The sequence below is a fragment of the Hibiscus syriacus genome, unplaced genomic scaffold (assembly GCF_006381635.1).
Source record: "Hibiscus syriacus cultivar Baekdansim isolate YM2019G1 unplaced genomic scaffold, ASM638163v2 tig00111463_pilon, whole genome shotgun sequence".
Lineage (NCBI taxonomy): Eukaryota > Viridiplantae > Streptophyta > Magnoliopsida > Malvales > Malvaceae > Hibiscus > Hibiscus syriacus.
In genome coordinates, this window is record NW_024063098.1 from 1,599,214 (window position 1) to 1,671,302 (window position 72,089).

General features: G+C 34.8%; 1 protein-coding gene and 1 pseudogene across 2 annotated transcripts; one reads left to right on the top strand and one right to left on the bottom strand.

Annotated features, from left to right (window-relative positions):
* Positions 1 to 9,929: 9,929 nt before the first annotated feature.
* Positions 9,930 to 39,656, bottom strand: LOC120163530 (ribonucleoside-diphosphate reductase large subunit-like). 2 transcript variants are annotated; one of them, XM_039173449.1, is made up of 18 exons: positions 39,429 to 39,656; positions 39,289 to 39,350; positions 39,111 to 39,198; positions 38,372 to 38,635; positions 38,025 to 38,265; positions 37,869 to 37,945; positions 37,566 to 37,736; positions 37,394 to 37,486; positions 36,953 to 37,102; positions 36,774 to 36,860; positions 36,484 to 36,648; positions 36,280 to 36,399; positions 35,892 to 36,094; positions 35,662 to 35,811; positions 35,399 to 35,546; positions 35,208 to 35,291; positions 35,004 to 35,119; positions 9,930 to 9,958 (listed from the first exon to the last, which is right to left on the bottom strand). In XM_039173449.1, exons 1-17 carry the CDS (start codon positions 39,654 to 39,656, stop codon positions 35,030 to 35,032), a joined length of 2,421 nt encoding a protein of 806 aa, XP_039029380.1. In that variant the 3' UTR covers positions 9,930 to 9,958; positions 35,004 to 35,029. The 2 variants fall into 2 exon arrangements, with proteins under 2 accessions (XP_039029380.1, XP_039029378.1); XM_039173447.1 differs by lacking the exon at positions 9,930 to 9,958 and having other exon boundaries at positions 34,975 to 35,119.
* Positions 32,735 to 33,666, top strand: LOC120163561 (annotated as a pseudogene).
* Positions 39,657 to 72,089: the final 32,433 nt, after the last annotated feature.

Here is a 72,089-nt window from a genome sequence, read left to right on the forward strand (position 1 = left end):
TTTTGTTTTGGATTACTTTTGAAAACGTGATGAATTTTTCTAATGCTTCATCTTTAGTACTTAAGAATAGAACTATAACATCCCAAACTATGGGTTAGTGACTTAATTGTAAAGTTTTAGAATTTAGTGGTTAAAATAGAAGAATAGATTAGTTTAATGATTTATCTGGAGATAAATTCTAAAAGTTTTAGTAATTATTAAATGAATTAATAGGTAAAATGGTCTTTTTATCTTATCTCTTTATTAAGAGATAATCATATAGGGAGATATTTCTCCAGAACTTCTCCTTCTCCTTCCTCTCCTCCCGTAACTCCAAGCTCAAAGGTGAGTCTTCTACTTAGTTAATTACTTGTTAAATTTAATATTGGGTTTTGATTATTAGATGATAACTAAGCTTAAGGAAAGCTTAAGTTATCTTAACATCAAAGGATGATTGAGTTAGGAGAGATTTAAGATTTGAAGTTCTTAAATGAAATCTTGGAATAGAGTTCATAACTATAATTGAAAGTTATATTTGACTTGTCATCAATCTAGTTAAGATATACGAAGTGTTAAAAACGGAATTCAAACATGTTGATTTATTAATGTAATTCTTGAATTACATATGAAGGATAGGATTTGAAGGTTTAAGATGAAATAAATGAGTATAAATTGGTTTAAGGATGTGTACTAGAGTTAAGAATGAAAAAGGGGATGATACATGAAGGATTTAATCCAAAATGAATGAAATTTCGGGTTCAAAAAGAGGATTCTGGGTAGAGTGCACCGATGCACATTCATAGTGCATCGATACATCAAGGTTAAAACCCAGAAATTGTTTGAATGTGCACCGATGCATTGGTAATGCATCGATGCACTCTTTTAAAATAAAGACATCGAATGCAATTCGTGCATCGATGCATAAGTAGTGCATCGATGCATCCCATTAATAGTGAAACATCGAATGCAATCGGTGCATCGATGTAAAAGGAGTGCATCGATGCATCCCAGCAATAATACTACATCGAATACCTTTTATGCACCGATGCATCAGTAGTGCATCGATGCATACCTTCATTAAAAGATGAAATTGACTTTTCTCTTAGTCTAAAGAGTGAACCATTAGAGTATATTAGTTATAATACTGATATAGATCCATGTGTGATTATGTAGATACTAAAAGTAAGCTTATTCCGGAACGATCAAAGGATTAGAATCGAATCAAAGCAAAGCTAAGGTAAGTGCATACTATATGTATAGTATAATGGAATAAGACTTGTGATAAGTCTAATCCTTATGTTGATTTTTATAATACAATGATTGTGAACATGCATACATGATAATTATGGTGATATGATATGTGATATGAGAACATGATATGAATTAAGTGATATGAGCTACATGATCTACGTGAATGTATGCACTTATGATACATGTGATATGATATGAAATATATAATTACACATACATGTGGTATGTGACAGAAGTGAAAGAACAAGTGATATGAAAGGTATAAGAATAATGCCCATAGTATACGATATGAGAACTATATGTGTAGTTGGCATGCCAAGAGTCGAGGGTTTACATATGTTTAAAGGCACATATGAACAGTTTACATATGTTTAAAGGCACATATAAACAGTCTACATATGTTTAAAGGCACATATGAACAGTTTGTATATGTTTAAAGGCACATATGAATAGTCTACATATGTTTAAAGGCACATATGAACAATTTGTATATGTTTAAAGACATATATGAACAATCTACATATGTTTAAAGGCACATATGAACAATTTGTATATGTTTAAAGGCACATATGAACAGTTTACATATGTTTAAAGGCACATATGAACAGTTTATATTGTGACCTCTGGATCGTGGTCCTACGGGACGAATACTGAACTAAGGTTTGGTGCCCCATGAGGGAATTGATACGAGCTGTGGTGACAGCATTAGTGCACAACCTCAATGCACTCACATACCTCTATTCTCAATAATATACATGAGCAATGCAATTGAAATACCGAATTAAAGTGAAAGTGATACAAAAAGGTAAGTTTTGTATGTGCATTATATGATTATATATGTTATCGTGTGATAGATACATGCATCTTGAAATGTCATGATCCAATGGTAAGTATGAACATTCATAAGTTTATTGTTGCATATTCATTTATTGCCTCACTAAGTCTATGACTTAGCGTGTATGTGATTTACACGTAGGTACAAAGAATCAGGAAAAGTGGAAATAGAAGTAGCACGAACAGCAATACTACTAAGAGATCAGATCAGAAGTAATTGACAAAGTATGTACTTGGTTATGTGTAGAATGTGAGCATGTAATAAGTGTTAGTTACGAATACTCTGATCGATTTTGTATTTTATGGTCTTATGTAAATTAATGTATTTCGTTTTAATGAAAGTTTTAAAAATTCCCGGGATTTTCTATAAGAGTCAAAGTTTGAAAAGTCAATGTGACACCTCAGACTTGTATTCGGGTTGGATATGAGTTAAGGGTGTTACCTTTAATGGTATCAGAGCTACGGTTTAGTCGATTCTCGGCATAAACCAAATTCTAGAGTGTCTTATAAGGTATACATGCCAACAAAATAGTGAAAACTTCTGATCTGATGGAATAGTAAGTATACTGTTTTGCTAATAGAACTATATGGTTGTATTTTTATATATGTCTGGACAAGGTAGTTTTAGAAATGAAGCGGGAGATGATCGACCCGCGGAAAGTAGTAATTCACCTGCCCTGGCCAGGCAAGGTGAAGAACAGTCACCTACTGGAGTGCCTGTACAAGATCAAGATGTTTTCTTAAGGACGTTGGACGCTATTCTGACGCTTTTTCAACCTCGTACTTCCTCTAGTCAGTGGATGAATGTAGCAAAGGAATTAAAGAGATTAGGAGCTCCTGAATTCAAAGGTGAAGTTGAGAAAGATCCTGTTGTTACGGACCTTTGGCTTAATGATGTGAAAATAATGTTAGATGGACTCCACTATTCTGATGTGGAAAAGTTAGATGGAGTGGTCTTCTTGCTTCGTGGGCAAGCGAGAATCTGGTGGATAAATGTCACTCTGAGAATGACAAATGACCAAGTGATCTGGTCCTTGTTCTTAGAAGAATTTAAGCACAAGTATATAGGAGACCATTTTATCAGACAAATGAAGCAAGAATTCTTAAATCTGAAGCAATTAGATTTCACTGTATATGAATATGAGTGTGAATTTAACAAGTTAAGTTAAGTCGTTTTGCGGTCGAGTTAATTCCGACAGAGAATGATTCGTGCGAGTGGTTTATTGAGGGTTTACACCCAAGGTTAAAGGAGATGCTAATAGTGTTGAACTTGTCCTCTTTTCAAGAGGTAGTAAATTGTGCTAAAGATCTAGAGAGAGTTCAAAATAAAAGGCATGGGAATCAAAGAACTCAACCATCTATAAAAACTGGGGCTTCATCAAGTTTTGCACCACCTAAGAGAGATAGAGATTCTAGGTTCCGATATCAAGCACAATCAGAGTCGATGGCATCCGTTGCAAGGGAACCAAATCAGGTGAGAGCTAAACAGACTCAATCTGTCGGGTCCGGTGATGGGAGAACACAACAGAGTCAAGTTAGACAATGTCAGATTTGTGGAAGAACTCATAGCGGGATATGCAGAGTTAAAACAGTGGATTGTTTCCGATGTGGGGAAACAGGACATTTCAAGAGAGATTTTCCTTTGAGGGCTGGAGAACTGGTTCTTCCGGAGAGATTTGTTTCAATATCTCATAGGGGAAGAGGTAGAGAAAGAAACAGAAGTCAACCTGAATCCTCTACTCAACAGGAAATACGCTCTACTGCTCGAATATATAATCTCAAGACAAATGAAGATTTTGATGATCCGGAGATAATAGCAGGAACCGGTTACTGTATAATAAATGAGTTGAATAATAAAATGGTATGATAGTAAGAGTAATTAAGTTATAAGAATGTGAGAGCATAAAGGAAAAAGTTAAAGGAATGATTAAAGTAATGAAGTGAAGTTGTGATAGCACGAAAGAATTATTGAAGAGGTAATATGGGAAAATGAATAGTGGATGTGTAGGCAGTATCTTATCTTCTTGTGCAATGAAAATTCGAGGACGAATTTTCTTAAGGGAGGGAGAGTTGTAACATCCCAAACTATGGGTTAGTGACTTAATTGTAAAGTTTCAGAATTTAGTGGTTAAAATAGAAGAATGGATTAGTTTAATGATTTATCTGGAGATAAATCCTAAAAGTTTTAGTAATTATTAAATGAATTAATGGGTAAAATGGTCTTTTTTTCTAAAAGATAATTATCTTATCTCTTTATTAAGAGATAAGCATATAGGGAGATATTTCTCCAGAACTTCTCCTTCTCCTTCCTCTCCTCCCGTAACTCCAAGCTCAATGGTGAGTCTTCTACTTAGTTAATTACTTGTTAAATTTAATATTGGGTTTTGATTATTAGATGATAACTAAGCTTAAGGAAAGCTTAAGTTATCTTAACATCAAAGGATGATTGAGTTAGGAGATATTTAAGATTTGAAGTTCTTAAATGAAATCTTGGAATAGAGTTCATAACTATAATTGAAAGTTATATTTGACTTGTCATCAATCTAGTTAAGATATACGAAGTGTTAAAAACGAAATTCAAACATGTTGATTTATTAATGTAATTCTTGAATTACATATGAAGGATAGGATTTGAAGGTTTAAGATGAAATAAATGAGTATAAATTGGTTTAAGGATGTGTACTAGAGTTAAGAATGAAAAAGGGGATGAGACATGAAGGATTTAATCCAAAATGAATGAACTTTCAGGTTCAAAAAGAGGATTCTGGGTAGAGTGCACCGATGCACATTTATAGTGCATCGATGCATCAAGGTTAAAACCCAGAAATTGTTTGAATGTGCACCGATGCATTGGTAATGCAGCGATGCACTCTTTTAAAATAAAGACATCAAATGCAATTCGTGCATCGATGCATAAGTAGTGCATCGATGCATCCCATTAATAGTGAAACATCGAATGCAATCGGTGCATCGATGCAAAAGGAGTGCATCGATGCATCCCAGCAATAATACTACATCGAATACCTTTTATGCACCGATGCATCAGTAGTGCATCGATGCATACCTTCATTAAAAGATGAAATTGACTTTTCTCTTAGTCTAAAGAGTGAACCATTAGAGTATATTAGTTATAATACTGATATAGATCCATGTGTGATTATGTAGATACTAAAAGTAAGCTTATTCCGGAACGATCAAAGGATTAGAATCGAATCAAAGCAAAGCTAAGGTAAGTGCATACTATATGTATAGTATAATGGAATAAGACTTGTGATAAGTCTAATCCTTATGTTGATTTTTATAATACAATGATTGTGAACATGTATACATGATAATTATGGTGATATGATATGTGATATGAGAACATGATATGAATTAAGTGATATGAGCTATATGATCCACGTGAATGTATGCACTTGTGATACATGTAATATGATATGAAATATATAATTACATATACATGTGGTATGTGACAGAAGAGAAAGAACAAGTGATATGAAAGGTATAAGAATAATGCCCATAGTATATGATATGAGAACTATAGGTGTAGTTGGCATGCCAAGAGTCGAGGGTTTACATATGTTTAAAGGCACATATGAACAGTTTACATATGTTTAAAGGCACATATGAACAGTCTACATATGTTTAAAGGCACATATGAACAGTTTGTATATGTTTAAAGGCACATATGAACAGTCTACATATGTTTAAAGGCACATATGAACAGTTTGTATATGTTTAAAGGCACATATGAACAATCTACATATGTTTAAAGGCACATATGAACAGTTTGTATATGTTTAAAGGCACATATGAACAGTTTGCATATGTTTAAAGGCACATATGAATAGTTTATATTGTGACCTCTAGATCGTGGTCCTACGGGATGAATACTGAACTAAGGTTCGGTGCCCCATAAGGGAATTGATACGAGCTGTGGTGACAGCATTAGTGCACAACCTCAATGCACTCACATACCTCTATTCTCAATAATATACATGGGCAATGCAATTGAAATACCGAGTTAAAGTGAAAGTGATACAAGAAGGTAAGTTTCGTATGTGCATTATATGATTATATATGTTATCGTGTTATAGATACATGCATCTTGAAATGTCATGATCCAATGGTAAGTATGAACATTCATAAGTTTATTGTTGCATATTCATTTATTGCCTCACTAAGTCTATAACTTAGCGAGTAAGTGATTTACACGTAGGTACAAAGAATCAGGAAAAGTGGAAATAGAAGAAGCACGGACAGCAATACTACTAAGAGATCAGATCAGAAGTAATTGACAAAGTATGTACTTGGTTATGTATAGAATGTGAGCATGTAATAAGTGTTAATTACGAATACTCTGATTGATTTTGTATTTTATGGTCTTATGTAAATTAATGTATTTCGTTTTAATGAAAGTTTTAAAAATTCCCGGGATTTTCTATAAGAGTCAAAGTTTGAAAAGTCAATGTGACACCTCAGACTTGTATTCGGGTTGGATATGAGTTAAGGGTGTTACAAGAACCCAAGTATATCTAGAATAGTCATCTACCAAGACAAATGCATATTGTTTTCCACCCAAGCTATTAGTTCTAGATGGCCCAAAAAGATCTAAATGGATCAGTTGCAATACTCTACTAGTTGATACATCATTAATGGATTTAAAAGAAATTCGCTTTTGTTTTCCTTTAGCACAAGCAGCACAAATTTTATCATTATCAAATTTTAGTTTAGGTAGCCCTCGAACCAATTCTCCTCGAACTAACCATTGTAAAACACTCATACTAGCATGCCATAGTCTCCTATGCCATAACAAGTTATCATGCTCATCCCTAGCAACTAGGCACAAAATAGTCATATTAATAAAATCTAAATGCATCATGTATATATCCCTATTTTATGACCAACAAGCATAATCAAAAATAGATGCAATGTCAATCAATTTTGCAATCATTTAAAATAAAACATTGTATCTTTTATCAAATTTATTTTTCAAAAGATTATGCTTTTAACTCATTCACATATAAAACATTATGCAATAATGATTATAGAGATTAAGAGCACATGCATAAAGTTTTTGAAAATGTTATGCATTAAAACTTTATAATATTTAAACAAAAAATCTATGCATAAACATTAAGAAAAAATTCAGGTCAAAATTTTACAAAACCAAAGTTCTTGAAAAAATTGATATCAATTGTTAAAGAGATATCAATTACATTTTAAAAACAATTTTGACCAAAAATTAATATGATGAACTAGAGTTTATAAAACATTACAAAAAATTACCATGTTCATCATACAATATTTTTCAACATACATGAGATAAAACATAATTCAACATTTTAAAACCTCATGCATGCATAAACCAAATGAGCAACCAAATAATAAAAACATTAAGTTTAGAGGTTGCCCATTCCCTTTTTATGTGTGGCTAGAGCATCTTGAATATCATCATCTTTATCACCATTGCTCTCACACACCTACAAGAGACATTTAAGTAGATTTTGGTATCCAAATTGCTTTGGATCCTTGAAAATTAGTTTCAATGCCTCTTGTTCCTTTTGGAACCCATACTTGTCTAATTTTAAATCGTTTTCCTTTCTTTAAAGGACAAGTATGTTCCTTATGACCATGATAATGACAATGTGAACATATTGTCATTATTGAACTAGATGAATTATTTAGAATGATCTCTTTTTCTCTTATTAAACATTCAAGCTTATCTTTCAAATTGAAATTTTCTTTTTCAATACTTTCAAATTTCATTTTTGAGAGTTCTAAATCCTTCTTCAAGATTTCATTTTGATTTTCAAAATCCATTTTCATTTCTAGAAGAAGTTTGTTTAATTTGAAAATTTCTTTTTCAAAGTTTTCAGATTTTGTTTTTGAAAGCTCTAACTTCTTTCTCAACATTTCATTTTGATTTTCCAAGTCTGTTTTAGCTTTCAAAAGAAGATCATTTTTAGCAATAAATTTATAAATCAATTTATTGTATTTGGAGTTCATGGTCTCAAACTCCGAAAATAATTTATCATAAGCATCTTGTAACTCATTAAAATATTTTGAATTTGATATATTTGAGTTAGAAGATACCTTTGGCTCTGTGAGAGCTAATAGAGACATCACTTTTATTGGTTCTTCTTCTTCCTTGTCTCTATAGATCTCCTCAAGCTTATCCCACATTTCCTTGGCACTTGAACAAGAAGAAACTCTTTTATATACATTAGGATCAATTGCACAACACAACATGTGCATAGCCTTTGAGTTTTGTTGAGCTTCCTTCCGTTCTTGAACACTCAACTTCTTTGCCTTCTTAGTAGGAGAGGAATATCCTTTCTTGATTATCATCCAAGCTTCCATATCAAATGCTTTGATGAATATCATCATACACCTCTTCCAATGACGATAATTTGTTCCATTGAAGTGTGGAGGCATGTTAATAGGTCTGGATTCTTCCATGGAGAATGAACCGGAAGTAGACGCCATCTTTATCGATTTAACTCTTCCCGGATCGACTTAAGAGGAGATTAAACCTTCAAATGAGTTAGGCTCTGATACCAATTGTTGAGTTAATCGATTGACGAAATTGGCCAAGAGGGTGGTGAATTGGCAATTAAAAATTTGGTGGAAGCTTTTGCAGAAAATTGAAAGTAATTGCACAGCGATTTAGAGTGGTTCGACTTTCTCAATCAAAGTCTACGTCCACTACATTAGCTATCCACACTAAGGATTTTCCAACAAATTCACTAATTTGTTCTTTCTTTTGAGGCCAAAGAGATAACCTTACAACACCCTCAAGAATATACCCCAATTCTTGAGAACACTCTTTCCCAAAGAGAAGATTACAAATTTGCAAACTTACAAAGAAATCCTCACAAGGTAGATTGTTTGCACAATTCTAGAACAAGAAAAGAACACTCACAAATAATTACAAATGAGCACAAATGGTGTTCTTGAAAGCAAAATGAATATTGAAAGGAAAATTGGCTTGATTTGCACAAACTTGGTGTTTGATGCTTTCTCTCTTGTTTCTTTATGATTTCTTGTTGATCAAAGGCTTCAAAACTTGTTTAAATACTCCCTCAATTGATTCTGAACGTTGGGGATGATCAGTGGAGTCAATGGAGACGTTTAAGTGTGAAAACCATTAATACAACAGCTTGGATCGTGGGGGGAATTGGTACCCCTCATGGGGAATCGGTTCTCTAAGTGTAAAATTCAAATATTTCGACCGTTAAACAAGGGGGGAATTGGTTCCCTCCGAGCATATTGGAATTCTCGGAGCCAAACCATTCAGGGGGAATCGGTACCCCCTTGGGGGGGAATCGGTTCCCTCTGAGCAGTCTGGAATTTTTGGCTTTGAAATGGTTCGAAATATTTTGTAAAAATGTTTTGAAATTATTTTAAGATTAAAACTTAATTTTACACTTGACTAAGGATTAAAAATGACATTTGAAAGATTTGAAGTAATATTTTGATATTCGAATAATTATATCGAATATACTTAGAAAATCTTTTTGGAAAATCTTAAAATTCATTTAACTTAATTTGTTATATCGAAATATCAAAATGTTTTCAACAATAAAACAAATAAATAAAATACTAATAAAAAAGTAAAAATAATATATATATATAAAATAAAAACATAAAAAATAGTAAGTATACATATAAATTAATAAAACGGATAATAAAAAATAACATAAATATATATATGTAATCTAAAAAAATAAAAATATATACTAAAGTAAAAAAATGCATAAAATGTAAAACAATATTACATGAAAAAAAGAAGAAAAATAATAAAACAATTAAATAAAATGAGTAATAAGAAAAATGTGTGTATAAATAAAGTTAAATAAATAAAATAATAATAATTAAAACGTAAATGTAAGAGACCGAATCAAAAGGAAAAATAAATCGATGGGCAAAATTTGAAGAAAAAAATTGATTTAGGGGAGAGAATTGAATATTTAAAAAATAGGAACACGCCTCGAGAGTAGATCTAGGTTCAAAACTTCGAAACCCACCCCTTTTTGGTCATCGACGCAACCCACGTTTTGGGTTATTCGAACCAAATCTCAAGAAAAATAGCATGCACATACGAGAAATGAACGAATCAAGGTAAAAAAGATGCTACCTTTTATTTCCTTTTCGAATCGTTTACCATAGCTTTGCCTTTGTATTTTTTCGTGTTGTCCTCTGTATTTTGTATGTAAATCGTGTGTTACAATAGTGAGTTATAATGGCTATTTATAATGCTTGTGGATCCTATTTTTAGGAGTTTGAATCGTAGTAAAACTCTATCATATTTTTAGGAGTTTGAATCCTAGTAAAACTCTATCCTATTTTTAGGAGTTTGAATCCTATTAAAACTCTAACGTTTGTTTTCTGAATCCCACTAAATCGAGGTTGTTGAGAGTATTGTACCTGGACGAAAAGGTGTCTTGACAATTAAACTATTATACTTTTGTGGGGATGTGATATTCGAATTATTTTTTTATTGAATGTGTCCCTTTAACTTAGAAAATGAATATAATATAATCTTTTAATCAACGTTTTTGTCGTCGATCATTACGATATTGACATAATAATTCACGATTCTGACATGATGACCCGTGATGACTAATGTTGTGGCGAGTGACATAGTTAATCAGTTAAATTGGATTTTAGTCTTGTTCGATGGCCAAATTATTTTTTAAGCTTAAGGGCTTATTTATTTTTTTAAATAAAAATATTTTATATTTTAAATATAAAATTTTTAAATATTAAAAATCAAATATAACAATACTAAAAAAAATTAAATATATTAAAATACAATTAATTTTTTTTATTAATTTAGGATAAGTATAACATAGTATCGTGAATTATCACGTTAATACTATAACGAACGATGTAAAAAAATTGGTCAAAAAATTATATTAAATTTATTTTCTAAATAAAAAGATTACACATTATTTTTTTCTGAAAGTACCAGCGTTCATAACTAATTTCTTTGCCTTATTGGGGAGAATGATTTAAGCTAAAGTAAATATGCAAGCAAATCATGGACTACATTTTTTAATATATAAATTTGACGCAAGCTTTATGGTGTCGTCATTGTTTCGTACAGTTTGATTAATTCTGAAGCAGATCGAAAAATAATATTCTAGACCCTAAGATTTTAGGCTAAACTATACATTTAGTACCCAGACTATCAATTGTAATCCGTTTTAATACTTTAACTTTAAATTTTTCCAAAATCATACTTGACATTTATTTTTTATTTCATTTTAGTACCCATTGTTAAAACTTCAACGCATTTAGTACCTAACTATCAGTTTACCTAAAATTTCATTTGTTTTAAAGTTTATCGTTAAAGTTTGAACGAGTACTGAAATAAAATAAAAATTAAACTTTAGGTATAATTTTAAAAAAATAAAATTTTAAGTAATAAACAAATTAAAACTTATAGTTTGGATACTAAACACATAATTTACCTAAAAGTTTAATACCCTTCATGAATAAGCTTTTCAATTCAATTATTGTTCATCAAGTTTGAGTTATAATTGGTTCTAGAATATCCTTATTACGCTATCAAATTAGTATCTAATTCTTACAGTACAACCAACCCCCTAAATTAAAAATTAAAAAATCTTTAGGATACCCTCATGTTGCTTTACCTTATGATGATCATGATACCGGTAATCATATCTATCTATATATTTATCATGTTAAAATAATATTTTTTATTACTTTTATCTTATGCTACCATAATCACACATATATAAATATATTTATATAATACCGACATTTAATTATCAATTTAAATTGACTTTTTTTAAAAAAATATTGAGAATAAAAATGTTATTAGACTAGAAAACTGACCACATTAAATTTAGAATGAAAACCTTGAATGAAATTAAAATCTCAAACCTAAACAAGAAAACATGTAATTTTCATTTCATTTTCCTAAAAAATAGACAACAATGAAGAAAGGGGGGGTTTAAATTTTTTTTAGAAAATAAAAATAATAAAACTGTCAAGTGCAATAAATTAGAAAATAAAGGTTCAGTGACCAAAATGCAACAAATAATAAAATAGTAGCTAAATTATAACGAATAAAATAGCAAAAATAATGACCAAATCGAAAGTTAATAAAACCAATATGCATATTCGAAACAAATAACAAAGTAAATGAACAGAGTGCAAAATAAACTAAAATACGGAGAGCTTAAAGATGATTTTACCCTGATAATGACCAAAGCATAAAACACGTTGAAACTGGGAGGACCTGGACTACGATTTAACCCTAAAACTAGTGACCAAAATATAAACTTGAGCCTAAAGTATGAGGACCTAAGTGTGATTTATCCCTTTTTCATATAACCAACATATTCCCCCCCCCATTTCACGTAAACTGTCGAGTATATTATCAAAGCTTCATAAACCTTCGGTCGTCGCTCACCGGCCCCCACACGTCGATCACTGGGCCGGTGACCAACCTACACCCACTGGCAACCTCGATCGAGACTAGAGAAGGTTCGACCGACCACCTTGAATGGCCTAAAACTCTACCCGTTCTCTTCCTAAACTCACTCTTTCTCATCCCTTTCTCCTCCCCATTCGACGGACGAGAGGCCTCAAAATCGAGCCTCAACGATGGCCACAACACCTTGGTGACACCCCATGCTCCGACCGGCGACCGAGCCAGCCGAGGGAGGCTAAAACAAAGGTCGAAGTAACCAGACGCTTCTCTCTCTCTTCTTTCGAACAAAGCCCTCACAAAGACTCCACGCGCTCAACTCCAGCCTCTCTCACACATCGGCTACTACTCAACGGTGGCCATCCACCTCTGCCATCCATAAACCCCCCGAAAAAACCAAAGAAAAGCATATAAGAAAGGGGGAAAAAGCAAAATATGGAAAGGAAAAAAATCAAAAAACCAGTCTCTTTCATTCCATCTTTTTAATGAAAAGCTCTGATTGATACATGGGTGGTTGGGGGTATTGATAACTCCGTAAAAAGACTTAATTCCTAGTCTTTTCACTTAAGTTATTGCTCGTATAGACAAATTATGCATTGCATTTTTAGTTGCATTTAGTTGCATATAGGTTATATTAGATTGTGGTGGATAAGATTTTCTTAGGCATGATTTATTTGGTTTGACTGATGTTGCTGAAGAGAAAGGGTTGTTGATGTTGCATGAATCCTATAGATGAAGAACATTTCAGTCGTGACAATGTAAAAGTGCAGACGCCAATTGAACAGATGAGAACGTGAGGAGCAGATTTATCTCACCAAGGCAAGATTGATTTGAGGAAGTCTGAAGCAGGAGTGGCTAAACTCCCTATGTCACACGCCAGCTGGATGACCTACTTCACGTGCAAGCAAGCCTCAATTATTCTGACAGCCGCCAGCCATCTTTCCTTTTTAAGTCTGGGCAATTAATAACAGCTAGTTAAGGAAACTCTAAAAGTAGACAAAGACCTAGAAGGCCTTTCCTTATAAATAATCAGCCGCAACCACCAAACAAAGGAGATAAGGAAGAAGAGAGGAGAACTTTACCTAAGGCGTGAGCAAGCAACTGTAGTGCTTTTCTACCGTCCATCCACCAACCTTCCTTGGGGTCCTCCATAGCCAGATGATAGCAGAGCCATGATCAGGCCTTGAGAGAGGGTGATCACCAAGGCAGGTGCGGTGCTGATCAGGATTGTTGTGACAGAGCCCCCAGTTTTGGGAATCGTTCTTCCTTTGTTTTTAACTCTTATCTTATTTGGGGTTGTATTAAACGTTGAATCTTGGATGATCTTTGATAGCACCATGAATGTTTTACTTGGTGTTAAACTTTGTTTTGCCTGAACAATATTTTTATGTTTATGAATGATGAATTATGTTTCACTTATGACTGTTTTGTTCATAGTTTAAATATTTTACCTTGGCATTGTAAGAGCATTGAGACATAGCCTTGGGTCTTGGTAAAACATGTCTTGGCATTGTAAGAGCATCGAGAGATAGCCTTTTTTCTAGATAAGTGATTCTTAAATTCGATAGAATTAAGATAGATCAACGTGAGCAATTGAATGAATATGGGATGGTGAAGTTCTAACTTGTCTACCTTAGAGATAAGGAGTGAGTTTCAAAAGACTAAAAGGGATAGATGCTAGAGTAGGAGAGACTACGTCTATAGTTAACGCCGAGAGGTATTGCCGTAGCAACTGTCTAAGAATACATAGTAATATTGTCGGGCAGTTTTAGTGAGTCATAATAAGTCATTCTGAACTGAGAATATTTGTTGTCAAGACAATGATTTAGCATAAGTGCTTTGTGACACATCTAAATATGTGAGGTTGTTTGCATTATATTTAAACAATCACTTGTTTTATTAGTCTGCATATTAATTTTGCCTCAACCAAACTTTTTGGAAATCATTGAATCATTTTTCTTAGTTCATTAATATTAGTTCTTAGGCTAATACTTGGTAGGACTTAGCTTGTGACATTAGTTCTAGTTGTGGTGAAAAAAATATATTTCTAATCCAATCCCTGTGGAGAAGATACTCACTCACTACTATATTACTTGCAACGATTGTGTATACTTGCACATATTTGCTTGCCTTAGCATATACATTTACAAGCGATCAAGTATTAATAACCCCAACTGCAACATTATTATATTGTTTTTTATAATAAAATAATGATAAAACAAAAACAAAACAAATAATAAAAAAATTGTGTTTACAGTACTACCTTGAGCAATATCGATACTAATATGTATTTTTTAATATCAATACTATTCTTGTATTATCGATACTACTATGCTTAAAAATAATTTTTGACTCGATTTAAGTTCGAAACCCTTATAAAAATTTGTTCCAAAAATATTTTCAATATATGAATCAATTTTTTAAGAATGTAGGGAGAATAATGGAGTTTTTGACCTTAAAAAGAATTTATATATTCAAATAAATTAATCGATTATAATCTTAAAATTTATTAAAATCATTAAACATTTTTTATTATCATAAACAACTTCCTAAATTAGAAAGATTGTGTGAAATTAACTAGGAGATATTATAAATATCTTAGTATCTGTAACCTTTAACTTTAAGGGATTAGTTTTCCTAAAATTGGTTAGTTTCCTAGTTTAGAAGTTTCCTAAGTTAAGTCTACCAGTATATATATCAGTGTAACGTTTCTATGAAAAAATATCAGAATTTGGTATATTTCAACATGGTATTAGAGCTTTTTTAGATTATTTATGGGACCATTTTATTCTTTTTTAACAGTCCCTCGTTGTCTTCAATTTCCTTCCTCGAGTGTGAAGAGTTATGTCGAGAAAAATATGGGTGAAGTAATTGAAACTAACAACATTGAGACTACTTAGGTTTTAGGGAATAAAAGGAATCGCTCAACCCCAACATGCGACTAGCAGAATATACAAGCAACCTATAGATTAAATGGAAAGAATTACCTAAAGTGGTCTCAATTGATTCGAACATTCTTAAAAGGGAGAGGAAAGTTGAGTAACCTACTTGGGACTGGACCTAATGAAGGGGATCGTAGGTTTGATGCTTGGGATGAACAAGACTTAATAGTAATGTCTTGGTTATGGAAATCCATGATGCCAGAAATTAGTGATACGTGCATGTTTCTCAACATAACCCATGAAATATGGGAGGCAGTTGAAACATACTTATTTAAAGGTTCAGGATATTACCTAGATCTATGAAATCAAGACTAAGATTTTATCTACCAAGTAGGGAAACAGAACAATCATGGAATATTCCAATCTACTGCAGAGCCTTTGGCAAGAGATGGATCACTACGAGTGCATTCAGATGAAATGCAGTGAAGATGTAGCACTCCTGAAGGGGTTTGTCGAAAAAGATTGAATCTATGACTTTCTTGTTGGACTAAACGTTGAATTTGATTTTTTAAGAGTCCAAATTCTTAGATAATAGAATCTTCCCTCTTTGAATGAAATGATTTCAATTATTCGTGCTGAGGAAGGAAGAAGAGGGGTTATGATTGGGAATAATCAAGTGGAGAGTTCAACCTTAGTCATGAGAGCTGTAACCAAAAGGAGACTTGGCTTGGAACAATCAATTAATGAAGAGAGTAGGCAGACATAACCAACAAGGCCAATCAACAAAGACTTTTATGGTGTACCTATTGCAACAAATCTCTGTAGATACTCGTTTTCGTTAGAGAATATTTCAGTTTTTAATATTTATAAAATATATATTATCTGTATATATGTTATAAGCGGAGTCATAAATAAAATTATATATGTATACATATATATATATATATTAAAAATAGTATATAGTTTTGAAAATATATTATAGTTTTTGAAAATAGTATAAATATATTATATAGTTTTTGAAAATAGTATAAATATATTATATAATTTTAAAAATAATATATAGTTTTAGAAATAGTACAGAACATATATTTTGAAAACATACTTTATATGGTTTTTGAAAATATTATAAATATATATGGTCTTCAAAATAATTAGTAGTAGTAGTATATATATATATATATATCAAAGTTTTTTTTTAAAATATTACATATTACATATTATCATTTTATTTTCTTTTTCTTTTTTCTTTTAATTATTTATGATTGATATCATTATCTTGTTGCAGGCCCAAATTTAAAATCCAGGACATGTCCAAAAGGGAGGTCTGGTTCAAGGGTCTAGGCTCAAGTCCAATTGAAGTCCAGTAGAACAAGTTAGCATGATTCAGTAAGCAAATTCAACAGAGGCCCAAATAGGCATGCCCAAGAAGTGTTCAATAGCACGTGAATTAGGGTTTTAAAGTGTGGTTAGCGCCTCCTGCTCTTTTCAGCTTCCTCCCAATCTGACGGCCCAGACTAAAAGTGGATTAGGGTTTTTAATAACCCTGAAATAAAGCACGCGTCGTACACCTTGGAACCGTCGAATCTAAACTAATATGATGGTCTAAATCAAAGGAGAAATCTAGGGTTTCTTATAACCCAAAAGGGAGCACGCGTAGCTGATCTATGGCCGTCAGATCTAGCCTCAAAATCTAATTGTCCATATGACATTTGATGCCCCAAAAGCCAAAATGGAAATCAAGGGCCAAGATGACGAGTCGATTTGGTATCAAGAAACATCCAATGGCCCAGATGCGGGGAATGTGGAACACGCGTCGCCTCGACGGTAACATCTTTGGCAATGATGCACCCGGATCTGGTCCCCATAGAGCTCACCCAACATCTCCAATTACTACCCATGATTATACTTCGTAGCCGCCTCTTCCATGTCCCCTCTACCACAACAGTGACAGTGGCAAAGGCCTCCTAATGCACCAAAGGCCATAGATTGTCGAGAGCCTCTCTTAACTGTCGGATGAAGCCACGCCAACATGTCAACAATTGATCTCTGACATGCAAAGCAAAAAAATGAAGAAAAACAAAAAAAAGAAACAAAAAGGAAAAAGTGAGAGTTTTGGGGATATAAAAACCCATCAACACCAACAGTAAAGGAGGAGGAAAATCCAATAACCGAAATCCTGAGAAAATCGAATGAAAAAAGAAAGAGAGAAAAAAAAACATTTCTTACCGATTCAGGCTTTCCTTCTTTCTCACCGGAGCAAGGGAACTCTCTTTTCTCAAAGGTAAACCTCTACCCTATCGTAGATCTAGGTTTAAGAGGGGTGGGGGTTGTAAAAAGGGGGAAATTTTCTTCTGAATCTTAGGGATTTTGAGAGTTTTGGGTTGTTTGGGGGTAAAAAGGGTTAGCTTTGTTGAAACATTTTGATATTTCGATATAACAAATTAAGTTAAATGGATTTTAAGATTTTCCAAATGATTTTCTAAGTATATTCGATATAACTATTCGAATATCAAAACATTACTCCAAATATTTCAAAAATCATTTTTAATCCTTACTTAAGTGTAAAATTAAGTTTTAATCATAAAACAATTTCAAAATAATTTTACAAAGTATTTTGAACCAATTCAAAGCCAAAAATTCCAGATTGCTCAGAGGGAACCGATTCCCCCCCATAGGAGGAACCGATTCCCCCCTGAATGGTTTGGCTCCAAGATTTCCAGAATGCTCGGAGGGAACCGATTCCCCCATAGGAGGAACCGATTCCCCCCTAAACAGTTTTGTTCCGAGAATTCCAGTATGCTCGGAGGGAACCGATTCCCCCTTTGTACAACGGTCGAAATATTTGAATTTTACACTTAGGAACCGATTCCCTTCAATGGGGAACCGATTCCCCCCACACTCCAAGCTGTTTTATTAAATGTTTTCACACTAAAATGGCTATAATATCTTCTCTAATCATCCCCAACGTTCAGAAGTGATCCAAGGTGTATTTAAGCAAGCTTAGAAGCTATTTATCAATAACAAGAAACATCAAGCAACTAGAATCAAGAGAGAATCAAAGAGAAAGCATCAAACATCAAGTTTGAGCATTTCAAGCCTATTTTCATTCAATATTCATTTTGCTTTCAAGAACACTTTTTGTGCTCAATTGTATTCATCTTTGAGTGTTCCTTTCTTTGTTCTAGAATTGTGCAAACATTACCTTGTGAGGTTTTCTTGTAAGTTTGCAAATTTGTAATCTTCTCTTTGAGAAAAGAGTGTTCTCAAGAGTTGGGTATACTCTTGAGGGAATTGTAAGGTTATCTCTTTGGCCTCAAAAGAAAGAACAAATTAGTGAATTTGTTGGAAAATCATTAGTGTGGATAGCTAAGGTAGTGGACGTAGACTTTGTTTCAGAAAGTCGAACCACTGTAAATCGCTGTGCAATTACTTTCAATTTTCTGCAAAAGCTTCCACAAAATTTTTATTGCCAATTCACCCCCCTCTTGCCAATTTCGTCATTCGATTAACTCAACAATTGGCATCAGAGCCTAACTCATTTGAAGGTTTAATCGCCTCTTGAGTCGATCCGGGAAGAGTTACATCGATTACCAAGTCATCAATGGCCTCCACTTCAAATTACGACTCCGGTCGATTCGATGCCCGTCAACAAGCCTCCTTTCTTCAATGGAGCTAACTACGCCTATTGGAAGAATAGAATGATGTACTTCATTCAAGCAAGTGACATGGGAGCATGGAATGCCGTAGAAGAAGGATACATTAAGCTATCACTCATCCAAGGTTGTGGTGAAGGATATACAAAAATGTTCCAGCTCAACTCCAAAGCCATCCATATTATCTTTGTGCTCTTGGACCAGATGAATACGGAAGAGTTTCATCGTGTACAACCGCAAAGAAATATGGGACAAGCTTCAAGTCACACATGTACCGATGAGTAAAGAAATCAAAAATTAGTATTCTAACGCATAGCTATGAAAATTTCAGGATGAAACCAAATGAAGACATCAAAGCTATGACGGATAGATTTTCAACGATTGTCAATGGTCTCAAATCATATGGAGAGATCATCTCAAATGAAAAGCTTGTGAGGAAGTTAGTCTACTCCCTCCCAAAATCATGGCAATCAAAGAATACGGCAATCATCGAGTCTAAGGACCTATCGTCCTTAACTCTTGAAGAACTTATCGGTTCACTCCTCACTCATGAGATGATGCTTGAAGATGAGGTGGATCTTGATAAAGTTGAAGAGACACCAAAAGAGAAGGAAAAGAAGAAAACATTGGAGTTGCTCTCAAATCCACAAAAGATGAGAGTGATTCTAATGATGATGATGATGACGAGAAATGGCATTGTTTGCCAAACGGTTCAGAAAAATGATGAGACCTTACCGAGGAAGAAAATTCAAACGAAATGAAGGCCTCAAAGATGAACTAAAAGAAAGGACCCGATCATTTGCTATGAATGCAAAAAGCCAGGGCATGTCAAATATGATTGCCCACAATTGAAGAAGAAGGGTCAATCAAAGAATAAGCACAAGGCTCATGTGGCTACATGGAGCGATGAAGAAGGTTTCGATGAAGAAGAACAAGAAGTAGCAAACTTGTGCTTAATGCATTTGGGGAAGATTCTAAGGTAACCTCTAACTCATCTGATTTTGATGATTTATCTTATGATGAGCTATTAGAGGAATATAATGGGTTGGCTTCGGATTATGAGAAATTATTCTTAAAATAAAAAATGATGTTTCAAAGTTGAAAAATGAAAATAAACTCATATCCAAAACCACAATGATCTTGAAAGTAAAATCAAAGATTTGCAAATCAAACTAGAAGAGTTTGAAAAGAAAAATTTAGATTTGCAAATTTACTTTCAAAGGTCAATGATCATCAAAAGAAAATTGATGATCTTAAAACTTCTTTTGATAAAGTTGGAACAAAGCGTTTTGAAAAAGGAGAAAATTCAAAATCCAACTTGTTAGAAAAGATTTTAGAAACTACAATCATAGAATCCTCAACGAACCTTAAATGGTAAAATCTTTAGAAGTATATGGGTTCCTAAAGGACTCATTACTACTAAAGATAAAGGTATCCTACACAAATGGATACCTAAGGGAACTAGGATTTTGGAAACTAATGAATATGGACCCAAAAGAATTTGGGTACCAAAAATCAAAAATTAATCTATGTTTGTAGGGAAAGGAGCATTGCTACAAGGCACGGGAAACAATTCAAATTCATGGTACCTTGATAGTGGATGCTCAAGACATATGACCGGAGAAAAAAAGCCGGTTCATTGAGCTTAACGCCAAAAATGGAGGAGAATTGACTTTTGGAGACAATTCAAAAGGTTACATTGAAGGTATTGGTACAATAGGTAATACCTCTTCCATACAAATTAAGAATGTTTTATATGTGAATGGATTAAAGCATAATCTATTGAGTATTAGTCAATTATGCGATAAAGTATTCAATGTCTTATTTGAAATTAATGGTTGTAAGTCATTGACATTGCATCTAATCGGATTATGCTTGTTGGTCATAGAATAGGAAACATTACATGGTGCATTTAGATTCTATTGATATGACTAATTTATGCCTAGTTGCTAAGGATGAGCATGATAGTTGGTTATGGCATAGGAGACTAGGTCATGCTAGTATGAGTTTTTGCAACGGTTAATTCAAGGAGACTTAGTAAGAGGGTTGCCTAAGCCTAAATTTGATAATGATAAAATCTGTGATGCTTGTGCTAAAGGAAAACAAAACGAGTTTCTTTTAAATCTATTAATGATGTATCAACTAGTAGAGTATTACAATTGATCCATTTAGATCTTTTTGGGCCAACTAGAACTACTAGCTTGGGAGGAAAACAATATGCATTTGTCTTGGTAGATGACTATTCTAGATACACTTGGGTTCTATTCTTAAGTACTAAAGATGAAGCATTAGAAAATTTCATCACATTTTCAAAAATAATCCAAAATGAAAAAGGTTACTCTATCACTAGTGTTAGAAGTGATCATGGAACTGAATTTGAAAATCTGGATTTATTGAGTTTTGTAATTCTAATGGTATTAGCCACAATTTTTCAGCACCTAGAACCCCTCAACAAAATGGAGTTGTTGAGAGGAAAAATCGAACTTTAGAAGAAATGGCTAGAACCATGCTTTGTGAAAATAATTTGCCAAAATATTTTTGGGCGGAAGCCACAATACCGCTTGTTATGTTGTAAATCGAGTAATGATTAGGTCAATTTAAAGAAAACTCCATATGAAATTCTCAAAAATAAAAAGCCTAACATTAGCTATTTTCATCCTTTGGATGTAAATGTTTTGTTTTAAACAACGGTAAAGAAAATCTTGGTAAATTTGATGCTAAAAGTGATGAAGGAATTTTTCTGGGTTATTCCTTAAATTCTAAAGCTTATCGTGTATTTAATAAAAGAACTTTAGTTGTAGAAGAGTCTATACATGTGTTTTCGATGATAATCCCCTTCCGAGGAAGGATTCTTCTGTTAATGATGATGTAGGTATTGTACAAGCAAATGACGTTAGACATGACGTTGGAGAATCATCATCAAAGGAAGAAACAAAAGATGAGGAAACTCATGATCCCCTCGAGAATCCAACCATTGAAGAAAGGGAAGTATCTTTTCCAAGAGAGTACAACTATGTCAAAGATGGTGAAATTATATGTGATCCATCAAAAGGGGTAACTACTCGATCTTCTCTTAGAAATATCTGTAATTATGTTGCATTTATTTCATGCATAGAGCCTAAGAACATCAAAGAAGCATTAAAAGATGAACATTGGATTATGGCTATGTAAGAAGAATTAAATCAATTTGAGAGAAGTAAAGTATGGACATTAGTTGAAAGGCCTAGTAATAAATCTACTGTAGGTACTAGATGGGTTTTTAGAAATAAACTTGATGAAAGTGGTAAAATAGTGAGAAACAAGGTTAGACTTGTTGCTCAAGGGTATACTCAAGAAGAGGGCATAGACTACGATGAAACATACGCTCCCGTAGCTAGGATGGAAGCAATTAGAATGTTATTAGTATTTGCATGTTTTCATGAATTTAAATTATATCAAATGGATGTTAAAAGTGCATTTTTAAATGGTTTTATAAAAGAAGAAGTGTATGTGGAACAACCTCCAGGTTTTGAAGATTCAATTTTTCCGAATTATGTTTTTAAATTGACAAAAGCTCTTTATGGTTTAAAACAAGCTCTAGAGCTTGGTATGAAAGATTGTCAAACTTTTAATTGAAAAAGGGTTTTCAAAAGGAAAGGTTGACACTACATTATTTTTAAAGCATAAAGGTAAAGATTTATTAGTAGTACAAATTTATGTTGATGATATAATATTTGGTTCTACTAATGATGTTCTTTGCCAAGAATTTTTTAAGCTAATGCAAAGTGAGTTCGATATGAGCATGATGGGGGAACTCTCATATTTCTTGGGGCTCCAAATCAAGCAAAGAAAAGATGGCATCTTTATCAATCAAGCTAAGTACGTCAAAGATATGCTCAAGAAATTTGGACTGGAAAATGGGAAACCTCATAACACTCCAATGAGCTCTTCAACAAAGCTTGACTTAGATGAAGGAGGTAAATGTGTAGATGTTAAATTATATAGGTCAATGATTGGCTCTTTGCTTTATCTAACTGCAAGTATACCGAACATTATGTTTAGTGTTTGCTTATGTGCTAGATTTCAATCATGTCCTAAGGAATCACATTTACTAGCTGTTAAGAGAATCTTTAGATACCTTAAGGACACTCCTAGTTTAGGACTTTGGTATCCTAGAGACTCTAGCTTTAGCTTGCATGCTTTTTCTGATGCGGATTATGGAGGATGCAAATTAGATAGGAAAAGCACCTCCGGTACTTTCCAATTCCTTGGAAATATGTTGATTTCTTGGTTTTCAAAGAAACAAAATTGTGTTGCATTATCTACCACTGAAGCCGAATACATTTCAGCTGGTAGTTGCTGTGCACAAGTTTTATGGATGAAACAACAACTTTTGATTATGGAATTGAAGTAGGTACCATTCTATCAAGTGTGACAATACTAGTGCTATTTGTCTCACTAAAAATCCCATCCAACACTCTAGAACTAAGCACATTGAAATAAGACATCACTTCATTAGAGACCATGTCACTAAGGAAGATGTAGTTCTAGATTTGTTGATACTTTGCACCAATTAGCGGATATCTTTACAAAACCCTTAGACAAGGAAAGATTTTGGACACTTAGGAGAGAATTAGGTTTGACCAACCTATCTTCACTTAGTGTTTAAAATAATTTTAGCACTTTTAATAAATCTTGAAAAATGCTTATAAATAATTTTTGATTGCATTCTTGCTATTAGTTAGGGGGAGTTTGTGATTCTTAGTGAAAATTAATTTTATGTTCAAAAATCGATTAAAGATTAATTTAATTGTTTGAACATAATTAATTTTTGATATATGAGTTGCCAATACCACTAGAAAAGATTAATTTAGCATTTTGTGCTTAAAAATCGGATTTTAGCATTTTGGTGCAGAGGGAATCGATCCCCCCCCTGAGGGAACCGATTCCCCCTTTGAAGGGGAACCGATTCCCCCCACAGGGGAATCGATACCCCCTTGGGGTTCTGTTAAAATCGGGCAGAACACCCCAAAATTCCCAAAACCCTTATATTTTCTTCAAACTGTTTCTCACTCTCCTCAAACACTCAAATCTCTTTTCTTGCCTCAAATCATCGATATTAATCGGAATTCGAATCAAATATCATCTTCTAAACCTGTTGGAATCATTAAAATCGTGCAAACAACATCTAAATCCCCTCAATCTTCATCTTTCAAGGTAAATTTTTCTAAACTCTTTATTTCATTATTTTTGAACATAGGATTAGTTTCAATTAGTTCTAGGTTGAAATAGTGATCGGGCATTGATTATTTAGTGATTAGAAACTAGATGTTACAACTAATTTCATCAAAAACACAAGAATTTTTCAAATTTTTTTAAATTTTCGAAATATAAAAAAAAATATTTTTCAAATTATTGTGTTTTGATTAAATTATGTTGTTGTTATGAAAAACTATACATATATTGTTTCTCAAAACCATATTTTCCAAAAGTTTTTCAAAAACTTTGGCCATTAGGATTGATTTAGAGAATCTTGAAATATTGAGGACTCATTTGAGTTTTGGGATTAATTGAATTGCATACATTTGTTTTTAAAATTGCAGGTTATCAATTCTATTCCGATTTCCTAAACCATGTCCAATCCTAAACGTCCTAGGTCTTCATCTAGTCGTTCTAGTCGTCAAAATCCACCTTCAAATCCTCCTCCTATCCCTCAAAATCCTATTCCAAATCTTGATCCTAACTTGACTATCCAAAATTCTTGTTTCAATCAACCGGGTCCTAAAGATTATCGTTATTGGTTTTACCAATATTTTGACTCGTATAAGATTAGGGAAGAACGTATCCCATCTCTTCAAACTATGGTTGACATTAACTTTAAATATCTCCCTATCTTGCACGAATGGAAATTTGATAAACTTTTCGAACTTGAACCCATTGTCTATCATCAACTTGTTCGTATCTTCTACTGTAATGCCGTTTGTATCAAAAATCGTGACAAAACCAAAACCATAGGAGTTCGTTCCTACCTCCTAGGTCAATATTTCCATCTTGATCCGGATTACATAGCCAATGCCTTAGGCTTGGACAATGAAGGTTTATCAAACGAAAAACAAGTTTTAGGCTCACGATATAAACGGAATGATAGTGCAAGTGTTTTAGATCTCCATGAGCGTTTTCTTCATCTTATGATCACTTGGTGGTTTCGACCATCCGGGGGTCGTTATTCTACTCTTAGAGCTTTAGACCTTTGGTGGTTGCATTGTTTTGAAAACAATATAAAAATAAACCTTTCCGAGATTATCTTTGCTGAAATCGTTGAAACCGTTAACTTAGTGCCAAATAAGAAACTCTGTTCTTCACTAGTTTACGGTTGTATCCTTAGTAATCTCTTTTCTAAAGCCGAACTCCGAGTTGGTCTAGATGCCTCATTTCCTCTTAAGAAACAAATCAATCTTCTTTCTTTAACAAGAGCGGGATGGGTCAAAAATAAGGAAACCGGTGCATGGGTTCGATCTTCTACTCCGGGAGCTAGTTCTTCACAAGCTCCACCCGAAGCTGACGAAGATCCCGAGTTTGAACAATTAATGAGGGATATCGATGAAGCTGAAGAAGAACCTGAACAACCCAAGGAGCACGCACAACAATCGACTCAAATGCCTCCATATTTTCAATCCTTTATGGAGACATTTGATTTCCGTTATGCGACAATGGATTCGCGCTTTTCCTCTATAGAGTCTCATTTATCCACAATGGGAGCTCAACAATTAGAGATTCTTCAGGAGATGCGTGCAAACAATGAAGCAACCAATGCTCGTATTAATGAAGCAACCAATGCTCGTAACTTGACTATCCAAAATTCTTGTTTCAATCAACCGGGTCCTAAAGATTATCGTTATTGGTTTTACCAATATTTTGACTCGTATAAGATTAGGGAAGAACGTATCCCATCTCTTCAAACTATGGTTGACATTAACTTTAAATATCTCCCTATCTTGCACGAATGGAAATTTGATAAACTTTTCGAACTTGAACCCATTGTCTATCATCAACTTGTTCGTATCTTCTACTGTAATGCCGTTTGTATCAAAAATCGTGACAAAACCAAAACCATAGGAGTGCGTTCCTACCTCCTAGGTCAATATTTCCATCTTGATCCGGATTACATAGCCAATGCCTTAGGCTTGGACAATGAAGGTTTATCAAACGAAAAACAAGTTTTAGGCTCACGATATAAACGGAATGATAGTGCAAGTGTTTTAGATCTCCATGAGCGTTTTCTTCATCTTATGATCACTTGGTGGTTTCGACCATCCGGGGGTCGTTATTCTACTCTTAGAGCTTTAGACCTTTGGTGGTTGCATTGTTTTGAAAACAATATAAAAATAAACCTTTCCGAGATTATCTTTGCTGAAATCGTTGAAACCGTTAACTTAGTGCCAAATAAGAAACTCTGTTCTTCACTAGTTTACGGTTGTATCCTTAGTAATCTCTTTTCTAAAGCCGAACTCCGAGTTGGTCTAGATGCCTCATTTCCTCTTAAGAAACAAATCAATCTTCTTTCTTTAACAAGAGCGGGATGGGTCAAAAATAAGGAAACCGGTGCATGGGTTCGATCTTCTACTCCGGGAGCTAGTTCTTCACAAGCTCCACCCGAAGCTGACGAAGATCCCGAGTTTGAACAATTAATGAGGGATATCGATGAAGCTGAAGAAGAACCTGAACAACCCAAGGAGCACGCACAACAATCGACTCAAATGCCTCCATATTTTAAATCCTTTATGGAGACATTTGATTTCCGTTATGCGACAATGGATTCGCGCTTTTCCTCTATAGAGTCTCATTTATCCACAATGGGAGCTCAACAATTAGAGATTCTTCAGGAGATGCGTGCAAACAATGAAGCAACCAATGCTCGTATTAATGAACTAACTCGTGAAATGGCTGCTATGCGAGCCCGTTTTCCTCCTACCGATCCGGATGTTTGATTATGTGTTTAGTTTTAAGACTTTGAACAAAAAGAATATTGTTTCAACATTTTGGATATTTTGGATTGTTTGATTTTGTGGATTGTTGGATTTTGGATTTATGAATAGTGTGAACTTATATGTTTTATTCATTTTTGCATCATCATTAGCAATATGACCAATTTTGCCATATCACATTATTTATGAATATTGATTTATGAAACTAATGGCTAACCTCTCTTTTGATTGTGATCTTAGCAGCTTAAGCTTATAATTAATAAATCAATTGGCTAAATGATTTCAAAACCTTGTTTTACAATGTCTTTTTGATTTAACAAAAAGGGGGAGAAGAATAAGTGTTAAATGTTTAAGTGTTAAATGTTTTACTTGATAAATTGAAGAAGTATTAAAGTAAGGGGGAGTAATTTCAAAACTTGATTTCAAAAATCTTAAAATTACTAAAATGTTTTGTTATATCAAAAAGGGGAGATTGTTGAAACATTTTGATATTTCGATATAACAAATTAAGTTAAATGGATTTTAAGATTTTCCAAATGATTTTCTAAGTATATTCGATATAACTATTCGAATATCAAAACATTACTCCAAATATTTCAAAAATCATTTTTTATCCTTACTTAAGTGTAAAATTAAGTTTTAATCATAAAACAATTTCAAAATAATTTTACAAAGTATTTCGAATCAATTCAAAGCCAAAAATTCCAGATTGCTCAGAGGGAACCGATTCCCCCCCATAGGAGGAACCGATTCCCCCTGAATGGTTTGGCTCCGAGATTTCCAGAATGCTCGGAGGGAACCGATTCCCCCATAGGAGGAACCGATTCCCCCCTAAACAGTTTTGTTCCGAGAATTCCAGTATGCTCGGAGGGAACCGATCCCCCCCAAGGGGGTACCGATTCCCCCTTTGTACAACGGTCGAAATATTTGAATTTTACACTTAGGAACCGATTCCCTTCAATGGGGAACCGATTCCCCCCACACTCCAAGCTGTTTTATTAAATGTTTTTACACTAAAACGGCTATAATATCTTCTCTAATCATCCCCAACGTTCAGAAGTGATCCAAGGTGTATTTAAGCAAGCTTAGAAGCCATTGATCAATAACAAGAAACATCAAGCAACTAGAATCAAGAGAGAATCAAAGAGAAAGCATCAAACCTCAAGTTTGAGCATTTCAAGCCTATTTTCATTCAATATTCATTTTGCTTTCAAGAACACTTTTTGTGCTCAATTGTATTCATCTTTGAGTGTTCTTTTCTTTGTTCTAGAATTGTGCAAACATCTTACCTTGTGAGGTTTTCTTGTAAGTTTGCAAATTTGTAATCTTCTCTTTGAGAAAAGAGTGTTCTCAAGAGTTGGGGTATACTCTTGAGGGAATTGTAAGGTTATCTCTTTGGCCTCAAAAGAAAGAACAAATTAGTGAATTTGTTGGAAAATCCTTAGTGTGGATAGCTAAGGTAGTGGACGTAGACTTTGTTTGAGAAAGTTTAAGAAGGTTTAACCACCTTGAGACGATCCTAGAAGAAGCTCTACCAATTCCCGACACAACCGAGAAGATGGCCTCCACCTCCGGCTCGTTCCACATGGAAGACTCCCTACCAACAGACAAGCCTCCATACTTCAATGGAGACAACTATCATCATTGGAAGAAATTAATGAAGGTATTCATCCAATCCAATGATCTTGATGTATGGGAGATAATCGAGAATGGCTACTCTTCTCCAAAGAAGAAGGAGAAGAAGCGGAGTGACAAAGAACGGAAGAAAGCTCAACTTAATGCCAAGGCCATGCACATGTTGTTTTGTGCATTTGGTCCTGAAATCTATGAAGGAGTTTCTTCATGTTCAAGTGCCAAGGAGCTTTGGAATAAGCTCAAGGAAATCCATGGAAACAAGAAAGAAGAACCAACAAAGGTGGTGTCTCTAATGGCTTATGAAGAGCCCGAGGTATCTTCTAACTCAAATGAATTTAATTCATATACATTTGATGAGTTACAAGATGCTTTTAATAGGTTATATTCGGAGTTTGAGACCATGAACTCCAAATATAAGAAAATGATTTCAAAATTTAAAATTGAAAACGATTTTCTTTTGAAAACAAAAATAGATTTTGAAAGCCAAAATGAAATGTTGAAAAAGGATTTAGAGCTTTCAAAAATAAAATTGATAGTTTGAAAAACAAAATTTTGATTTAAAAGTTAAGCTTGAATGCTTAACAAAAGAAAAAGAAATCATTTTAAATAATTCATTTAGTTCAATAATGACAATATGCTCACATTGTCATTATCATGGTCATTTGGAACATACTTGTCCTTTGAAGAAAGGAAAACGTTTTAAAATTAGGCAAGTATGGGTTCCGAAAGGAACAAGGGGCATTGAAACTAACGTTCAAGGATCCAAAGCAATTTGGATACCAAAATCTACTTAAATGTCTCTTGTAGGTGTGTGGGAGCAATGGTGATGAGAGTGATGATATTCAAGATGCTCTAGCCACACATGAAAAAGGAATGGGTAACTTCTAAGCTTAATGCTTTTAATTTTGGTTATTTGGTTGCTCATTTGATTTTAAGCATGCATGAGTTTTTGTTTTAAATGATTATGCATCATTGTTTTAATCTCATGTATGTTGAAAAGATGATTATGATGAACATTTATTTTTGAGAATTTTTAGTTCATCATAATGAATTTTGGTCAAAATTGATTTTAAATGCTAATGATATCTCTCTCATAATTGATATCAAATTTTAAAATACTTTGATTTTATAAATTTAAATTTTTGACCTAAATTTGAATGTTTATGCATGTGGTTTAAATGAAAATTATATCTCTCTAACAATTGATATCAAATTATTCAAAATGCATAACATTTTTGGAAAACTTTATGCAAATGCACTTAATTTTAACAATTGGTATTAATATCAAATTTCAAAAATTGATATTGCATAAAGTATTTTAGACTTGGATATATTGAATTTCATGTGCTACAAACATGTTTGTTATTCTTTTTAGAAATTCAATATTTTGTTTAAGTGTCAAGATCTTAAAAGCTTAATTTTGTTTGGAATACATTTATTGAGGGGGAGCTTTGATTTTTCAAATGATTTTTAAATGTAAAATTTACTACTTACTCTCCAAAGTTATTTTAAACTTCAAAGATCGAATTATTTTTGATATAACAAAAAGGGGGGAAGTTTAGTTTGAAAAATTCAATTTCTTAATAAAAAAAAATTCAATTTCTTAATGAAAAAGGGGGAGCTTAACATTTTCATATGTTTTCCAACAACTAGTATCTTTTTCATTAAACATTTTATTAAGGGGGAGTTTTTGCCAAAAACAATTTTTCAAATGTTTTGTTATATAAAAAAGGGGGAGATTGTTGAACTATGTTTCGATATAACAATTTAAGGCAAAATGGTTTTTGGACTTGAATTGAATTTACAAAATAGTTTTTGGACTTGAATTGAATTTACAAAATGTTTTTGGACTTAATTGAATTTATTCAAAATTTACAAAAATAATTCAAAGTTCTTTTAATTTAAAATTGAGCACAAAAATTCCAGTTTGTAAAAGGGGAACCGATTTCCCCCAAGGGGGTACCGATTCCCTCACTGTTCATCAGCCCAACGGTCATAATATTTGAATATTATGAAGGGGTATCGATTCCCTATGAAGGGGTACCGATTCCCCCCATTCTGGGCAGCCTTTTTGAGTAGAAAAATCATTCCCAAACGGCTCCAAAACATCCCCAACGGCTAGATACGACTTCAAACTCATTCCAAGCTATAAATACAAGCTAAGGACACTTGAAGAAGAAAGAGAACAACTATCCAAGCAATCAAACACAAGAGAAGAGTTTTTCAATCTTATTTCATCTTTCTCTTGTAAATATTTTGTTCTTGTGATGTAAACACCTACCTTAGAGAGGTTTTCTTGTTTTACACTTATTATCCTTTTGTAAAGGGGAAAGGTTATAGCTTAGCCCGTGTAAAAGCTAGGGAAAGGTTCTAGCTTAGCCCGTGTAAAAGCTAGGGAAAGGTTCTAGTTTAACCCGGAAAAACTAGGGAGTTGTAAGGTTATCTCTTTGTCCTCAAAAGAAAGAACAAATTAGTGAATTTGTTGGAAAATCCTTGGTGAGGAGCTAAGGTAGTGGATGTAGACTTTGGTTGATAAAGTCGAACCACTCTAAATCGTTGTGCAATTTTCTATCTTTCAATCTCCTTACTCCCTAAACACAAAACCATTCCGACCCCTCTTTGCAAACTGTTTCGGTTGTCGATTCGAGCTTCCGAAAATCCTAACAATCTTTAAGGTTTGGCAACATTTTGAAGGGTCGTCGTAGGGGTGTTCTTAGTTGTTTGGCCACCATTCGACGGTAGCCAGAGCTTGGCTAACCCCTTCGACGGTGGGTAAAACAAAGAGAACCCAGATAGAGTTTTTGCTTTCTTTTTTATAAAAAAGGGAAAATGAAGCAAATGTGGGTTTGTTGCCGTTTAGGGCATTAGAGTTTTGGGGAGCTGAGGGGTTGTGCGAATGATTTATCCCTTACCGAGGACATGATCTCTGATAGGAAAGTATGGAGACTTAAGACCAGGATTGTCGAGTAGTGTGGGTCACAGCCATAGGGTGCAACATCTCTGTCTTCTTTTTAATGCCTTTGTAGTAATTTCCATGACTTCTACTTTTTATATGTTTCTGTCATTGGAATCTATGAAGGCTTAGAACTATGGTAGCGGAGTACTTTTCCTTAGTTTAGGTTTTTAACCTATTTGACTTTATTCCTTCTCGTAGCTTGCTATCGCTGACTTCTGTGTATCCTTCTCTTCATGTTTCCTCTTTTTAAATTTAGCCGGGACTTACGTTTCTGTCTATATGCAGAGATTTTTACGCATGAATTTATTTGCAGGGATTACTTCTCATTACAGACGCGCATATGAAAACTACATATGAAGATTGTTCAACTATGTAATTATTTATACATGAATTGTATTATATCTCTATTTTTAATTTTCTTACTACTGGAGGTCTTCCACGGAAGCTGCTCTCAACCTGGCGTTGGGGGCAGCCTACTACCCTACCTCCCCCTTATCCCATTGCATATGGGAATAGGGTTTTGTTGTTGTTGTTTCAGTTTTTTTAATGGTTTTTCCTTTAATGGTCCCTATACTTTTTGATTATTGTATTTAGGCCCCCATGTTTTTGCTGCTCTACGTTTTAGTCCTTTTTTATATCTATGTATGTTCCAAAATAGGACTTAAAGGGATTTTTTTATGTATAACTTAGAATGCTTAATATTAAATCATTTAGCATAAATTATTTAGGATGATTCACTATTGCCATGTCACCATTAGAATTGCATAGCCATCGATATTTCCTGACGTTTCATCAAAGAGGTTCCTTGCAACATTTGTACAGAAGATAATAACGGGAACAATGATAAGCAGTAAGGTGACAACCTGTGACTTAGCATCTGGACCAAATATCAACCTCCCTTGAAAATAAATTTCTGCAAGATGAAGCCAAAATAATATATATGTGTGTGTATGCGCGCGCAGAAAAAGTCCACAAATTAGGGTAATGCTGATAAATATAATAACTCAGGATCGTAACACAAGGGTTTCTACTTTCTAGATATCGAAACATACGAGTTTCTAAACACGTATCTAAGCACTTATGTACATGTATCTAAATATGCAACATAGACAAATATGCTTTCATGCGTGGAGCGATTTTATCACCATTGTCCTTGGGTAGGCCAGTGCATCGGATTGGTATGTTCGTCCCACTTTTTAAGTAGTTGACTATTTGCTTGCTGAAACCAGTTTGTTACCTTCAAATCTGTTGCCAAAGAAACAGGAAACTGAAGTAGTGTAAATGATGTTGATAACACCATCATTGCAGGAAAGACTTGCTCAATTATTGTATAGTAGTTTGTCTTAACTTTTTACTCTTTATCTATATGCAGCAGAACTACCTGTCATTCTTTCTGTTCATTTCGTCATCGACCATCCTCTACATCTTCATCCTTCCAATGCCTGCCTTGAACATAAAATTCCTTGCCGATGACTATGGAACGGTGAGGAAGGCAATAAAAGAGTCCCCGCTTTCAGTGGTACTAATGGTTTTTTGCTTCATTTTCCTTTGGTTTGTTGGAGGACTTACCTGCTTCCGCTTGTATCTTATTGGCACCAACCAGGTGAGCATCATGTTATCTGTAAATGCTACAAGCCAACTGGTAAATTCATATATTTGAAGAAGGATTATAGTTTGAATATTCATCATATGTGTCCTTTCTGATATTTATTTCAGACCATGTGTGAGACATTTTGGATTCTGTACCAAGGACAAGGACTAGCAAGACCCCGAGTATACGATTGTGGTTGCTTCAACAACTTCCGACAAGTATTCTGCTCCAAGATAAAGCCTTCGAGAAACAACTTTCATGCTTATGTACAAGAAAACGAAACAGGGTTTGGCCGGGGCATTAACTCAGGAGAGGGACACTGATGAGAAAAAGTCGAAGATGACCGAGAAATAGGGGGTGACCTTCTCAAGATATCCCAACGCCGTGAAGCTGAAGATGTTTAAGAGCAACCTCAACAAGCAGCAGCAGCAACCAAATCCCTTAGCTGAGTTCCTTTGGGATTTAACAAAATACAAAATCAGAAAAGGGTGGCTAACTTAGCTTTGCCTACAAATCCAAAGGGCATTGGTAGCAAAAGAATTTTGAAAGCACTAGCGCTGATTGTTTCAATTTTGAAAGGACTAACACTAGCACTGATTGTTTTCTCACAGGTCATATGAATGCAGTGCAAATCGAATTAAATACAAGGATGAAATCCCAATTAACCTATTGAAATACCCAGCAAGTACAATCCATATTTTCATCTCCACATAACACCATGTGCGATTCTGACAAGTAAAACATATATTCACCACCAACACAATTAATCGATATTTTTTTTAATTTTTATCGTACACACATGGTACAGATTGTTCGAAACTTTCTGAACCAATTGTTATCGTACATACATTGTACGGATTGTTTCTTGAACTTAAGACCTCTAAGAAAAACAAAATTTAAATTCACTTAAAAGTTACACTATAATAATAAAAGTAATGCATAGACACAACAATGTATATAGACTCTAATAAGACTACCAACAGATAGTCTCACCGAATAAAAATCTTTATCATACAAAATCAAGGTATCCATATCTTATAATCACTGTCCAAAAATCAACTTAACTACAGATAAATAAACATTTTACCAAAGAGTTAATCAAAATTGCTCAATTTGATAAAAAGTAATATTCCTTCTCTTTCAAACACACTGAGACAAAGCATTGTTGTCATTCTTTTTATTTTTTAAAATAAGAGTAAATTAGCACACCAATAAACACAAACTACATCACATAAATAAACTAATATAACACAACACAAACTCAAAAAGAACAATTCAAAAATTAAATGATTAAATTATTTTTTAAAAAAAATTTAATGACCAAAATAAGGTTAAAAAGAAAGTTGAATGATAAAAATTTGTAATTTACCCTTAATTTAATCTAAAAATTAGCTATAGAAAAATACATTCATTTAAAACCTGATAAAAAAAACTCTCCTAATATTCTAGTTTTTTCTTCTTTTTTTATTTTTGCAAAAAGAAACAGTAACCGTTTTGTAATTTCGGGGGTCTTGCTTCACTCATGTTGTGTCAAGTCAAATCAGTTAGCTTCTTTTCTCTGTCAGATCCATCAGCTTCTTTCAAATTTCAATGCTTTAAAGGGAACTACTACTAGTTTATAGATTAAAGCAAGCTTTAACATGTAATTGCCATTGATAATCCAAAATATTGCAACCTTCGTATACCAAAAACCATTACTATACTATACAAACAAACCATCTGTTCAGACTTCTGAACTTCACACCAAATTGCTTTTCTTACACATGCATACTTTCCAAAAGCTTCAAAAAGTGAATCGACCACGGTCCTTTGAAGTTGCTTAGCTCCCGCAAGACATGCACTCCTCGCCATTAGTTAGGGAACACACCATTTGTGCCGTTTTTGTTTCGTTATCTACCTTTGGATTTTCCTACATTACCAGAAATGGCAAGCTTGTTATCAATACATATCTCAAATAAACTGATATTGCAATGATGGTTTGAACCTATATTCATTACCTTAAGCATGGATGTATCCACAGTGAATTTGATTGCATCAGCCGCAGCACGAGATCGTAGATAATACATTCCCGTCTTCAGACCCTATATAATCGAGAATATATCAATCTAAACTGTGTGAATCAGTAACCTTTTACCGGACCAGTGGCATTTACGTTTGTTTGATCACAGTGAAGACAAACTTCAAATACCTTAGACCATGCGTAGAAGTGCAAGGAAGTTAGTTTTCCAAAATTAGGTTGGTCCATGTGTATGTTCAAGCTTTGGCTCTGGTCTATGAAGCATCCACGATCAACAGCCATGTCAACCAGTGTTTTTTGCTTGATTTCCCAAACAGTCCTAGTAAATTAAAATGAAACATAAACCTTAGTTTCACTGTTCACTGTAAATGGTAAATAAGAGAAAAAAGAATAGAGGACTTGGCCCCGGTTTAGAGAAAGGCCATTGAAAATACCTGTAAATTGCTTTCAGTTCATGAGGTATATCTGCAATATTCTGAACAGAACCATCTGCATGTATTATGTTGTTCTTGATGACAGGAGACCAGAGACCCATCTCAGTTAAGTCATGAAGAAGATGCTTGTTTACCACAACAAACTCCCCACTGGAGGTACGAAACAAAATGCTCTAAGCAATTGACAACAAATCAATGCAAGGGATTATTAATGGGAAATGAGTACATACCTCAAAACTCTACGGCTATATATATTGGAAGTATATGGCTCAAAGCATTCATTATTTCCAAGAATCTGACTAGTGGAAGCAGTCGGCATAGGTGCTATCAAAAGTGAATTTCTCACTCCGTTCTTAACTATCATGTCCCTAAGAGCGGTCCAATCCCATCGACCTGAAGGAGTAACACCCCACATATCTGGCTGAAGAATGCCCTGAAATTGAACAAACAACTCACAGTGAGCAAAACAGATCAATAAATGAGAATATAAGGCATTACAATTTGCAATTTGTAATTTGTTTCTAAATAAATAAATAAGGCATTACAATTTGCAATAAAATTGAATGACTAAATCTAATTTCTTTGATTGCACTTTAAAGAACTGTCAAAATCACCAACCTTACTAACAGGACTCCCATTATATGTCTCATAGGGGCCTTTTTTCTCTGCTATACTCGAAGAAGCTTTCAGAGCATGGTAGTATATGGTCTCAAATATATCCTTGTTCAGCTGCTGAGCCTGAAATTGAAAACCAGAAAAATATGATAAAACTAAATAGGGTTGAAAGGTATACCAAATCAATGTATTGGTGATCAAATCTACCTCGGGCGAATCAAAGGCAATGCCAAGTAAGATGAATGTATCTGCAAGCCCTTGAACTCCAATACCAATGGGTCTATGACGCAAATTTGATCTTTTAGCAGTTTCAAAAGGGTAGTAATTGACATCAATAATTTTGTTAAGATTTCTGGTTACAATTTCAGTAACCTGACACAACATCCCAACAAAAGGAAATCACAATCATAATAATATTAACAGCAATAATATTACATTCAATCCATCTCAAATATGTGCTAGATGGATGAGTACATTTGTAAGGTAAAGAATCAAACCTCTACAAGCTTGTCAAAGTCAAAAAATCTATTATGAGAACCTCTACTCCCAACAAGCTTAGACGGATGAGACTCTAGTGGAACTCCCTGAAGAGAAGATAAGTAATAAGGCTAACTATGTAAATATGCAGACCCTAGGGAGCAACTATCCAAAACGTTTAAAACTATGCATCACTTGCCTTTTCCCTCACATATCTAGGCAGTGCAATAGATGCCAGATTGCAAACAGCAGTTTCCGTTGGACTTGTGTATTCTATTATCTCAGTACACAAATTTGAAGATTTAATGGTGCCAAGATTTTGCTGGTTGCTTTTTCTATTGCAAGTATCCTGAAATAAAAGCAAGGGGAAAAAGGGTTCAGATTCATGATACTCGTCATCAATGGTGGATCCATAAATATTTTTTTACGCTTTCACACATAGGCTAACAACACAATTTTTGAATGGGGTGAGCACAACTAAAATTTCAAGATGGGCACCATCAATAACATAAGAAACTAACCAAAGAAAATTCAAATTCCGGCATGGGCACGTGCCCACCCTCAACTATATGTGGCTCCACCACTGCTCATCATACAACATAAATGCACAATAAAATACAAATCTTTTTGGACAAATCACCTTAAATAGCATGTAAGGGGTACCAGTTTCTATCTGGGATTTCAGGATCTCAAACCACAGGTTCTGTGCTTGGACAACCTTCTTTGCCTTGCCCTAGATGTTAAACGGAAACTTTCAGTAACTATTTTTTATCTGTTGGAAAAAGGAATAACAAAAGTACAACAGTATTAACCTCTCTTTCATATTGAATATACAGCTTTTCAAATTCTTCACCCCAACAATCTGCCATCCCTGGAGCCTCATTAGGACAGAATAATGACCACTGTCCATTATTCTCAACTCTTTGCATAAAAAGATCAGGCACCCAAAGGGCATAAAGTAGATCACGAGCCCGGTGCTCTTCCTGTAGATACAAAATTCAGACATTATTTGATATAATATAATATTATACATTATTGCAGAAAAATACAAATTTTAGAACTTAACAACCAAACATTACAGCCCATGCAAACAAATTCAGGCAATATAAAAGTACCTTTCCATGGTTCTTCCTCAGATCTAGAAACTCAAAAATGTCAGCATGCCATGGCTCCAAATACACAGCAAAAGCACCTAAAAAAATCGGCAGCACCATTTTTAACAAAAAGAAAACCGACAATTTTCATAAAACATCATAAAGAATCAAGTATACCCTTTCTTTTTCCCCCTCCTAGATCAACATATCGAGCAGTATCATTGAACACCCGCAGCATTGGGACAATTCCATTAGATGTACCATTTGTTCCACGAATATAACTACCTGTGGCCCGAATGTTATGAACTGAAACACCAATACCTCCAGCTGATTTGCTGATAACAGCACACTCCTTCAAAGTTTCATATATTCCTTCAATACTATCATCTTTCATGCACACCAGGAAGCAGCTGCTCAACTACCACAACACAATCCAAAGAGAACTAATCATGTAAACAAAGGAATTGAATAAACAATGGAATTTGAGTAGGGGAACTCAATCTAGTCTTTTTTACACAACATACTTGAGGCCTTGGAGTTCCAGCATTGAAAAGTGTGGGAGAAGCATGAGTGAACCATCTTTGAGACATCATATGATAAGTTTTTACAGCAGAATCAATATCATCCTTATGGATTCCAACGGCAACTCTCATTAACATGTGTTGAGGCCTTTCTATAGCCTTCCCTTGAACCTTCAAGAGATAGGACCTTTCAAGGGTTTTGAAGCCAAAGTAATCATAGTCAAAGTCCCGATCATATATGATCTCACTATCCAACCGATCAACATTCTGCAACCAAAACAATTATACACAAAACTATACATATAAAGCACATTACAAGAAAAGGGAAACAAAAAAAGCCCAATTAAATATTGCAAATATAATAACTATAAATAAGATGGTACCAAGTGGGGAAAAAAATTAAAGAACGAACCCAACAACCAAAATAAATCCAAACACACTCTGCCTTTCATAAAGTTGCTGCTGCAATGATGTACATAAAGATTACGAATGGTGTGGGTTTTGCAAAGCCGTGATCTTCACATTCCAATCAGATTGCTTTTGAATCTCCTGTATTTCATTTCTATTATCATGTAAAAATGTTGAAAGCCACTCAATTTTGACGATTCTTCAAAAATGCAAAAATTAAACCATAGCTTAGGTCTAATGTTTAACATGTTCTGAAATTAAATATTTCAACGTCAATCAACACCTTCCAAATAAAGGGAAGAAAAAGAGGGAAAATAAAAGATGATCACAGCACCTTCATGATGATCTCGTAAACATCATCAGCAATCAAGGGAGCCTTCAGGCCAGATCTCTCATTCAAATGATTGTACATGATTTTAATCCTACATTTACAACCCACCCGTTCTCAAAACATCAATCATCTACCTCCCACAGAGAAAGAAGCATTATAACTTTAAATTGAAAACACTTACGTCTCAGAGAATGATTTCTTAGTATTCTTATGCAAATTAGAAACAACAATCCTAGCCGCCAACTGCAATCACACATTTTAATCAGTAAAAATTATACATGTTTTGAAATTTAAACTCCAAAAAAGAAAAATAACCCTTACGGAAGCATAATCAGGATGGCTAGCGGTCATAGCAGCAGCAGTTTCAGCAGCCAATTCATCAAGCTGGCTAGTAGTAACCCCTTTGTAAACACCAGCGCAAACCTTCTGGGCGACGAGCACGGGATCACAGTGGTCGGTGCTAAGTCCATAGCTCAGCTTCTTCAACCTGGCAGTGATCTTATCGAAATGAACCGCCTCTTGCCTTCCGTCTCTCTTAACCACATACATGACTTTGTTTAATTTGTTAATCTTTCCGCACTCTCTGTGAGGAATTTGGTCGAACAAGGTTGGAGCTTGAATACAAATGGGACCCAGAGCAAGTAGGATATAGAGAGTGGCGGGGGAAAACCCTACAAAAGTTTTTGAGATTAGGGATTAGGTTTCCCTCGCGATTAGAGTTTTTTTTAAGTTTCCCGCCAATAATGGGCGACGATCGAATTGCCCTTGTTGCCTCCCGATTGGCGCGGGTAAATGGTAGAATAATAGATGTCGTGCGGCGCTCCACGTTTTATTTATTTTTCAACATAAATGTTAAAGAGTGCGAAGAAAGTTTCAAATCTTAAGGTTAAATTTTAGTTTTCATCCCTCTATTATGCTTACAATTTTTTATCCCTCTATTATGCTTACAAATTTTTTTCATCCCTCTATTACGCTTAAATTTTTTTAATAGTCTAAGACGCAGAATTCTAAGGAGCAATAGTGTAATATCAGGCTAAAAAACACTGTAACCGAAAATATCTAACGGGAATTAATGAAATAGGTTAAGCGCTATCGGAAATATTAAAGTAAGCGTAGTATATTAAGTTTCAAGTAGTTTAGGGGAAAAATGGCTTAACCGGGTAACTTATGTTCCTGGTAGGTATCGATATGTAGAAAAATATCGATATTTTCGATTTTTATAATAGTTCAGAGTGGAACTGATTTTTAGTATAGCGACTAACTTATAACATTAATGTGTGAAGAAATAAGGCAAGAAGAGCTTAATTTATGGTAACATTTGAAGTCGCAACCTAAAATATTATTAAAATGTATAACATTAACGATTTTTTAATTATGTTGTGACCCTAAGAAGGTCAAATTCTAAATTGCAACCATTATCATTAAAGTAACATATAACTTTTTCGATCGATGAGTACAATGTTTTTAGTTGCAAACCAATTATATCGATAGTTCCCCCCGAGTATCGATATTTTTGAATTGTAAAAACAAGGGAAAGGATAATGATATTTAAAAGTATCGGACTTGTGCACATATTTCGATACAAATGTAAAAGTATCGAGTATTTATACACAACATAAGTGGTTTAGTTAAGGTAAAGGCAAGAATCAGAGAGCAGAAGAAGGGGGTTTTCATCTTTAGAATTCGTTTTCCATCTAAGAAGTAAACATTAAGTCAGGATAACAGAACTGAAATCGCAATTTGAAGAAGAGAGAGGTACGTTGTCGAAACCCTAATTTGCAATTTCTCCAATTAAGTTATTTTGATTTAGTGATTAGGGCCTTTTGTAGAGGGTAAAAATATAGAATAAAGGATCAATTATTTTTATAGCTTGAAGAAATGGGAAATGATTGTGGTTAGTAAAACAAGCAAAATGTAATATTATAGGATGAAAGGGAAAAAATTGGGTTATATATAATTGTTGAACCATGTGTTTATAATATTTTGATATAACAAATTAAGACAAAAATGTTTTTTGGACTTGATTGAATTTGTTCAAAGTTTTCAAAAATAATTCAAAGTCCATTAAAACTAGAATTTAAGCACAAAATGCTTTTCTGTGTACGAAGTACCGATACTATTTTTACAATATCGATACTGCATGAATAGTACCGGTGTGCTTCGAATGTCAAAGAAAGGGGCATGTCAAGTATGATTGTCCCCTCCTAAAGAAGAAGGGATCAAGTAAGATGAAGGCTTTTTTTGGTGGCTTGGAGTGATGAAGATGACTCCAATGATGAAGATGAAGTAGTCAACCTATGCCTTATTGCCATCGAAGAAGATTCAATGGTAACTTCTAACTCTAGTGAATTAGATTCTTATTCGTTTGATGAGTTACAAGTTGCATATGATGAATTGTATTTGGAATTTGAGACCATGAATTCCAAATATAAGAAATTGATTTCAAAATTCAAACTTGAAAATGATTTTCTCTTGAAAGTAAAATTGGATTTTGGAAAGCAAATTGAAATTTTGAAAAATAATTTTGAGCTTTCAAAAGCCAAAATTGAAGATTTGGAAATGCTTACAAAAGAAAAAGAAATCATTTCTAAAAACAATTCATCTATGTTAAAAATGGAAAAATGCTCACATACTTGTCCTATAAAGAAAAGAAAATATTTTAAAATTAGATAAGTATGGGTTCCTAAAGGAATTAGAGACATTGAAACTAACGTTCAAGGATCCAAAGCAATTTGGATACAAAAAATCCAAATAAATGTCTCTTGTAGGTGTGTGAGAGCAATGGTGATGAAAGTGAAGATATTCAAATGCTCTAGTCACTCTTGAAAAAGAATGAGTAACAACTAAGCTTATTTTGATTATCTTGCATAATTGATTACTCATTTAGTTTAAGTATGCATGAGTTTTGATTTTAAATAATTTTATGTTTTTCATCTAATGATTGTTTGTAGACACTCGTTTTTGTCCGTTTTTTAAAAAAAATATTTTTTATTTTTATTAATATTAATATTATTTATTTTTATTAATATTTTTTTATTTTTTATTTTTTTACAGAACCCATATTCAACCCCATTTCCAACAAACTCTCCACCATTCCACTACCCACTATCATCTAAACTGCCCACTCAAATACTACCCAAAAACTTTCCCCTTCCTTAGGCCCACCACACATAACCATTCCCAAATTTAAAACAAATGCAGCCCACGTGCTTGAGGGAGGGATATTTAAAATCCTTTTCACCAAATCTAAAGGGGGTCAGAAAGGGTAGCCGCTCGATAACCCCTATTTTTGCCCATCTTTTCTTCTCCTTTTCACAAAACCCAGCTGAACCCTTCGCACACAATGCATTTCCAAATCTGGCAGCTGTTTATCTTTTATGCTTTTGACCATCGTCGTTCGTGATTCGCTCCCTACACCAGTCTTCACTCTGTTCTTCACTCACGACAAAATTCAGCATCCTAGACCGAGACTGCCGCCCACTTTCGTTCTCGAGTTCGACTTTCTTCTCATTCATTGCCCGCTACTGAATCAATTTTTTTTTAGGTGGAGGCAGCAGAGCTTGAGGGAGCACTTCAATGCAGAAAAATACATTAAACTGGTGAGGAAGCATGGACTGGAGATTTCGCAATCTGGTTTGGAACCAAGGAAAGGGTTAACCTGGAAAATGACAAAGAGGAGAGGAGATCGTGAAGTTCAAAGAAACAGAGGAGAAACCAGGCTGGTGCAATCATCCACATGTTCCTCCCTATGCAGCGTTTGTTGAGATAGTGGCACCAGTGCTCTCACGTGATGCATGGCGATGCGTATGGCATATGATTCAGAATGACTTGGTCCCTGGGTGGGGTCTTGATTTTGCCCTCAGAAAATGTGTAGAGCCCGTCCACGAGAAGATTGACGTCGTAGATGCTCAATGGATTGTTCATCAATCCATTTCCTCTCTTGGAAGCCAGGTGTCAAACTGGTTTATAAATGCTCGAGTGCGGCTTTGGAAGCCAATGGTTGAAGAAATGTACATGGAAAAAGTGAAGGAACAACAAGAGGGGACTGCTGGCAGCGAAGAGATGATCATAATTGCAAACGAAAGCATAGGCGCAGAAGGAATCAGTGGTACTCCAGATTCCAATGACGAGAAAGCCGTTGTCCTTTACTCGCCTAGTGCACTGCATTTGAAGCTTCTTCACCGTGGGTTTACATGCCATCTCAAGCCTCTTCTACCTATGGTTTTTTTTATATATTATTGTTATTATTATTATTATTATTATTTTACTCAATTTTATTTATCTTCATTTATCTATTCTACTCATTTATCTATTCTATTCATTTTATTATTAATGTTATATTAATATTTTTTATTTTTTCTCTCATATTTATTTTTATTTTACAATCTAACAATATTTTTGACTTTTTAGGGATTTTTTTTATCAATTGAAGGTAAGTGATTAGAATCGAATATTTTAAATTTTAATTTAAATTGTCAATTTTCGCAACTAAAGACAACCAATAAATTAATTGGTACCGAAAGGGCGGTTCAAGGGTGCTAATCATTTTTTGACCGTAACTGACTCCCGAACACGACACATATCTTGTATAATGCAGATCAGGTAAGATGGTGTCCGATCCACCTAAATGTTTTTTTAAAGTGATCGGTGGCGAATCTAACCCAATTATTTAAGTTGAAGCCCAATTTCGGGCAAAACCGAAAGACGGTTCCGACAGTTTGGCAACTCTAACCCAATTATTTAAGTGAGTCAGGCCAAAATTAATTTTCGGTTGTCTTGTTAAGCGAAAATTGTAAATTGTAAATTGCAAAATTTAATTTATTTATTCGATTTTAATTATTTACCTTTGATTATTTTTCAAATAAATAGTTGTACTGACATTTTTCCAATGATTTCAGATTTTTTAAAAGTTTCCATCTAAGGCTTTATACTCGAGCTTCGAACCCTTTTAAGTGGGGGTGGAAGCGACGCCTTCGTGAGAATTTATTCTCCGTATGGGCCTAGCAAGTAACCTTCGGGATTCATATACCTTATGCTTTCGTGTGAATTTATTGTCTATATGGGCATAAGGGAATATTTCCTCTCGAGTTTAACTTAGTCCACACAAGCTTGTAATGGACTTAGGACTAAGGGTATGATAGGGGGCACCAGCAAGGAGAACTCGGGTACCTTCTTTAGAACCTAAACCGGGAGACTACAGGAGTTAGAGCCCACCCCAAAACTCCATTTCAAAACCCAAGATGCTTGAATTATTTCCTGCTTTACTTTCTGTTCAAAGCATGCGAACTAGACAAATATGCAGTTAGGATTTGTTTGAAATTAGCATGCGGGATAGAGATCATGTCCGGGTAGGAATAATAAGCATGTGGGGTAGGACTTTTTATTTGCATTATCATTTTGATTATTATATATATCTCACTAACTTTTTTTTCCTCCTTTCATTTTTGTCTTCTTTTATTTTATTATTTTTCATCACTTGCATCATTCAAAAGAGGTGTTGATCAACCAAAAACGTGTTCGTTAAACATAAATAATCTGTATTAGTGAACAAAGGGGTTATAATACGAGAGATGAAAAACTCAGAAATCCAACTACGGTAAAAAAAATACTCCGGATGGACCGGGATTTACACTATACACACTAAAAATTGACTTTTCGAGCTGGCAAAGGTTGCAGGGGCAAGACGAGAAAAATTGACTTGGAGAGTCCCTTCACTGACAACAGGCCATTATTGACAGATTCAAGAAACAAGCAGCTAAACTTTGAATAGTTCTTATCGATGGAGGGCTCCAATGGCACTTTCATTAGAAACAAGCTCGGTAGAGAGTGAAAGACAGAGATGCAGTCCTTCAAGACCTGTTTTTGGGGCAAACAGCTCGTCACTTGCACAAGTTTAGCCAAAGGAGCCGGAATGGTTCAACCGGATATTCAACCGGTGGCAAAAAGAAAAAGACGGAAGTCGAATCAACTTGTCAGGGGTTGTTCGAGATCTATACCATCAAAATGTTTTTTGTCTCTCCAAACGTAACACTTTAGTCCCCAATAAAGATTATTTATAATAACAGATACATTTTTGGATCAATGCCTCGAACATTTCATGCATCATGCATTCTTACATATTTTGCATTATTTTTTTCCTTTTCTTCCTTTTTATCTTCTTTTCTTTTTTCATTACATTAACTAACAAGAGATGTCTCATAAAAAAGATGAAAACAAGAACACTCCCGAAACAGAAATTTGTGTGTTTGAGGGTACATCAAAAGGAGCCTCGGCAAGTTAAACGGTTGAAAGATGGGGAGTAAGTACAGATGAAGGCCCTAATCCTCGACATTTTGGAAATAGTGGGGCATCCTAATGAGGATTTATTCTATTTTGCAGCGTCCTGTTTGGACTTGTTTTTTTTTTGTTTTTGAACCTTCTCATATTTCTTTTTGTATCTTGTTTTTGAACTTTGACATATTTCTTTTTATGAGGACATTTCAATGAATTTGTACTGAGCATTGAATTAAATTTACAACTTGAAATTCTTTGAATATCAGCTGAATTAAAAAACTATGTAAATGATTCAGAGTTATAGGTCTTTGACAAAGTAACAAAACAAAGGACTTTGACCTTACCCAGAACACCATATCCTTCTCTTGTAAATAACCAATATAACCTTCTCCCTTTATAAGGCTTGGCATTTAGATGTGCATAGGTGCGAACAACATGGAGCATCTATTTCATATGACAATTACTATACTTTTTGTTTAAGACGTTCAATGATGATGATGATCTTCACAGATGGAATAGTCGAGTAATCAAATCTAGTTTTGGTCAGTTGTTTGGGAAATTGAACTCTAAAGATGAGATTCCTTGACCTTCAACAAACACCTAGACTATAACATGTTCTTCTTGACAATCTTAAGAAAATAAATCCGTAAAATTGAGCTATTCCACTAAGGCAATTGGTTATAGAGGAAACTCGAAAGCCCTGACTTTATGAATAGACTGCATTCAAACTATGACATTGCTTGGACACTTGGCAATTCGATGTTTGCTCCACTATTTTTGTCAGGCCAAAGACTTTGTGATGAGATGAAGCCTTCAGTTAACCTGATAAAAGTGATTATAATATTAAGTTGTCCCTCTAAAGCAATTGGTTAAATGCCCCGACTTTATGGATTTAGCTAGACATATAATGGCAAATTAAATCATATTTATCTAAGCAAGAAATTTTCGGTAATGATGGACTAAGGGAGTTAAAGAACACCTATTATAGTCAAATCCACACGAGCACTCAAGAATTTCATTTTTAGACTGATATTTTTGCACTACCTTTATTAGAGGAGCTTAATAAACTTGAACAAATGGAAGATTTCAGAGAACCGAAATAGAAGGTCTAGTAATTGATAATGCTAGTTGCATCATTTTGTCCACATCCAATCAAAATGCCAAGCCAAACAAAAAGCATGTTGCAATAACCGAAAAAATGACATTTTTTTGATGGCTGAAACCTTAGGTCAACATAAAGCCAACTTATCCACTTGAATATTTGTCAAAGAGCTATAACTCTGAAAGCATTAAAAGATCTATTGATTATTTTGATATTCTTTGAACTCATGTTTATGATTTGATTCGATTGCGAGCCTAGATTGAGGGGCAATGTTTTACATAATTTTTACATTTTTATCTTTTTTTCTCCTAAAATAAGAGAATAGCGAAAAATATTTTCAAACAGGACAGTCTCGAATGCGAAAAATCCTGGAAGCCGTTAAGGCTCATTTTGCCTCTATTGAAGAAAGAACTAACAATGCCAAAATTCGAGCATTTCTCATTGCTGAAAACAATCAGACTGAGAGACCAGATAACACTTGTGATAATATCAACAACCTGAGAAGAAAATGGGGCATGGTCAATCCCAAGGACAAGACCAGCAGACAAAACTAAGGCTCTATCCAAGAGAAAACATAATTAATTCATGTTGTATGCATCTTAGGCATACGTAAGAGCATCACATTTATTAGTTTTCGTATACATGATTTTTTACAGCTTTTAGAATCAAGTTTCGACTTCAAGGAGAAGAATACTCGATTCAAAAGAACCTTTAAAGATTGATGGTGGTTTCTTAACTTAGCAGCAAGAAGCTACACCTCAACCAATTCGACAGATTGAAAGATCGATAATCAACTTCATATGAGTTCGAGAACCAGTTCAGAACAAATCCAGCTCAGCTCAACTCAACAACGAGCAACATATTTCAAGTTAATGTCTTCAAGCCAGATTTCAATTCCACAACGGAAGATATCTGACTGACAGAATTTATCAGTGGGCTTTCCCGTGAAGGGGAATCATCCAAAAATCACTTGGTCCAGACCTGCTCAGGGGAACCACCTGAAGAATTATGACCAGCTTAGACTCGTGAAGGGAAGCCAATTTTTTCTATTTACAACATAGCTCAAGGCAAGAAGGGCTATTTTCCAACAAAAGACCTTCGAGTTCGACTACGCTAAGCTCCAAGGCACATCATTTGTAGCATAACTCAAGGCTAGAAGGGTTATCTACCAACAAAAGACCTTTGAGTTCGACAACGCTCAGCTCCAAGGCACATCATTTGCAAAATAGCTCAAGGCAAGAAGGGCTATTTGCCAACAAAATGTCTTTCAGTTCGAATACGCTCAGCTCCATGGCACATCATTTACAACATAACTCAAGGCTAGAAGGGTTATCTATCACCAAAGACCTTCGAGTTCGACTACAGTCAGCTCTAAGGCACATCATTTGCAGCATAGCTTAAGTCGAGAAGGGCTATCTACCAAAGACCTTTGAGTTCGACTACACTCAGCTCAATGGCACATCATTTGTAGTATAACTTAAGTCGAGAAGGGCTATCTGCTAACCAAAGATCTTCGAGTTTGATTACACTCAGTTTCGAGGGCACATCATTTGTAGCATAACTCAAGGCTAGAAGGGTTATCTTCCAACAAAGACCTTCGAGTTCGACTACGTTTAGGTCGAAGGCATATAATTTGTAGCATAGCTTAAGTCGAGAAGGGTTATCTGCTAACCAAAGACCTTCGAGTTTGATTATATTCAGCTTCGAGGGCACAATATTTGCAGCATAACTCAAGGCTAGAAGAGTTATCTGCCAACAAAGACCTTCGAGTTCGACTACGCTCCAAGGCACATCATTTGTAGCATAGCTTAAGTTGAGAAGGACTATCTACCAAAGACCCTCGAGTTCGATTACACTCAGCTTCAAGGGCACATCATTTACAACATAACTCAAGGGTAGAAGGGTTATCTGTCACCAAAGACCTTCGAGTTTGACTACGCTCAGCTCCAAGGCATATCATTTGTAGCATAACTTAAGTCGAGAAGGGTTATCTGCCAACCAAAGACCTTCTAGTTCGACTCCGCTCAGCTCCAAGGCACATCATTTGTAGCATAGATTAAGTCGAGAAGGGTTATCTACCAAAGACCTTCGAGTTCGATTACACTCAGCTTCGAGGGCACATCATTTGTAGCATAACTCAAGGCTAGAAGGGTTATCTGCCAACAAAGACCTTTGAGTTCGACTACGCTCAGATCGAAGACACATCATTTACAACATAACTCAAGGCAAGAAGGGTTGTATGTCAATAAAATTGTCGAGTTTGATTTCATTCAGCTCGATGACAATGTTGAAAAGTGTATTATGATGGATATTTTAAAGTTTTAAAGATTTTTCATAAGTTTTAGTTCATCATTATGAATTTTGGTCAAATTGGTTTTAAATGTTTTGTTTTTCCAAATTTTAATTTTTGACCTTAATTTAAATGTTTATGCATGTGATTTATTGCAAATGATATCTCTCTAACAATTGATATCAATTTTTCAAATGCATAACATTTTTGGATAGCTTTATGCACATGCACTTAAATTCAATAATTGGTATTGCATAAAGCATTTTAGACTTGGATATATTTAATTTCATGTGCTACTAACATGTTTGTTCATATTTGTTGAAATTCAATTTTTTCTTAAGTTTCATGCCATTAAAGTCAAATTGTTTTTGTTGGAATGCTTTTATTGAGGGGGAGCTTTGATTTTTCAAATGATTTTAATGTTAAAATTACTAGTTACTCTCTATCGTTGTTTTGAATTTTAATGTTGAATTATTTTTGATATAACAAAAAGGGGGAGAATATAGGTTTGAAAAATTCAATTTCTCAATGAAAAAAGGGGAGCTTTAATATTTTCCAAATATTTCTCTTTTTCATGGAATATTTTATTAAGGGGGAGTTTTGCCAAAAACATTTTTAAAATATTTTGTTATATAAAATAGGGGCAGATTGTTGAACTATGTTTTATAATATTTTGATATAAAAAATTAAGGAAAAACGTTTTTGGACTTGATTGAATTTGTTCAAAGTTTTCAAAAATAATTCAAAGTCCATTAAACTAGAATTTGAGCACAAAATGCTTTTCTAGGTACGAAGTACTGATACTGTTCTTATAGTATCGATACTGCATGAACAGTACTGATACTGTTCACGTAGTATCGATACCAAAGGTAAGAGAAGTATAGATACTCTCTAGGTACTATCGATACTACTAGTTGTTTTCCAAATTCCTCAAGTTCCATAATGCAAAGTAGATACCGATACCCAACGGGGTACCGATACTACTTTACACAGTAGTATCATTACCATGATCATAGTATCGATAATGGTCAAACCCAACGGCTAGTAACGACTAGTTTATTTAAATATTATAAAGGCAAATTAAAGTTGATGTATGACGAAGGGATGAAAGGCATATTAAATTGGGCAAAATTCATTGCGGACAAATTGATAGAGACAATAGTGATTTTCTAAAAGCTCGAAAAGAACAGATACTTACAAGGTTGCATTGCAATATTAAAGGTAACTGAGTGTTGAAGATTTATTTTGTTAAATTATGTATTTAAATAAATGGAGAGAAATATAGTGGTAAGGGGACTTCATCGAATGAGATGAGGAGGGATAAACTAAATGCAGTAATGTCTGAGTTGCTACAAATGAAATAAATTGTTTTAGAGGTTTGTGAAATACAAATGAGAATGGATGAAGTGATAGATAGCCTGAAATTTGATGGGAAAGAGTTTGAGGAGAAGAATAAAGAAAATTAGATGGTATGCTGGAATAAGTTGATAAGACGAGGAGTGAAATGAATAAGGTGATTATTTTCTATTGGTGAAATTGGGAAAAATTATCTGGATAGGGTTAGGGAATTGAGGGAAGAAATGGGTGAGTTAAAGAGTTTTTTTTGTATCAATTGAAAAGAAAATTGATGATATATGTAAAATAAGAAGTGATTGTTCGAAGGAGTGGAGGGGGAAGGAGAAATAGTGAAAAATGACCAAGTTGGGGAGGTATCCGCGGCTGAATTGAAGACACTTAATATAGTCACTGTTGAAGACATTGATGCTGAGTGTCCTGCACCGCTGAAAAAGTAAAAGGCAAGATGAATCGTAATACGTGAAGTTTATAATTGTGTTTGTTGTAGTGTTGTGTCTAATTAAAGTTTAATTTTATAGGTTACAGGTTTTGGGCCAAAGGTTAATGGGAAGCAATGTTGCTAGAGTGGAAAGATTAAAAATTAGTTAGGACCAATATTATCAGTGACAAACTTATGTAGAGACATGAATTGTTGGAGGCATGTAATTGGGGATTACTATTTGTTTCGAACATAAATGGGAATAACAATTTTTTGCTTCATTAGTTGTATCGTTGATGAGTATTTTTATTTTTTTTAATGTCGCATTTGAAAATACCAAGGGGATTACTGGATGCATTCAACATGGGCACCTAAACTTCACTAGATCATTTAAATATATTCTCAAAAAAAGGCAGGAAATTGCAGAAGTACTTAAAGAAATTGTCCAAGGAGCATAATGTTCCCGACTATGTAAAAAACAATCAATTACTCTCGTGTTAACGTACTCTATTACAATGTACGTTGCGTTTCTTTTGTTCCACCATTTGTTCTATGTTGTCAAATGACTTCGTTATATAGTACTTATTGTCAACATTAAAACCTAAACCTCGATTATAAATACAAGGCACAACCTATATTTTTACCTTCAATTCAAAACTGTTCACACACCTTATTACACTCTTCTTGTACCTACCAAGTTTGACCATCTTCAATCAACCAACATTTTTTTTATGGATCAATCAACAAACAACTCAGCGGCAAATCTCTAAGAAGGTACTAGCAAACCACCAGGAAATGGTGGTCGATCACTAAACAACAAGACATCCAGCGATATCCACCATTCAAGAAACATGTCATTGGTATAATCATTCACAGTTGCTTATATTATCACTTAAGCCCATCTCACAACTCTATTTATATAACATTATTATTTATTAGTTAAATATGTGCGATATATGTGGATCTATTGGTTCGGCAGAACTATTTAATGAATGTCCAATATGCAACAGTAAACGACATTTGTATGATTCTTTCTTAATTTTATGGTCATCATATTTTTATCTCAGTAGTTTTTTTATCCCTAAAAATACTTCTCATATCTAATTTGATTTAATTATTGACAATTCAAAGATATTGTGTCTATAATTGTGAGGCGCAAGGTGAAGGATTGGATATGAGAATGATTCCAACTCGTTCGGTAACGCCCCGAACCCCGGGTTAGTAGCTCGGGTCAACTCAACACCCATAATTGAGCCCAAGTGACCCATATGATATTGGGCTTGAGTTGGGTCTAGAGAATTATTGATTAATGAATGAGTATTTTATGAAATAAAAAGTAGGGGGACTAATTGTACAAATTTCCCCTTTGTTATTTTGAAAAATGAAAACCCCTTCCTTATAGCATAATTTCACGTAACCACTCCCCTCGTCCCTCACCAAAATCTTTTATTCTTCCTTGCAAAAGTTGAGATATTAAGAGATTCAAATGTAGGTTTTATTAGTCAAGGTAAGATTATTAATCTCCACCCTTCAAGCTTCAATCCAAGTTCCATTTCTCAAATTTTAGGCTTAGTTTCCAAAAATGGGGTTTAGGGAGGTTTAAGAGAATCTATGGATTCTAGATTGTTTTTTTTTATAGATTCAAGTTATAGGAAATGTTTTCAGTATTTAGCCAACCACTTAGTTGAGTTATTAACACATTTTATTACCTTTGATTAGTGAAAGAAGTGGGAGAAAGCTCAAGAGCAAGGGGAAAGGAGAAAATTGCCTATTAAGTGATTTGAGGACATTTCTAACACCCAAGAATTCAATGTAACACATTTACAACTTCATATCACTTGTGAGTCGTTAGAAATGCATTCTAGCTTAAGAGATTAAGTTGAAGAATGTTGAACAGTGCCATGATGTTTTAGTGTTATATTATGTCTTCAAGCCTTCTTTATGGGCCCTAATATCAATAAAACACTTAACCACTAATTGGGGACCTCAATGGGGCTTTTTGGGGTAGAAAGATTGAATTTTCATGTTAAATCAGGGCACTTTGTAGCAATGATACCTATACTGCAAGGTCAGTATCTATATTATTCATCCCTCAAGTATAAATTAGGTAAATTTTAAAGAAGGGGTATCAATACTCATTCATTGGGTATTAATACCAGGTAAGAGTATCGATACTCCCCATAGGGGTATTGATAGTGAGAATTTTTTTCTAAACATCAAACCTAAATTTGGTATCGATACTTAAGAAAGAATTAATACCCCAACACCAGAGCATCGATACTCTTCCTAGAGTATCGATACTACTCCACCCAAATAGCCTACATTAGTATAGTGGTATTGATACCATTATGTGGGTATCAATACCCAAGGTTTAGTATCGGTACTGATGGGTCAGTATCGATACCCACAAATATTTTTGGTTAATTAATCCAAGGATTATGGGATCAGACTTGAGGTACCCCACATACGCAGATTAATAACAAATAAGACTCCAAGTGATAACAGTAATTCATATAATAATAATAAAATGGTAACTGATATGATAAAATAAAACTAGCCTTGTTTGTATGCTTGGGAAACAATTAGGACACTAGGGTCACTTTAGTAAATGATGCTAGTATCGAATAGTAGAATCCGTCCGGATATCCTTAGGTAGTGGACGAGGCACTTTAAACTACTAACTAGGGTCGAGACCTGACACTCGCGAGGGATGAGTTAGTAGAGGGTGTTGTATTCGATGTAGAGATTCCATGCCTCATCCTCGATATACTAGAGGGGTGTGTGAGATCTGCGATGCAGAACCCTCAACCGCACCATGATGTCTGCCATAGAGTAAAGAACGCACTATATGAGTTTACTCACTATTGTTTTTTACCAGTTAGCTTGAACGTCTATTGAACACTCTTAGTATGACTTAGTTGTTGGTGTGGCACTGGTCTAGTTAGCTCAACGTTTGGAATTTGTTTCCTTACGCAGGTTGTTGAGCAGTCGAGGAGCCTTTTTTAGTAGTAGCATTTCCAGACAGAGTTTCAGTGCAGAGTACGTCTTAAGATTATCCTAGAGGGCATGTATAATTATAGACCCTTTTATTTTTTATATTCGAGTCGTAACTCATTTTTAAGTGGTCTGTATATTTTGATATAATTATTTTGGGAGCTCCTGATGTAAATATTTATATAACTGTGGTTGATTATTTTATTATGAGTATTTTCAAAGAAATCGTTTTATTCAAGAAAAATTATGGTTAGCCACTCCGGTGGTTTCGTGTGACACTATAATCGGTCGACTGTGTATCATACTGGTCTAGAGTGTTACACGTTTTGGTATAATTCAGAAGACTTTGTGCTCTTAACTCATTTAGAACAATGATATTATTTGGCGCAACCATATTTATATACCAAATCATAAAAATTTGTGCTGTTAACTTATTTTTTTATCGTGGTCTAGGGTGTTATACGTTCAACACGTTTTGGTATAATTGAGAAAACTTTGTGCTCTTAACTCATTTAGAACATGATATTATTGGGTACAACTGTATTTATATACCAAATCATAAAACTTTTTGCTCTTAACTTATTTTGTTATCGTGGGGAACTCCGAGGCTCCATCTGCTAAAACTTTCATAATATTTTAGGCTCAATCACTTTTATTGTGAAAAATAATAAGATCACAAATTGCAACATGCTTTCTTAGGGGGGTCATGATATTTTGGGTGCAACATATTTTATTAATACAAAATTTAACATTACAAGTCGCATCTTGTTTCATTTAGAACCATTATGTTATTATGCACTATCGTATCTATTATTCATATTCATAAGATTTTAAGCTCTTAACTTATTTTATTATAGTGGCAAACTTCAAGGCTCTATCAGCTAAAATTTTCTTAATATTTTAGGCGCAATCACTTTTATTATAAAAATTAATAAGATTATAGATTGCAATATGCTTTCTTAGAGGGCCATAACATTCTGGGTGCAATCTATTCTGTTAATACAAAATTTAATATTACAAGTCGCAACTTATTACATTTAGAACCATTATGTTATTGTGAGCAACCATATCTAGTATTTATATTCATAAAACTTTAAGCCCTTAACTTATTTTATTATCATGGGGAACTCCAAGGCTCCATCGACTAAACTCTCATAATATTTTAGGCGCAATCACTTTTATTATAAAAATAATAAGATTACAGATTGCAACATGCTTTATAGGGGCATGAATTTTAGGCGCAATCTATTTATTAATACAAATTTAACATTACAAGTCACAATTATTTCATTTAGAACTATGATATTATTGGATGCAACCGTATCTATATGCCAAATCATAAAACTTTGTGCTCTTAACTTATTTTATTATCGAGGGAAACTCCAAGGCTCCATCGGCTTAAACTCTCATAATATTTGAGGTGCAATCACTTTTATTATAAAAATAATAAGATTACAGATTGCAACATGATTTCTTAGGGGCACTTTGTATGGGGAATCTGTGAAAAAGTCTCCCAAATACAAGGAAGTGCTTTCCTGAGGATTGTTCATACATCTAATAGGTTGTTCTAGTTTAAATATTAATAATTGTTAAATACAATGTTAAGTCACCTTAACTAAAAATTAACCCATTGCTATCCTATATAGGGAATCTACGGAAAGTCTTCCAAATACATGAGAAGTACATTTCCGAGGATTATCCACATAGAAGGGTCATAATTTAAATACTATTGAAAATTTACAATTCTTAAACATAAGAAACGACATATGATTAATTGGGTATCAATTATGGGCGTTGTGGGGTGCTCACCCTTCCCCACACGTAATCGACTCCAAAATCCCATTTAAAAATGAATTTCTGGTTCAATGGCAGACTGGTGTCTTTTTTATCTTTTAATTTAATTTTTTCTAAAATTATTTTAAAAGGTAAAATTTTTAAGTATTCAACATACTTAACCTAAAGGTTGATGGCAACTCCAAATTTGTTTTCCTAAACCCTAAGTTTTCAAAATTAAGTTATTTTGATCCCATTCTAGGGTCAAAAAGCTTAAGGACCATTCTCACTGAATAAGTGTTTATTTGTGGCAGGTGGTCCCAAATTTGCACCATGAGTGGTGAGTCACGTGTGGTCAGACAACTAAGCAAAGATATTTTTGCTATTTTGTCTTTTCTACGCTAAGTCTGCTAGCCATCTTTCGTTGCGGTAAGTCTTTCAACTTTTCATTTCCAAAATGCTGCAACAACAATTTCTCTAAAATGCCTTAGTAGCCACGTTTTCTCCTTAAGCTTCTATTGCATGCACAACGCCACAAAAGTAAGATCTCCCTCAACATCATCAATTTTCAATAAATATTTGTTCTAGCAAGACTTTACCACCAAATGCAACTATATGACCTAAATACACTCTAAATGCTATGACATGAGCTTTAAAACAAACAATAACCTAAGTAAAAAGGCACAAAATACAACCTTTTTATGGGGTTATCACACCCCCAAACTTAAGCTATTGGTTGTCCTCAAGTAGTGGATAATGATTAGCAGAAAATAATGCTATGGTGGAAGTTTAGTCAAGACAGTAATGTTGGATAAAATTTTATCCCTCAGAAATAAATGGCTTCAACATGCTAGACAAGTCAGGATATCAAGAACTTTTCCCTAAAGTAAGACCCTTTGCATTGTGTGGGATGATTGTATCCAGCCTATGCTTAACGAAGTTTAATTTTTTTAATCAAGTTCCCTATTCTGCTTTAGCATTTCTTTAACCATTAAGCACACAATTACTCCCATTAACATTAATTATATTACTTAATTTTTTTAAAACACTACTACGAGGGGAGTCAACCTATCACAACTACCCTTTACTCATGCTATTGCTGCCATTTATTGAAATGCAGTATCCAAGCATTGCAATGCAAGGCAAAGGTGTAGAGTCATCCTGTGACTACTTTCATTCACTCGTATGTTATAGCTTCCATTTATTGAAACACGGTATCCAGACACTGCTATAGCAAAGTGGAATGTCCCTCTACAGTTATACCAAGTATGTATTTAAATTCAACAACATTTAAGCACAATGGACTTTCATCAATCATTTATAAATTAAACACATTATTCATAAATTAATGTTGCAGCATGTAAAGGTTCTTTCATAAAAATATTTCAAGTTCCTTAAGCATGGACAAACATAAAATTGTGTATCAAAATTCATAAAGTTTCAAGCTTTAAAGTTGGTCCTATCAATCTTAACAATCATGTACATTCAATTCACAGCCATGGCATAAATTTATCATCATCAGACATCCTTAACTTTGTTTTTCAACAAAAACTGTCTTAACCTAACTAAATGCCATAACATAATTCTATTAGTACTATCGATGCAAATGCTTAACTAAGGACAATACCTCCCCTAAACTTGAAGGTTGCATTGTCTTCAATGCATGAAGGCTAAATTAACTAAACTATAGTATATGAATGTAAATGCTACGAGAGGTACCTCATTGTGGTGGTGTCTTGTCCCTAATACGCTTGATGTATCCTCTTTTTGGGGTTGATTCTTCTGGTTTGATATGTTGGGCGGTCTTGGTTAGGGTTACGGCTTTAGAAGCTGCAGTAGAAGTTTTAGCTGTACGCCCGACTGACTGTTTCAAGTGATGTCTGGTCATGGGAGGCTCTACATATTGCAACAAAATAGGCGAGAGTGGGTTTTTTTATCTTTCAAACTTTCTCCCTATGCTGCCAAGTGTCCAAGGATGAACTAAAAGGCAAACTAGAATTAAAATTGAACTGAAAATCAAAGTAAAGAATAGTTAAGTTAAAACAATTATTTATATACAAACTATGAAAATAACTGTTGTAGCGAGAATTTAAGAGTGTGTGGTGCAAACTCTGAAACATCATGGAACGTAAGTGCTAAATTGTTTCAAGTATTGGGGCTCCATTATACACCTTGAGGCATTGGCCATTCAAGTTAAAGATCAAATCATCATTGAGGTTCTTGATGTCCACAACTCCATGGATACACGTGATGCACTTAGAAGGGTCCAAACCATCGGGACTTCAGTTTCTCGAAAAAAGCTTTAGCCTTTAGTTGTAAAGGAGGACTTGTTGGCCTTCATGAAATTTTCACGGCATAATATTTTTGTCGTGCCATCGTTTGGTCTTCTCCTTGTATAGGTGAGCACTTTCATAAGCCTGAGCACGAAATTCCTCTATTTCATTTAACTCTAACAACCTTTTCTCACCAGCGAGTTACACATCCCTGTTGAGCTTATTAATCTCCTAGTAGGCCTTATGCTCTAGCACAACAGGAAGATGACACGCCTTGAAATAGACTAACTTGAACAAGACATACCCAGCAGAGTCTTAAAGGTTGTTTGATAAGCTCAAGTGCCTTATCGAGCTTCGGGGACTAGTATTTCCTCTTTGGGTTCACCATCTTCTTGAGAATCTGTTTTATTCCTTGGTTGGACACCTCAGCTTGTCCATTGGCCTAGGGGTGATATGATGTAGCAATTTTATACAGTACCCCATACATTTCAATGCCTTAGCGATCAATTTATTGTCGAAGTGGGTACCTTCATCACTGATAATGACTCTAAGTGTTCCAAATCATGTGAATATTTCTTGTAAAGGAACTTGAGCATGGTCTTCGAGTCATTTCTTGGTGTGCTATGGCTTTGACCCACTTGGACACATAGTCTAATGCTAAGAGTATGTAAAGATCATCAAAGGAAGATGAGAAGGGTCCTATGAAATCTATTCCCTATACATCGAAGAGCTCTACCTCCAGAATTTCTGCCATGGTATTTCATATATCTTCGAAATGTTCCCAGTACACTGGCATATGTCACACAATTTGTAGAACTCGTGTGTATCCTTAAAAAGCATGTACCAATAAAATCCAAAATGTAGGAGCAGTCTTAACACCTTCAAAGTGGCCTCCACACGGTGCGCTATGGCAATGGAATAGAATATTTTTACTCTTCTTTAGGGACGTACCTCCTAATGATCTGATCGACATATCACTTGAATAGGTAAGGCTCGTCCCACTGATAGTATCGCACATCATGTCTAAAATTTATTATACCATGGCTATTTAAATCAGGAGGCAAAACACCACTAACAAGAAAGTTAACTATGTCAACATACCACGGATATGCCACAGTAGATAAAATTTTATTGTCAGTGAATTCCTCCTTAATTTATAGATTGTCATGGCATTCATTTACATTGTCTAGCCTAGATAAATGATCAGCAACCTATCCTTAACCTTTAAATTGAATTCTCACATCAAAAGTATCCACCTAATAAGTCTAGGTTTGGCATATTTTTTATTCAATAAGTACTTAATAGTCAAGTGATCAGTGTGCACAATGACCTTAGTTCCTATCAAGTATGCCCTAAACTTATCAAAAGCAAATACCACAAAAATCAATTCTTTTTAGTGGTTGTATAGTTTCAGTGTGCGTCTAACATAATAAGTGACATGAAAAATTTTACCTCGTATTTGCCCGAGCACTGCTCCCACGACTTAATCACTTGCATTGTACATCAGTTCAAAGGGAGTTGTCCAGTCAAGTGGGATAACTATTGGTGCTGTGACAAGCTTTTCCTTCAGCTCCGTAAATGCACTGTAACACTCTTTGTCAAACATAAATGGTTGATTATGCTGTAGAAGACATAAAGGCTGCAAATTTTTTTAAAAGTCTTTGATGAAACGTCTGTAGAATACTGCGTGCCCCAAAAAACTCCTTATACCCTTTACGGTTGTGGGTAGAGGCAATTTCTCGATCACCTCAACCTTGGCTTTGTCGACCTCGATTCTTCTGTGAAATCTTATGCCCTAACACGATTCTTTCTATAACCATGAAGTGATATTTTTCCCAGTTTAGCACTAGATTGGCCTCTTCACATCTCTTCAGTACCTTAGACAAGTTGCCAAGGCATTTATCAAAATAGTCTCCCGAGACGAAAAAACCATCCATGAAGATTTCCAAGAAGTCCTCCATCATATCTGAAAAATGGCTAACATACACCTCTGAAATGTTTTTTGGGCATTACAAAGTCCTAACGACATCCTTTTGAAGGCGTAGGTTCTGCAAGGACATGTGAAGGTGGTTTCTCCTGGTCTTCTAGCGCTATGGGAATCTGATTGTACCCTGAGTATCCATCAAGGAAGCAGTAAAAAGACTTGCCCGCCAATCGATCTAGCATTTGATCGATGAATGGGAAGGGGAAATGGTCCTTCTTAGTTGCTTTATTTAGCTTTCGGTAGTCCATACAAATTGTCTAATATGTGATAGTTCTCATCGACAATGGCTCATTCTCCTCGTTGCTAACCACATCACACCTCCTTTCTTTTCATGCATTATACCGAACTTACCCAGAAACTATTAGAGATAGGGTAAATCATACCAGCATCAAGCCACTTGATGATTTCCTTCATCACCATTTTTTTATTACCGGGTTGAGCCTTCGTTGTGGTTCAACAAAATCGTTGTGGTAATCTTCTAACTGAATATTATGCATACAGATTGTAGGGTTTATTCCCTTTAAATCTTCCATAGTCCTCCCTAGAGCTTTCTTATGTTGTACCAAAACATTTATCAAATTGCATTCTTGCTCGGGGTAGACTAGTAGATATTATAACAGGCAAAGTATTATCACACCTAGATAAGCACACTTTAAATGTGATGGCAAACGTTTGCGTTCCAAGGTAGGTGCATGTTGTAGCGAAGGTTTCAAAGGAACTAATTCATCAAAATCTATAGGTTCGAACTGGGTACCTAGTCTAGCTAAGAGCAAGCTAGACTGTTACACCTCTGAAGAAAAATCCTTGGGCTCCTCAATGCCTTTAGTAAGTCTCTCATAGTCTCAACTGTAAAAAGTTACTGCAGTAAAACTTTACAGACTCATCTCCATTATTGAATCCACGTCCAACACGCGTTGGCATTCTTCTGAGTCATCCACATACTTGAGTGTGTTGAATATATTGATTGTGACACTCTGATCGGCTACTCACATTGTAAATTCTCCCTTCTCTTAATCTATGTGAATGCGGTCAATAGCTAGAAAATGACGCTCTAGAATGATGGGTACATTATCGTCAGCCTTGTAATTGAGAATAAGAAAATCAATAGGAAATACAAACTTGTCAACTTTCACTATAAAATCTTCAAATCTACCCTCAAGACGGACATGGGATCGATCAGCTAGTTGTAGGATCACGATGGTAGGTCGAGCAATACCCATTCCAAGCTTTAGGAAAACATACTTGGGCATCAAATTTACACTTGACCCAAGGTCACACAGGGCTCTCCCCACATATTTATCACCGATAGAACATGGAAGAACAAAGCTGTCAGGATCTTTTCACTTTAGCGAAAGTTTACTGAGTGTAGAACAATATTATTTCGTTGTGGCGAAAGTTTCAAACCTTTCCACCTTTCTCTTCTTTGTACAATGTCATTGAGAAACATGGAATAAGTAAGCACCTGATCAATGGCCTCTAAAAGTGGGACATTGATATATAGCTGATCAAGGATGTCAACGAACTTCTTGAATTGAATTTCATCATTGTGCTTCTTCAGTCTTTGAGGGAATGGTGGTGGGGATTTGACTTCTTCTACTGCAGGTGGGGAACAACTTTTTCTATGACAATAGTTTGTCTCCATCAGTTAAGTGACTGGTTGAACCCTCATCTTTTTCATTCTCCACAGGTAATTCTTCTTACACTTCAGGTTCTTATTGCTCTTCATATTCTGTTTGTACAATACTCGGGTGGGAATTTTCTTGCTTCTTACCCCAAAGTTGTCTCCTTGATTAAGTTGGGTACCACTCCTCAACGTAAGCGCACTACATTGCTCCTTTTTATGAGGCTTAGTGACTTTAGTATCACTATGGAGACTACCTTATGGGGGAGCATATAATATTGTAGCAATTTAGCCCACTTGGTTCTCCAATGCTCTGAAAGATGTTGTGGCTTTGCAACAAGACTGCTTGGTTTTGAAAAAGTGTGCCTTGAGTTTTAATTGTCGATGTGTGCTCATGTAATGAAGCCTTTATTAAATCCATAAACTCTTGCATAGTAGCTTCCAGAGAATTATAATTTGAAGTAGAAGTTGAACCCTTGTTAACATTCTACCACGGAGTATGTTGATGCTGAAATCCTAGAGGTTTAGAAATAGTCTGTTGTGGCCTGTTCAAGTTTCCTGCAGTGTTTTTGTTTGTGCCTTGATTACCCCATGAAGAGTCAGGATGCTGACGCCATCCTGGTTATAAGTGTTAAAATAGGGGTTGTTGTTGCTTCGATTAAAATTCCCCTAATAGTTTATGGAATATTTATTTTTTAGGGTCACTCTCATAGTGTTTGGAAAGACATCAAAAGCATACAGAACTGGCCATATTTACTTCCTTCACATCGCTAGAACGCTACTGATTTTTCAACATATTTGTTATGGTAGAAAGTTGGCTAGACACTGAATCCTTAACATCTAACTAGAATATCCCCTGTGCATTCCTTCTTGTTCCAAGCCTTGAAGAGGGAAATTGATAGTCAATTTTGGCTATCATGTTCAGTATGTCAATGGCCTCTTCGGGTGATTTGTTAAACAAAGTACCATTTGCTGAAGCATCTAACATCATATGAGTGGGTGTATTAACTCTATTATAGAACATCACAACTTGAGTCTAGTCGTGGAATCCGTAATTGGTGCTCTTACAAAGAAAACTTTTGTAGTGGTCCCAACATTCATACATTTATTTGTCATCAACTTGATGAAACTTTGCTATGTCATATCTCAACTTAATGTTCATGTTGGCTGGATTATACCGCAGCAAAAAGCTTTTGCAAAGATCAACCCAAGTTTCCATCGAGCCAGATGGAACTCCACTAAGCCAAGATCTTGCTCGCTCACACAATGAGTAGGGAAACAACTTTAGCTTTAACACATCTCTAGGAACTCCTTCTTGCCTGAATGAGTCGTAACCTTCCAAGAAAACACAGATGTATTGCCTTGCATCTTCGTTAGGCATGCCACCAAACTTTCCGATTGAATTTAGCATGTTGAACATGATTAGTTTAAGCTCAAAATGGGCTGCCTAGATCTCAGGTGATATGATCCCTGGGTTGAGATCATCTAGAATAGAAGCTAAATGATCTCCAATAGCTCTCGATCGAGGTACAAGTCTTTCATTCCCAAATGCTGCAGCATTCGAATTTGTAAGATCTTGAACTCAATGAACACCTTGGTTTGGTTAATTGTTCATGACTCGATTATCACATTGAATACGTCATCTTCGATGGAATATATGCTCAATTTCCATAACTAGAGGATATAATTGTTCCTCGATGGTTCTTTGGGTCATGCAACAACAAAACCTGAAAAAGAAGTAAAACAAAATTAACAAGTAAAACTAAAAACTAACTAAAAACTTTTGTTATAACGAAACTTTAAAAATAACCAGCTGCCAATCCCCGATAAGGACACCAAAAACTTGATTGCGTGTAAATATATTGTGTTATGGCACGCAAGTTTGTGCAAGTATACACAATCGATGCAGGTAATACAGTAGTGAGTGAGTATAATCTCTACAGTGATTGGAGGTATTTTAAAAGCAAGCTATAGCAAATAAAAGTTGTCAGTAAATAAACCTAAGTATATATGTACGATGGTACAAAAAATGAAAGTAATGCTTTAGCCGATGGTATGTATAAATGGTAATGTAATGTTGTGCCAAGAATGGAATGAAGTGGAGTGAAGATGCTGTGGTGGAAATTATTGGAATGTAAAAGTGTGCTGAGGCAAGAATTTAAGTGAATTGCAAATGTATGCTAAAGAAGTAAAATAAATTGAACCTTGGAAAATAAGATTATACTTGACAACCGCACACAATCAAACTTCTATGGAGGTAAATGACATGGATTTGCTATGGCGATAATATTCTATGCTATGGATGATCTCTGCTCCTATGAGTATATTGCCCGACAGGATTTACTGAAAATGCTCCTAAACTCTCTCAACCAAGGAACCTGATAAAACTAATGCTACGGTAATACCTCTCAGCGTGAACTGCAACACTAGCATATCGACTAAGTCCTATCCCTTTTAGTCGAATGAAACCCTCTCCTTATCTATAAGGTGGGTTATAACCTCCCCATCCCGGTTTAACTCCCTTGCTCACGTAGATCTAACCTAGCTCTCTCGATACGAGGTATCTATACTTTGAAAATGAAAATCTCGCAAAAGCTCTTACAAGACTAAGCATATTACGCTACAGTAAATGACAATCTCTCAAAAGCTCTTACAATGTTTCAGAGCATAAAGGTAAAAACAATTAAAAGCAACATTTAAAACATAAAAATATCCATTCATCCATTAACAAACAAAATATAAGCATCCAACACAAATCTAACACCAAATAAGTAAGTTCATGGTGTGGCTAAGTTAATAAAAAAATGCAATTTTAGTATAAGGCCAAATAAGATAGAAAAATAAAGCACAAGGAGAAGAAGACTCCAAAAATGAGTTATTGCCGAGACTTAGCTCAACCACCATATACCTCCTTATCAAGCTAGCATCTCTTGTGGTCTAGTTGCTACTTCCTTGAAGCTCGGTTGTGGAGGACACCATGAAAAGGGGATGAAAAAGGAAGAAGAAGATGGAAATGAGTACTTGTCTTTCTCTAGCTCACCTCCCAAAGCTTTCGAAAAGTCTCTTTAAAATTTAGGGCACCTTAGGTATTTATAGAGGGGATATTTTTAAGGTTTTGGGCCCAAAATTCCCTTTTTACTCTAGGTGACACCCTTCTCACGTGAATGGGAAGTTATTTGTGGCAGGTGGTCCCAAATTTGCAATAGAGGTGGTGAGTCACGTGTGGCCAAACAACTAAGCAAATATATTTTTGCTATTTTATAGTTTCTGCTCCAAGATTGCTATCCATCATTTGCTACAATAAGTCTTTCAGCTTTTTCATTTCCAGAATGCTACAGCTGTAATTTCTCCAACATGCCTCAGCAACCACATTTTCTCCTTAAGCTTCTATTTCCTGCACAACACCACAAAAGCAAGACCTTTCCCTCAGCAGCATCAGTTTCCAATCAATTTGTGTCGTAGCAAGACTTTATCACCAAATGTAACTACATGACCTAAATGAACTCTAAATACTATTATATGGACTTTAAAACAAACAATAACCTAAGTAAAAAGGCATAAAATACAACATTTTTATGGGGTTATCACCTACCAAATCAGGAAGTAGCTGATCCAGTGGAAGATTATTTTAGGATTATCCCATCAAGGTTGGAGATTCAAAGAAATAAATTTGATGCAGAAATAACCAAATAGGTTAAGGAAAAGGGAAAATTAGAAGAAGAAATCACCATGCTAGACTTTGAGGTTGTATTCCATAGTAGTCAGTTTGAACTTGTGTGAATTAGGAAAGATAAAGTTGCAGCCAATTTGGGAAATTTACCGAAAGATTACCAAAAGATTAACTGAGCATGGTGATTTGCAAGGATGAGAAATACTTCAGAAGAATATAGGTCGAAAGTTAAGGCTAACAAAGAGCATAGAGTTAGAGAGATGGAAACTGAAAAAAAGAAAAGGGATCAAGCGCTTGAAGCAATGAAGATGACTTGGGAACGTGCACTGAAAGGAGAAAGAGAAAATATTAAAGCTTTAAGACAAAGGCAAACCCTGAGTAAAAGGCAAGGGAGTGAACTCACCTGCATTGTACATGGGTTAAAAGCTAAGTCGAAGAGCTCAAGGTTAAAAACCAAGGAAGACTGAACGAAATTGCCAAAGGAAAGAAAAAAGTCGAAAGACTAGAAATGGAGAAGACTAACATGTTTCAAGGGTTTAAATTTGAAGTGAATAACTTGGTGAATGAGCTTGAGATCCAAGGGTATAGAATTTAGAGATAGAAACAGAAGAAAGATGAAGATGTAAGGAGCTGGAACTATAGAGAAAGCATCGAGATCATGTGTTTCAGAACAAACAGGACGAAGACTACCTCTGGACACAATGGTGTAGGAAAAATGGTGATCAAATAAGTACCTTACCTAAGAAAAGCAAGAAATGGAGGCAAGGCATACTGACGGGCTATCATAGAGTTAGGCTAAGAATGAAGAGTCCAGTAATTACATCTTGTACCTCAAAAATCTCTGTTTCAGGAGGATACTCGGCATGTCCAGGCAAATTGGAGGACTAGGCTTGAGGAAAATTCTGCCTTGTGAAGAAGAGTCCTTGACCTGGAAGACACTCTACGAGGTTGTAAAGAACAAAATGTTGGTCTAGAGCATGCCATCAAAAATACTAATGAGCAATGGCAGAAGGCGAACAATTATTATGAGGACCAGAAAACAAATGTGAATCGTAAAATAATCGAGACCATAACTCAGAAAAGTGACATCGCGAGAGAGTTGAGAGATATAGAGATTCAAGCAAAGGTCATATGGTGCCAAACATACCCAACATCTGATGTGGGAAGAAGGGTATCTTGGCTGGTTAACAAGATTGAAGAGCTAAATGCAAGGGTCAGGCCTTTCCTATAGAAAACTTATCTTATAATGATGAACTTTTTGTATTTTCTAAGTTGAGCTACTTTTCGAATCAATCTTTCTTTTATAGATGAAACTCTTGCTCTTATGGAAGTTGTTCTAAGTTTGGCCACTTTATGGAATCAATACCCTTTTGTATTCATTTGCTTTTTGTTAAACATTTTGCATTTTTAATTTTGCGTTCTCTTTATATTTCATATTATTTTATTTGTATCATTTACATTCATGGTTAAATCATCATTATTAATAAAAATATGGTGTTATATAGAACCGTAGGACCTTCTAAGCATTCATATAACACTAGAAAGAAGGACATGGATGAAAATAATAGTCCAAATACAACAAGAGATGGAGGAAAATGTGAAAAAGATGCAAACAGAGATGGAAAAAAGGATATTGAAAGCATAAGAGGACATGTTCAGAAAGTTTGTTGGTCTACTTGAAGGAAAGAACCCTAAGCATGAAAAAGGTCTAGTAGCTGAAACTATGACTGAAATTCCACCTTACCTGCCAGGTTTCACCCTGACTCATGCCAAATCTCCCCAAGAAACCCAAGCTCATTTAGGGAAAGTTTATATTAACCTCATTAGTATCTTTATGGATTTGCAACAAGGAATTAGTTCTCATTAGGAAGAGTGCCAGTTTGAGCGTGGCCTTGACTTGGACAAAAAGGCTAGAATGGATCAGAACAAACAAATGAAAGAGGAGTGAAAGTAATTTAAAGAAGAAATGAAGGCTATTAAGGAAGAAAATAATGTGTATGGAGTAGACAGTATAGAACTGAGCTTGGTGCCTGATGTAATTTTACCCTTGAAATTCAAAATCCCTGATTTTAAAAAGTATGATGGCACAAAATACCCCTCTGCTCACATCAAAATGTTCTAAAGAAGGATGACTGGAGGGAATGATTAGCTGTTAATACACTATTTTTAGGAATGCTTAACAAGCTGAGCAGAATTCACATTCGCTCATGGAATGACTTGGCCAAAACGTTTCTTGATCAGTACAACCATGTGAAGGGTATCAGACCCAACCGAATCATGCTGCAAAACATGGAGAAAAATCGAGTCAAAGCTTCAGGTAGTACACCTAGGATGGAGGGACGTAGTCGTACAAGTTCATGCTCCGCTTGATGAGGAAGAAACAAACATGTTCTTCATTAACACCTTAAGAACATCCTTTCTAGGGCATTTTATAGGGAATTCATCTAAGAAGTTTCTAGTTTGGTCACAATAGGAGAAATGATAGAGATAATCATTAAAAATGGGAAACTTGATGAAACAGAATTAACCAAAAATCACCCAGATAAGAGGAAATACAACAAGGTTAACAGCGTGGGTAATTATCAGAGGGGCTCTAACAATATTACATTATCTACATCGTAAAGAAATAGGGTCATCTACCTCGAATACTACCAGACAAGACTCAAAGGGACCAAAGTAGTAAAGAGAGAAACTACAAATTGAACCAATCCCTATGACCTACCAGAAACAATTTTAGGAGTTATACGATCGACATGTAGTGTGTCCTTACTATGTGACACCTATGTAGCCCTCATGCCCTAAATGGTTTGAAGCTAATGCTCACTATGAGTACCACACAAGGGCACTTGGACATTCTATTTAGAAATCTATTGCTTTTAAGAAAATTATTCAGATCTTAAGAAACAATAATGTTATAACTTCGATGATGAGGTGCAACCAAATGTGGCTCATAATCCTTTGCCTAATCATGGAGGGGCATGAATCAATGCCATCATTGAAGAAAAAAGAAAAATTATTATTATTGGTTTGAATGAAGTAAAGTCACCAATGATATGGGTATGGAGTCAGATGGTTAAGGTAGAATTATTGGCCTCGAGCTTAACAGTCAGATTCAACGATAAGAAAGCTTGTCAGTATCATGACTGTAAAGGCCACAACATATAAGATTTTGATGAGTTTCGAGCTTTGGTCAAGAATATGATCAATGATAAGGATATCGAGTTCTACAATGAAATTGAAGAAGAAGAAGAAGAAGAGATTTATGCATATGAAGGTTCTTCCAAAGAAATTTATAGTTCCAACCGTCCCCTTATCATCACACCAAGAACCTAAGTTACATAGAAGGTAACTCCAAAAGTGCTAATTATACCTCCATCTCAATTTCCTTACAAGAGCAACCAACAAGTCCCCTAGAGGTACGAATACAAGATAGAGAATGTTGGGGCACCAAAAAATCAAATGAGAGATAGATGAAGTGGGCCATTTCAATTGAAGTAGTAGGTGTTACTCTCTAGATCAACCTAAAGAGCCTAAGAAACAACCTACTGGAGCAAAAGGAAAGAAGAACAATATTCTATTGATGAAAAAGGATGAGGAAGCCATTAATGAGCCAGTAACTAAGAAAGCGGTTGTAGAATTTCTAAAGTTTTTGAAGCATAATGAGTGCAACATTGTTGAACAGCTACACAAGCTACCGGCTCGTATATCAGTCCTCACATTGTTACTGAGTTTGGAACCGCATCAAGATGCCTTGTTGAAAGTTTTAAACCAGAATTTATGCTGAAAGAACTACTTGTTGACAAGCTGGACAGACTAGTTGCCAACATCAAAACAAATAACTTTATTTCTTTTTCTAATGACGAAATTCCCTCAGGGATGATTAGGAGCCAAAAAGCTCTACACATTACCATTAAGTGTAAGGGGCGCATGTTATCAAGGGTGATAATCAATAATGACTCTGCACTGAATGTGATGCCTTTGGTAAATTGAAAGAAATTACTGTGGACAACACGCACCTGAGAAATTGCCAAAATGTTTTTCGAGCCTTCGATGGGACAAAGAGTGAAGTAATGGGTAAGATGGACGTTCCCTTGACCATTGGCCCGTCCACTTATGAGGTTGAGTTTCCTGTCATGGATATCATGCCCACCTAAAATTGCCTACTAGAAAGGTCTTAGATCCATCAGGTAGAGGCAGTTCCATCAATCTTGTACCAGAAACTCAAATTTGTGATTGAGGGAAAGCTTATATGAATTAATACCAAAGAATATATAATTGCTTTTGTTTCTACCGATGCCCCCATATCGAAGTGAGTGAGGAGGCCCTCGAATGCACTTTTAGATACTTGAATTTGTTAACGCTGCCTTTGTGGATGAAAGGAAAATAATGCCAAAGCCTAGACTGTCTGGATGCATGAAGATGAGCGTCAAGTTAACCCTTGTAAAAGGGGTAAAAGTGGGAAGAGGATTTGAAAGACGTTTTTAAGGAACAATTGATCATGTGCTTCCATCTACCAAGTAGGACTGTTTTGGCATGGGATATCAGCCCGCTATGAGAGAAAAGATGAAGGAGATATAGAAGAATCAAGAGAGGAGAAGGGCCAGATGGGCTGGAGAAGACCTCAAGTGGGAACCGATATTTTTCTCACCGCTTCACGAGAAGTTTATGTCTGGGGGATACATATTCCAATGCGATCAGCCTATAAAGAAACCTGTAGTTGAGGATGCCCTAAATGATTTGTGTATTAATTTTTTCCTAAAATATGAAGATGATCAAGGAAATGATTTTGGAATCTATCCCGCTCTACCAGGATTTGTGCTGAACAATTTGACTGCAAAAGAATTACTTGTAGTTTACATAACTTTTTCAGAGCAATGCATGAAAACATTCTACATGGTTCAAACCCAAGGCAATGGGTGATCTTATGTAAGGGTTAAACTACTTGTTTTAAGTGGCAATAAAAGATATTTTTCCTGAAATCTCACATGGCAAACATTCTTTCATTTATTCGGTTCATTCTTTTATTGTTTATTATGTATATATGATAGTTATTTATATTTCAATAAGGGGATTGAGTCCCCAATATATATAAATGTTTGTGTATGCGTATACGTATACATATGCGTATGCGTATGCATATACGTATGCATATACATATGTGTATACATATACGTATGCGTATGTGTATACGTATGCGTATGCATATATATATATATATATATATATATATATATATACGTATGTGTATACATATGTATATGCATATGCGTATACGTATACGTATGCATATGCATATATGTATACGTATGCATATACGTATGCATATACATATGCATATATATATACATATGCATATTAGTATATGTATGTGTATGTGTATACATATGAGTATGCGTATACGTATGCATATGTGTATGTGCATGTGCATATACATGTGCATGTGCATGTGCATGTGTATGTGTATGTGTATGTATATATGTATATGTATCTATATCGTCTCGTTCTTTGTTCTTTCAGGACCCTGGATACCAATAGCATGGATGGTGATGATTCTGACCCAAAGATTAATTTTGAGCTGGCCATATGTCAAGGGGAAGTTGAGAATTATGATAATGAGGAGGAATATGATTTGCCTTATGAATTGCTGAAATTAGTGGAAAAGGAAGATAAACAGATTCTGCCTCACGAAGACCCGAAAAAATCTTGAATTTGGAATCTGATGAAGAAATGAAATAAGTAAAGATTGGCACCACCTTGTCGACCGAAGGACGTCAGAATTTGATTGAGTTGCTTTGAGAGTACAAAGATGTATTTACTTGGTTGTATGAAGACATATTGGATTTGGATACAAAATTGGTAGTACATAAATTGCCAATAAAGCCCAAGTGTAAACCAGTGCAACAAAAGTTGAGAGATGAGACCTGAAATGTTACTGAAAATAAAGAAAAGGTAAAGAAACAATTTGATGTCAGATTTCTCAAAATAGTCAAATACCCCAAGTAGGTAGAAAATAATATCCCATTGTGAAAGAAGTATGGGAAAGTTAGTATGTGTGTGGATTACAGAGACCATAATAGAGCAAGTCCAAAAGATAACTTTCGTTGATTATTAAATCCAAAACAGAGGAGGAGTACGTTGAGAACTTGAGAAAACTCTTCCAAAGGTTGAGAAAATGTCAGTTGAAAACTTAATCCAAAAAAGTGCACGTTTGGGGTAACATCTGGAAAGTTATTGGGTTTTGTAGTTAGCAAGAAAGAGATTAAAATTGACCTTGATAAAGTCAAAGCCATTCAAAATTTTCCACCTTCGCAAATGTAGAAAGAGGTTCGTGGCTTTCCAGGAATATTGAATTACATCGCTCAGTTTATATCGTATATGACCGAGAAATGTGACCCAATCTTTCGTCTTCTTCAAAAAGATAACTCAGGTGTATGGGGTGATGATTTTTTAGGAAGCTTTTGATGCAGTAAAGTTGTATTTATATAATACCCAGTCTTACTGCCACCGACATCCGGTAAATCGTTGATTATATACCTGTCAGTTTTTGAGAACTCGATGGGGTGTGTATTGGGCCAACATGACCATACTGAAAAGAAAGAAAGAAAGATCAATTTACTACCTCAGTAAAAAGTTTACTGACTGTGAGGCAAGGTATTCTCCAATTGAAAATTTATGTTGCACATTGGCCTATGCTACTAGTAGACTCATGCAATACATGATGTATCACACCACCTGGTTGATCTCCAAATTGGATCCTTTGAAATATTTGATGGGTGTATCGGCTTTGTCTGGAAGATTAGCTCATTGGAAGATCTTATTATCAGAGTTTGACATCCAGTATATGAGTCAAAAAGCAGTTAAAGGGAGTGCTATAGCAGTTATCAAAGCAAGTAGAACTTCTGACGAATATGAGCCACTAAATTTTGATTTTCCTGATGAAGATTTAATGGCTATAACATTACAAGAAACAAGCACCCTTACATATGGATACTGGAAATTGAACTTTGATGGTGCTTCAAATGTACTAGGCATGAAATAGGGGCAAATTTGGTCTCACCCGAAGGAGATCATTACACTTCCACTAGTCGAATGAACTTTTAATACACAAACAATATGGTTGAGTATGAAGCTTGTATTTTGGGTATTAGAGTTACTATACACTTGAGTTACTCTACGACATGCCAGTTCAAAAGCATCCTTACTCTTGATATTTGGGAGCACCTATTTG

Bases quoted from the DNA above. Each gene is read 5' to 3' on its own strand.
- LOC120163530 (XM_039173449.1), bottom strand. From the start codon at position 39,656: ATGTATGTGGTTAAGAGAGACGGAAGGCAAGAGGCGGTTCATTTCGAT. The intron at 37,946-38,024 runs GTATACTTGATT...CGATTTTTTTAG, and splicing joins AGGAGGGGGAAAAAGAAAGG to GTGCTTTTGCTGTGTATTTG. The intron at 37,487-37,565 runs GTTAATACTGTT...TTTAACATCTAG, and splicing joins ATATTCAATATGAAAGAGAG to GGCAAGGCAAAGAAGGTTGT.